The sequence below is a fragment of the Delphinus delphis genome, chromosome X (assembly GCF_949987515.2).
Source record: "Delphinus delphis chromosome X, mDelDel1.2, whole genome shotgun sequence".
NCBI lineage: Eukaryota > Metazoa > Chordata > Mammalia > Artiodactyla > Delphinidae > Delphinus > Delphinus delphis.
The window spans coordinates 67163252-67226382 of NC_082704.1; the positions used below are offsets into that span (position 1 = coordinate 67163252).

The following is a 63131-nucleotide window of genomic DNA, read 5'->3' on the forward strand; positions in this document are numbered from 1 at the left end:
TTGAACAATCTCTGGGACTCCTTTTCACCTTTGGTAAACCCTACCTCACAGGGCGTGGGAATTAAGTGAGATGATGGTTGGGAACATGCCAGGTCCAATGCTGGAGCACAGAAGGTTCTTGCTGGGTGATCATCCCTGTCCTCTCCTTGGTTTGCGAGCTCGCAGTCTAGTTGCCAAGTTAGAGATAAGAGTTCAGCGGAGAGCTCTGAGCTCTGCTGGAACCGACTGGGAAGTCAGTGATCCAGGGCATATTTGCAGAGAAATGCAAATGTCTCCTTTGCTCTCTCCCTGCCTCTGAGACTAACCTCCCCTTCCATCTGCCCCCCAAAGGAAAAGGGTGGCTTTTGTGCTCCAAAGCTGAGTGCCCGTAGCCCCTCTCTTTCCTGCTCCCAAGGAGGTGGACAGTGGAGATGACAGGAAGTTACCGGTGGGGAGACCCTTTCTGGCATGTGGGCAAAGGGAAATGTGGCGGAGGGCGCTCCTTTTTCTGCCCTTCAATGGTCCGGATGGGGGAGGGGGCTGGCTGTTGAGCAACTGCTCCGGAGACACTCCAGAAGCCGAGATGAACATATGCCTCTTTCTAACAATTGGCCTGGGAGCCATCCAATAGATGGAGGGCGGATCCGCCACCTCCCGGATCCGGAGCCTTCCGCAGAGACGCTGTCGCGGTTTCCAGACCCTCTCCCGAGCGGGGGCTGAGGGGGAGGGTAGGTCGGAGGTCCAAATTAGCAAAACACAATTCGAAAGCCCGGGGTCGCTCACGTCAGGCAAACACCAAGATGGCTTGAGGGTGTATTTCACAAGCAAACTTTGTAGGGTTTTAGGGTCCCGATAGATCCCGCCTTTTATCAGAAGGAAACTGGGCACGACCTACAATCTTTGTGCAAAGTGAGAAAGTGCAAGGATGGTGTGTGGGATGTGATTGTTACTGGGGTTTGTGTTGAGGCAGGGTGAGGGGAAGGAAGGGAGACAGGCAAGATAGCTTTGGGGGCTGGGGAATGGGTTTACCTGGCGTCCAGAGCACTGGCCCCAGCTTACTCCAGGCGTCAAGGAAGGGCCTTGATCTGTCCCTCTGTTTGCTCCTCATCTTTACGTCAGTAAGCCGGTCAGTCCATCGACAAACAGAACTTTGTTCAAAGAGCAAATGCAGGGCACTTTGGGGTACTAAAGAAAAAGAATAAGAAAGAAAGAAAAGAAGAGAAAAAGTGGGAAAGAAAGAAGAAAAGGAAAAGACCTTTAGGTCTTCAAATCCAATTAAGAAGACAGAACACATACACAGTGAAAATGACTTCATGACATTCCCTCCCCCCTTTTTTCTTAACATCAGGACTTTTAAAAAAGAGCATGTTTTATAAACACTGTAAACTGAGTAGTTATTGCTGAAAGGGGCCAAGAAAAGAGAGTTTGGTAGAAGGGTAGTCCTGGTGGCCTTCCTGTAAGAGGCGAGATGGGAGCTTGTTGGCCAGGAGGAGCATGACTGAAATGAAGCAGAAGACCCGGACCTCTTTTCCGAGGAGATCTGTAAGATAACATCCTAACCCGAGAAAGATGTGCTCCTAATGCAAAATGTTATTCTTATTACCTGGAATGATTATATAATGATAATAAAATAACCTGGCATACTGGGAACGCAGGAGTCGTCCCCGCGAGCCCCGGGGCAAGCTCTTCATACCCTGCTGCCTGCTCTTGGCCTTTCGGCTGTGCCTCGTGAGCTGCACCTGGCCCCACGATCCGTGACTTATCTCCACGTCGCAACCCGCCAGCCTCCTTCAGCCCTGGATAACCACAAGAGAGAATCCCTTGAACCCAATCCCAGCTCAGGTCTTCGAAGGAAGCCACCGCTGCGGGACGGATAGGCCCTCCAAGAAGCTCTGCCTGGAATCTGGCGACTTTAAGGGGAAAGGGACCCCCAGCCTCGGCCCTTCAACCAGGGAGATGGTGCAGCCCAAAGGGAGCAGACAGACTCCGAGAAAGCCCTGCAGAAAACCCAAATCGTGCCCCTTGGACCCCGTCCCTTGTTCGTCCTCCTCCCCCAGGTCATTTCCTGAGCCCATAGCTCTCCCCCCAACTCCCTGAAGCCCGCTCTGACCACCCTCTAGATTTAGGTCAGAAAACAGACACTAACAGCTCTCCCTCGCCTCAGCGAAATTACTAAGTGGAATTTATTGGGCAAGTCCATGCAGGGCGGTGGGGAGAGACTGTGCCCGGGGCCCGGGCCCCCGCCCGCTTTAGAAGCGCAGGCGTCGGCCGGGGGCTCGGGGCTCGGGGCGACCACGGCCTGGGCCCGCCAGCCGCACCCCGGGAGCCGTGGCCGGTCCCCGGCGCCGCCGGACCCGCGGAGCCGCTCGGACTCCGTTCCCCAGCCGGCCCTTCGCTTTCACACGATCCGCGGTGACTGCACCAGCTCGAGCGCCTTTAAAGGGCCACACACGCCAGCCGCCGCTATAAAATGTTCCCAGCGGCACAGCTGCAGAAGGGGCACCGCTGAGCTGCCGAGAAGAGGCTCGCTCCGCCCGGCTGCCCGCCCACAGCCCGCCGGAGAAGGGTCGTTCCTGGCGAGGAGGAAGAGGGCTGAGGAAGGCGCAGCACCCGCTCTGGCCCTCGGTGAGTATCCAGTTCAGATTTTGCCACCAACTCGCCCACGAGCCAGGACATGTGCTAATAATGCCCTAAGCCGGTTATAAAGACGTGGAAATTGGGAGGGGGGAGAGAAAAAGGGGGAAAAGGGTCTGTCCTTCCTGGGATTCCTAGCCGAGGCCAGCCTGCTCCCGTGTGCGTGTGCGTCAGGGCTCTCCGGGCGGCAATGGGGGCTTGAGACCCGGTTCCCCCGCGCCGGGAAGGGAGCGCGGTGGCTGCTACCGCCACCGCCACCGCCACCGCCCCGGAGTCAGGCGCCGAAGCTGCGGGCGGGCGGGCGGGCACGGGCGCGGGCCGGGGCTGCTTGGCGCGGCACGGTGAGGTGCGGCGGCGGCGCGGCGCGGTGGTGCGGGCTTTTCCCAGGCGCCCCGGGGTCGGGTGGCACTGAGCGCGACCGGCTCGCGGCGGCGGTGGCGGCGTGCGTGCCAGGGGCTGGGGGCTCCGCCGCTGCGCCCGCGGCTCACCAGGCTCCGCGCTTCCCTCTCTCCAGGGCAGGCGGCTTCGCGGAGGTAAGCCGGGCCGCCCGGTAGGGCGGTGGGCTGGGCGGCTGGGCCGGGGACTCCAGCGGAGCGGGCGCAGGGAGCGGGCGGGGGCCGGGCGGGCCGGGGGTCTTTGGGGGACTTGTTTTCTGTTTGAAAGCTGCTCTGCTGGGGGGGCGGAGGGGCCGCCGCCCGCCCGCCCGCCAGCCAGCGAACCGGCTCGCTCGCCAGCGCGCCCGCCTGCCGGCCGGCCGGGCCAAGCGCCCGCTTCTCCTGGGGAGACAGCAGCACCTTTTCTCCCCGCGCCCGCGCTTTCTCCAGCTTGGCTTCCACCGACTTTGCTAATCGCCCGGACCGCATGTGGACGCTCCGGCTCTGGGGCTGCACAAAGCTCAGGTTTCCTTCGGGGTCTGAAGGCGAGAGGGGCTTTTCGGACCGAGTTCAGCGGAATTGAGGGATGGAAGTTAGAGAATTTGGGCAACTTGCCTCTACTGCCTGGTCGACCTCTGCTCTCCCCCACACTCACGCCCCCCTCCCCCACGCGCACACACGCACACACCCCTCTGCCTATAAACGCCGGCGGCGGGGCCGGGCCGCGCACGGAGTCCCTGCCTCGCCAAGCGCCGGACTTGGAGGCAGACAGACCTGGCTGCGAATCCCGGCTCCGCCACTTTCTAGCGCTGTGACCTTGGGCAAGTTACCGAACCTCTCCGAGCCTCTCACTCTTCTCGTAGCGGAGTGATAGCACTGACCACAGGCGACTTGGCTAGGGGGTAGGCTCAGCCCGCGGCCGCGTCGGGTGCTCTGCGGGCGCTCAGTAAGTGTTGGTGAGGCGCGGGAGTGGCCGCAGCCGGCGCCGGAGTGCGCCCCCGCGCGCGGTAGCACCGCGGGGCCCCAAACTCGCCGGGGAGGCCGAGACCCCGGGCCCCTCCCCGCCTGTCTATCCTGTCTCCACGATCGGTTCCTGATACGGCACTCGCGGGATCGGACGCTCGGGGCCCTGGCGGCCTGGGTGCTCGCGGTCCACCGTGCAGGGATGCTCCCGGCCGCCCCCAGCTCCAGCGGCTCCACCTGGGATGTGGCGAGGAGGGCGGCCGAGCTGTCCGCAAACAACGGGCCTTTAGTTTTCAGGTGGCGAAACTGACTGGTCTGGTTAGAGCGCATCCAAGCCAAGCCGCAGTACTGTTTGGATTTTTAAATTTCTCCTGAGTGAGAAAATAGCAATCGAGATGGAGCCATCCGGTTGGTGCCATTTTAACTTTTGGTCCCCCAACAGGTCAAAGACGCGACCCCCCTACCTGCCTCTCCCTTCTCTCTTCTTCCTCTCCCTTTCCCACCCTCATCTAGGCGATAGGGGGCTGCCGGCCCACGGGACGGTCTGTGAAGGAGGGCGGGCTGCGGGACCGGGAACTGGTGGCCCGGGCCCGCGAGGCACCCGCAGGAGACGAGGCACTTGTTGCTCTGGGTTGCCCAGCCGTCTCTCGCAGCTGTTTCGCAGTGGTCGGCTCGAGGCTTGGAGAGAGAGCTGGGACGTTTCTGTGCTGCCACGTTTTGCCTTCGAATGGGCTGGGTGGCAGAGGGGAGACGAAATCGGGGAAGCAGGGGCAAGGATTCCGATCGAGATGCGGTTGCCTCTTCAGACGGATACAACAACACTTACTGAGCGCCTATGGAGCACAGACCCAGGCCGGGGGTCGGGGCTGGTGGAGGGGGAAGCGGCGATGGGAGGCAACAGATCTGAATGCAAACAGGGTCCTGCCTAGGGGAGCTCACAGCCTGAAGGGGGAGACGTGGTAAAATGGTCTTCCCCAGGAACTGATATCAGAACAGAGATACTTTTCTCTTGCACTCCCTCTCTCTTTTTTCCTTTTTCTTTTTTTCCTCCTCTTTCTGTTTCTTTTTGTTGTTGCTGCTGTTTGTTTGTTTTTTTCTTATGCACATTCGGGTACTTGGTAGCATAAAGAAAGAAGAAAGGCTGGATAGGAACAGGAAAGGATGGACAGCCACCCCCCTCCCGACATTTTTCTTAGGACATGAAAATTGCTTGATACTGAAGGTGCTGGGCTCTTGAAGACGACACGGATTAGATTCCTTGTCTTGTAATCACTGGCTTGAAATATTCTCTGGTTGCCTCAGAGAAGAAACAGGGCTCCAATCAAGCAGTGGTGGCAGACCCAGCAACCGATTGTTTTCTTGTGTTTTCTGCCCCCCTTCCTTTTTCTATTTTTCTTGCCTCCCTCCCCTACAAGTAAGCGGTGCAGAGATGATAAAGAGGGGTAGTAAGTGCCCACTTTCTAGAAGGGTCTGAGCAGATTCTTAATGACCACTGGGGGAGGGAGGTGTCACAGAGAATTCTAGCCTTGTTGGAAAGATTAGAGACTTTTGAAGATGCTGAAGATTCTTTGGGCCAGGAGGTATTTATAAATATGACATTCTACATCTCTAATTCATCATGAAGGCTAGAATATATGGGGCTTTAAAAAAAAGCTTCTGGGAAAATAACTTTAGAGTCTTCAGAGATTGTTTATTATTATTATTTTCTGGTTTGGGGAGATTCTTTTCCCTTCATCCCCTTATCTTATCCCTTTGGCATTTGACCTAGGGGATCATTTCTTCAGGAGCCATTTGAATCATTCTAGGTATGATGATTTGGCCAGCGGTCAGATGAGGCATGTGGGCACAGGAGTGCTGGCTCCTGCTCCCTTAGCCACTGCCACCTGATGGGAAAGCTGTTGAACCTCTGTACCTCAGTTTCCCTCCGGGAAGAATTATGCCCACCTGTCACTACAGATGAGTGTGTCTGGGCTCAGGGCAGGTGTCCTGGGAAAACCAAGTGCTGCTGCCAGGTCTGTCTTGGAGGGGGCTTGTGGTGTGGAGGAAATTGAGACATCCCTAGCTGCTCTCTGGCTACTTCAGAGCCCCCAGACTACCCTGATCATCCCAGCTTCTCTCACACGAAACCATGGCTGAGGCAGGACTTTGGAGCCCCATGACATTTGCTTTGGGGACCTATTCCTTCTCTGGGTAGCAGCCCCCAGCTTTCTAGGTCTTCCTCGCCCTGACGCCTTCCTACTTTCTCCCAGTTCTGGTGGAGACCTAAATGCCTCCAATCTGAATGCCTGTGGCCCTTTGAGACAGTGTGCTACTTACTCAGGGACATTGCTGTCCTCAGAATCAGGAAGAGTGCACCCCACTTGGGGCTCTGACATCACTGGCATGAGGAAACGGTCATATGTGTCCCCTCTTGGTGATGTGGGTAGCTGGCTGTCTGGGCAGCACCTGGCCAAATCTAGCACCTTTCCTGCCTCAGGCAAAAGTTCCAACTGGATCTCCTCCCTCTGCTCAGGTGGTCTCTGGTCTTGGGTCTAACCCGTCACCATCCTTGCCTTGTAGCTGTGTGGAGTGGCCCAGCTTTGGGCTTTGCTAGTACCTGCTTGGTCAATAAAGCCTTTGCCCTTATTACCTCTTCTCCCTCACATACAGCACAACAGCTCCAGCTGGCAGCATCACATCCCACCAATTTATCCAACTTCTGCCAAGGCTCTGAAATGCCAACTATGTCGAGGCCTGCACTTGATGTCAAGGGTGGCACCTCACCTATGAAGGAGGTAACTTTTGCCATTTTACAGTCGGAGCCACTGGAGCCGGAAAGACAACCAGGCCAGGGCCGCGGCCATGTGGTAGGCCCTCCTGGCTGGGGTATCTGGTGTCCTTTAGCAGACTGGAGACAGCAGGGCTTTCTTGGGAGAGAATGAAAATAGCTTCTACTTAAACATGGTCACTTTGAACCCACTAGGGGTATTGAAAGATGGCAGAGAATGGAGCAGAGAAGCAGAATTCGAAAAAAACTGCTCCATTGTCTCAATGGATTAAAGTGAGGCTGAGAAGAGGGACAATGAGATCCCATTTGTAGAATGGCGAGCTGAAGGCAGAGTCGGGGGACGGAGACGAAAGCAGTGAACTCATTTAGGATGACGGGTGCCCAGCATGAGGACTTAGGCCTGAGCACAGTGCTCGGAGCCAAGGTGGCAGGAGGATAACTTGAGCCTAACTCAAGCTAGGAAAGGAGCCTACCTTTCCAGGGGGCCTTCTTGCTACTTCCCCACCACTAGCCCCTGATGAAGCACTTTTTGGGCCTGATGAATGGTGAGGAACAAAGCCTGGAGCAGGGGTACCATACTCTGCCTTTCTCTGTCTTCTAGGATGCCAACCCAGAGATGAGCTCTCTGGCCTACTCTAACCTGGCGGTGAAAGATCGCAAAGCAGTGGCCATCCTGCACTACCCCGGGGTAACCTCGAATGGAACCAAGGCCAATGGGGCTTCTGCTAGTTCCTCGGGATCTCCATCTCCAATAAGCTCTCCTACTGCCGCCCCTCCCACTAAACCCCCACCCTTCAACCTGAACCCCGCCCCTCACCTGCTGGCCAGTATGCAGCTGCAGAAACTTAATAGCCAGTATCATGGGATGGCCGCCGCCACTCCGGGCCAACCTGGAGAGGCAGGGCCCCTGCCAAACTGGGGCTTCGGGGCTCAGGCGGGAGGGGCGGGGTCACTCTCTCCTTCTGCTGGTGCCCAGAGCTCTGCCATCATCGATTCAGACCCGGTGGATGAGGAGGTGCTGATGTCACTGGTGGTGGAACTGGGACTGGACCGAGCCAATGAGCTTCCGGAGCTGTGGCTGGGACAGAATGAGTTTGACTTCACTGCAGACTTTCCATCTGGCTGCTGATGCCAACTGTTCCTAAAGATGGAGGAATAAAGCCACCAATTCTGTTGTAAATAAAAATAAAAGTTACTTACAAGAGATGGTCCAACTGGAGGTGCTCTTCATTGAGGTCTAATGGGGTGTGGCATGGTCTGACATTCTTTTAGCAATTCTGAGACCCATGGTGTGGTTGCCTGAGACCCATGGTGGGGTTGCTGGTGGATAGCTGGGAGGGAGCTGGGCTGGATGGGAGGAACGGGGAAGACCGAGGTGGGGTCGGGGGGTGGGGAGGGGAGGCTCCTCACTGAATTCCTGCTGCCACTGCCATCACCACTGCCATTATATCTCCAGGAGTCCAAGTACCTAGCCTCACTGCCCTAAGACCCCAGGAACACTGTCCTATTCGAGGTTGATGACAGGGGCTGGTTGGGAGCATTCTTGGAAGAAAGGCTGATCCAGACCCTTCTATAGCATCCTGGCCACTTGTGCATCCAAGTCTAAAGGGTTGCCCTAGCCACGTGGCACACGCTTCACCAACTCTAAAAGGCACCCCCACCCCATCTCTAGAACCAATCCAGATGATGCAGTAAGGCCACTCCTTGCCTTTTTGCCCTTGGGCAATAAGTATGACCCAAGAAGGATCCTATGACCTGGGAGCTCAGATTTCTCTGGAAAATTGCAAAAGCTACAGACCGTTAAACTGAGATTTTAGATGCCTTCAAGTCCTTCAGACAGTTGCTCAAGCCCCACCTCCATGCCTGGGACATGTGTCCCCTAACTCTGGCCCACACTGTATGGGGACAGCCCATTTCTCTGAGCTGGCCTCCATTTTAGAGACATAGATCGGAGCTGGGCTCGACAAGGTCAACATTTGGGGATATATCTGTTGCCCTTAGATTAACTGCTGAGGAGGCAGTAGCTTTAGAAGCATGCCAAGTGACAGGACGGCAGCATTGAACTGGATCCCAGCCTTGAGGTGGAAGGGGGCAGGTGGGGGCATGGGGCTGGTGTGGAATCCAGCCCTGTCCTCATTGACACAACCGAAGAGCCTAGAGGCTCCTCTACCCACATTTCAGACTCCCAGAGACATTCTTCCTTGGACACTGTGAAAACTAATCAGCTTTTCAGGACTAGCATGGGGCCTGTCCCCTAGAAAATGCTTTCGAAGGAGCCCACCGAAAGAGGCAAGGCATTGGATTGAGCATTCCCTGAGCATCTGCTCTGGGCCAGGCACTCTGCTAAGTATCAGGAGCATAAATTAAGGTTTGTACCATTGAGGGAGTCCCCCATCTAGAAGGAGGAAGGCATCAACAAATTACAATAAAACAGTATTTCCTATAACACAGGCGGAAGGTCCTATTCGATCCCAGAAAAGGAAACAGCTCCATCTGCCTGGGAAGTCTGGGGAAAGCTTCCTGGTATTGAACTGGTTCATTTGTTTGTTTTGATATCTCACAAGTAATAAATACATGATCCAATCTCTTTGTGAAAAGTAGAAACTCTACAGATAAAGCGAAAATACCCTTTGACCAGCTCTCTCCCTCAATCCTGATCGCCTCTTGCCCTCCACTGAGGTAGCAACTGTTTATCTGTTTGTGGTGCATCCTCGCTGGCCTTGCTCTGTGCCTTTACACAAAGACTTATCTACCCACAAAAACAATTGGGTTTAAAAACAAGACCAGAGTCAGCCAAAGAAAGAATGAGTGAGGGGTAAAGCTGTTATGTAAGTGCATGTTCATGAAAGGGTCTGTACTAGCTACACAACTGGAGCTTAGCAAGCAGGGTCATAGGGCTGGGACGGGGTGTGAGAGGAGGGGACTAGAAAGAAGTTTGCAAGAGGCTGGGCTCAAAGGGCCTTCTAGGCCAAGCTGGGAGTGCGCCTTTATCCTTGGTACCACCAGCCCTGTGGCTTGTGGAGCCTCTCTGGAAATTTGCAGGAAAGCAAAGAATTAACCAACTTTGATTTTTAGAATGATCCTGCTGAAGGTGTACGGTTAGATTTGTCTAAGGCTGTGAACAGGAAGACATGGGGTCCTAAGGGATCTGGGGAGGCAGGGTGAGCGTGTAGGGTGGGAATCGTTTATTGCTGGAGAAGGGGCATGATGGGGGGGGGCGGACATCACAGAGTACAGTTGGGGAAAGGCAAGGAAGCCTCTGCCCCTGCCCCACCATTTCATGTTCAGGCCTCTCACAACAAGACCAGGCACGTTCATTAGGTCTCCAGGAAATTCCTGAGCCAACTCCAAGCCTCACCCTGGGCCAGGTCCTAGGGGCTAGGAAGCAAGGTTCCCAGATACACACAGGTAAGGAACGTTGCCTACCCACAAGGAGCTTGTAGCCTGGGAGCAGGTGAGGATGTGTAAGCAAGAGTGCCTCCTAGAGGCCAGGAGCTGTGCTGCTCCCTGGGGACAAATGTGGGGGACCCTGTTCCAGCTCTCAAGGAACTCACAGTCCAGTGGCAGAGACAGCCATGGTCTCGAAGGATACATTGTATTTCCATAAGGCAGCAATTGTGTTAGGGGACTGAGGGGAGGGCATGGCCTTCAGGCACAGGGAACAACTAGAGCACAAACTAAAAGATAAATCAGGACATGGTGTAAACCAGAACCAACCGTTAGGAAGCCCATGGCTTTTTCAAGGAAGGGCAGAAAGTGCAGCAGCTTGACTTCCTTGAAGGGCAGAAGGCTGAGAGAAGGTAAGTTAGGATCAGATTTTGCAGTTGCTTCTACTTTATTCCACAAGCAAGGGGAGTATCGTTCCACAAACATGGACTGAGCACCTACTATATACCAGGCATGCACAAAGCATCTGGGCATAGGCGACGAGCACATTGCCCTTGCTCTCATGAAGCTTGAAGTTTAGCAAGGAGATCAACAACAGTCAAATAATCATGCAGATCATTAAAACCATAAATCCTGAGAAGTGACAGGAACAAAAGGTATAGGTGCTACGAAAGAGTGCAATGGGGAATTTAATTTCTTTTTAAAAAAATTTTATTGAAATATAGTTGATTTACAATGTGTTAATTTCAGTTGTACAGCAAAGTGATTCAGTTACATATGTAACTTTTTCAGATTCTTTTCCGCTATAGGTTATTACAAGATACTGAGTATAGTTCCCTGTGCTATACAGTAGGTCCTTGTTGGTTACCCATTTTATACATAGTACTGTGTATATGTTAATCCCAAACTCCTAATTTATCCCTCCCACCCCTTTCCCCTTTGTTAACCCTAAGTTTGTTTTGTATGTCTGTGGGTCTGTTTCTGTTTTGTATATACATTCATTTGTATCATATTTTTTTAGATTCTACATATAAGCGATATCATACGATATTTGTCTTTCCTTGTCTGACTTACTTCACTTAGTATAATAATCTCTAGATCCATCCATGTTGCTGCAAATGGGGGACTTAATTTCAATTGCAGTATCCAAGAGGGCTTCTGAAGATTTTGAATAAAGGAGTGTTGTGGTCAGAGCTTGCATGAGGAAAATGAATCAGGCTACAGTGTGCATGAAAGATTGGAATTATGGTGATGCTAGAAAGCTGTTACAATGGTCCAGGCAAAAAATAACAAAGACAGGAAATTAGTCTATGATGAAAAAGTAGCATTTCAATGGGAAGTTGTTGTTCAATGATTAGAGAGCTTCACTTTTGATTTTTTTTTGGGGGGGGGCTGTGTTGGGTCTTTGTTGCTGCGCAAGGGCTTTCTCTAGTTGTGGCGAGCAGGGGCTACTCTTCATTGCAGCACATGGCCTTTTCATTGCAGTGGCTTCTCTCGTTGCGGAGCACGGGATCTAGGCGTATGGGCCCAGTAGTTGTGGCGCACGGGCTCAGTTGCTCCGTGCCATGTGGGACCTTCCGGGGCCAGGGCTCAAACCTGTGTCCCCTGCATTGGCAGGTGGATTCTTAACCACTGCACCATCAGGGAAGTCCCTAGAGGTTCACTTTTGTAAGATAAAAAAGTTCTAGAACTCTGTTGCACAACAATGTGATAACACTACTGAACTACACACTTAAAAGTGGTTAAGATGGGAATTCCCTGGCGGTCCAGTGGTTAAGACTTGGCATTTTCATTGCTGTGGGCCCAGGTTTGATCCCCAGTCGGGGAACTAAGATCCTGCAAGCTGCGCAGTGCAGCCAAAAAAAAAACCAAAAGGTTAAGATGGTCAATCCTTTATGTGTTTTTTTACCACAATTTTTAAGTTAGCATTTCAAAGTAGAGAGGAAATGAGGAACTATTCAATAAATGCTTTGGGATGACTGGATGCACTAGCTCATACTGGACACCAAAATTATTTCCAGATGGACCAAAGATTTAAAAATAAAAAATGAGGGACTTCCCTGGTGGTCCAGTGGCTAAGACTCCACGCTCCCAATGCAGGGGGCCCGGGCTCGATCCCTGGTCAGGGAACTAGATCTCACATGCCACAGCTAAGGGTTTACATGCCAGCCACTAAAGATAATGCATGTCACAACTAAAGATTCCAGTTGCCGCAACTAAAAGATCCTTCATGCCGCAACTAAAATAATGATCTTGCATGCCACAAGGAAGACCCCACACACGGCAATGAAGATCCCGCGTGCTGCAACTAAGACCCGGCATGGCCAAATAAATAAATATATATTTTTTAAAAAATGAAACCATAAAAGTACTAGAAGAAAATATGAGGGGATTTAAAAAGAAAATCTTGATATGAGGAGACCTTTCCAAGAATGACACAAAACCCTACATCGAAAAAAAAAGTTTATGGCAAAAAAAAAGAAACAAAAAAAAGTTAAAATCAAAAGGTAAGTGACAGGCTTGAGAAAATATATGCAACTCATAATGAATATGAAAACAACTCTTACAAAGCAAGACGTCAAAGACCTTCAACCCAATATAAAAATGAGCAAATAATAGCAAATAATAGCAAAGTGAAATACAGAAAAAGAAATTTAAATGACTTTAAAACTTATCAAAAGATGCTCAAATTCACTCATACTAAAAGAAATGTATTTTAAAACTACACTAGGGGACTTCTGGTTCCAGAGCAAGATGATGTAGACTCACTTTTCTCTGTTCCTCTTCTTCAAATAGAACTGTACATGCTAGAAATTATTCAACAGACAATGACGAAAAGGCTCTGAAAGCAGGAAAGCAGGCTAGAAACTTCAGGACTTGAGGAATGACAACATGGTGAGTTTCCTCAGTTGTTTTTTTAATCTTCCACATACTGGGTGCCAAAGAGGCCTGCAATGGCAAACCACCAACAGCAACCCCCCCACACAAACACACACACACACGCACGCACGCACACACACACACACACACACACACACACACACACACACAGGAATTGGGAAAGGAGAAGCCCAACAGAGACCTAGTTGGGGGACCTAAGCTCTGCTCCACAACCAGAGCTCCAGGTGGTGGTCTGATCTGCTTGCAGCAGCAAAGCTTTGGACTGTCTCAGTCCCCACTCCAGAACTGGGAAACCAGCAGGAAGCCTGATTTGCGTGCAGTGGTAGCAGTAACCCTGTATCTTCCTACCCTCCACTGAATCAGTGGCATAAGGAGACGCAGGTACAGTGGCTTCAGCAACTTCCTCTTCCCTCAGAAGATCACCCAGCAAAAACAAGCAGCTCAGGGAAGTGCCTTCTGCCACTGCAGATAGCACCAGCAAGGATGGAGCAGGAGCCCCACAGACAACAGAAGAATGAAGCAGACAAAAATAGCATTGCAAGGGCTTGGAAAACTAAACTGTCACTTGAACTACAACCCACAGAAGTAGACTAAAACATACATACTAAACCTAAACAGGTAACTGCCTACTAAAATAGAAGATTGAAATGGGATCAAGAGTCTCCTAACATAACCAAAATGTTCAGGATACAATAGAAAGTCACTCATCATAGCAAAAGACAGGAAAACCACAATTCGAATGAGAAAAGACAATCAACTGACACCAATACCAAGATGAATCAGATGTTGGCATTACCTGACAAGGATTTTAAGGCAGCCATCATAAAACTCACTGGATAGACTCAATAATGGAGTGGAAATGACAGATGGTAGAATCAGTCACCTTGAAGACAGATCAATAGAACTTAGTCAATCTGAACCCACTAAAACAGCAGTAAGCTATGATAAGTTATGTGTGTTTATGATACTACCTAGAGCAAGTACTAAGAAAACTAAACAAAGCACTATACAGATTCAGAATCATTATAAGTAAATCCAAATAGAACTCTAAACTATGTTCAAGTAACTCACAGGAATGCAAGCAAAAATAAACAAAAGATATTGTAAGTCAACTACACTTCAATTTAATAAATAAATTACTTGAATAAACAAAAGAATGAGACACAGAAAACAAAATGTCTGACTTAAGCCCTGACATACCAATAATCACTTAAATGTAAGTAGACTAAATATACCAATTAAGAGAAAGAGAAAAGTAGAGTGGAAAACCACACCATCCCACAACCCAACTATATGCTGTCTAGAAGAAACATAGCAACATATGTAGGTTGAAAGTAAAAGGATGGGGCTTCCCTGGTGGCGCAGTGGTTGAGAGTCCGTCTGCCGATGCAGGGGACGCGGGTTCGTGCCCTGGTCTGGGAAGATCCCACATGCCGTCGAGCGGCTGGGCCCGTGAGCCATGGCCGTTGAGCCTGCACGTCCGGAGCCTGTGCTCCACAACAGGAGAGGCCACAACAGTAAGAGGCCCGCGTACTGCAAAAAAAAAAAAAAAAAGTAAAAGGATGAAAAACAAGATATATCACGCAAACATTAATTTTTTTTGGCTGCACGGCTTGTGGGATCTTAGCTCCCCACCCAGGGATTGAACCCGGACACTCAGCAGTGAGAACATGAAGTCCTAACCACTGGACTGCCAGGGAATTCCCAACATTAATTTTGTAAAAAGCAGAAGTGGCTATATTAATATCATATAAAGTAGGCTTCAGGGCAAAGAAAATTACTAAGGACAAAGAGAGACACTACGTTATGTTAAATGGGTCAATCCACCAAGAAGACATAGGAATCCTAAATGTGTATGCACTGGCAACAAAGCTTCAAAATACATGAAGCAAAAACTGGGAGCTCTGCAATGCAAGAGACAGATCTGCAACTAGAGTATGTTCTCCAGCTACAGTGGACTCAATCTAGAAATCAATAACAAAGATAACAGAAAATCTCCAAACACATGGAAACTAAACAACGTACTTCTAAATAATCTATGGGTCAAAAAGGAAGTCTCAAAGGAAAATTTTAAAAGATGTATTGAGCTGAATGAAAATGAGAATATGACATATCAAGATTTGTGGAGGGACTTCCCTGGTGGTGTAGCGTTTAAGAATCCACCTGCCAATGCCGGGGACACGGGTTCAAGCCCTGGTCTGGGAAGATCCCACATGCCGCAGAGCAACTGAGGCCGTGCACCGCAACTACTGAGCCTGCATGCCACAACTACTGAAGCCCGTGTGCCTAGAGCCCATGCTCCACAACAAGAGAAGCCACCACAATGAGAAGCCCATGCACCGCAACGAAGAGTAGCCCCCACTCGCCGCAACTAGAGAAAGCCTGCGTGCAGCAACGAAGACCCAACACAGCCAAAAAATAAATAAATAAATTTATATAAAAAATAAAAATTTGTGGAGTGTAGCTAAAGCCAAGAGGGAAATTTATAACACTAAATGCTTGCATTAGAAAAAGAGGGAAGGTTTCAAACCAATAGTCTATTCTTACCTCAAGAACCAAGAAAAAGTAGAGCAAAATAAACCCAAACCAAGCAAAAGAAGGAAATAATAAAGTTAAGAGAAGAAATCAATGAAATTGAAAATGGAAAAACAATGGAGAAAATCAATGAAACAAAAAGCTAGTTCTTCAGAAAAAAAATCAATAAAATTGACAAACCTCTAGCAAGACTGACACAAATAAAAAGAGAGAAAACATAAATTACCAATATCAGGAATGAAACAGGGGCTATCACTGCTGATTCTGAAGCTATTAAAGGGATAATAAGGGAATACTACAAACAACTTCATGCTCATGAATTCAATGTAGAAGAAAAGGACTAATTCCTCAAAACCCAAAGCTACCAAAACTTGACCAAGATGAAATAGATAATCTTAATAGTCCTATAACCACTAAAGAGATTGCATTTGATTAATTAAAGAGCTCCTGGAAAAGAAATCTCTAGACCCAGATTTTTTTCACTGAACAACTTTATGAAATATTCAAAGAAGAATTAACACCAATTTTACACAATGTCTTCCAGAAAATAAGAGGAGGAAATACCTCCCAAGTACTACCATGATCCCAAAACCAGACAAGGACAACACACACAAGAAGAAAACTGCAGACCAATATCTCTCCTGAACTTAGTTGCAAAATTTCTAAACAAAAATTTAACAAATCCAATCCAATAATATATAAAAAATATAATACACCATGACCAAGTGAGACTTATTCCAGGTAAGCAAGGTTGGTTCATCATTCAAAATTCAATCAATGTAATTTACCATATCAGCAGACTAAAGAAGAAAAAACATATGACCATATCAGTTAATGCAGAAAAAGCATTTGACAAAATCCAACACCAAATCATGATTTAAAAAGAGAAAATTACCTCTCAGTACACTAGGAATAGAGTAGAATTTTCTCAACCTCATAAAGAGCATCTCATAAAAAAACATAAAAACCCTACAGCTAGCATTATACTTAACGGAGAAAAACTAAATGATTTCTCTCTAAGATCAGGAACAAGACAAGGATATACATTCATCGTTCTTATTCAACATAACACTGGAAGTAAGGCAAGTGCAGTTAAGCAAGAAAAAGAAATAAAAAGCATACAGATAGAAAGAAGGAAAGAAAGAAAAGAGAAAGGAAGAAAGAAAGAAAGAAAGAAAAAATTTCCCTATTTGCTAATGGTATGATTGGCTATGTAGAGAATCCCAAGCAATCTACAAAAACACTCCTAGAACTAATAAGTGAGTTCAGCAAGCTCAAAAGATACAAGATCAACACAAAAAAGGCAACTGCATTTTTATATATTAGTGATGAACACATGGAAGCCGAAATTTAGGGCGTGACAGTACCATTTACAATTACTATCTACTATGTATGAAACCTGGTCAGGATCTGTATGCTGAAAATTAGAATATATTGGTGAAAGAAATCAAAGAAGATCTAAATAGGTTTACAAATTTCATGCAATTTCTATCAAAATCTCAGCAAGTTTTTTTTTGTAGTATTTTTTCATACTTATTCCAAAATTTATAGAGAAAGGCAAAGGAACTAGAGCGGCTAAAACAATTTTGTTAAAGAAGAATAAAGTGGGGAATTTTCCGGCAGTCCAGTGGTTGGGACTCCGCCCTTTCACTGCCAAGGGCCCAGGTTTGATCCCTGGTTGGGGAGCTAGGATCCCACAAGCCGCGCGGTGCGGCCAAAAGAATAATAACAATAATAATAATTAAAGAAGAAGAAAGTGGGAAGAATCACTTTAATCGATGTTAAGACTTACTATATAGCTACAGTAATTAAGACAGTGTGATACTGGTGGAAAGAGAGACACATAGAAAGATCAATAGAACAGAATAGAGAACCCAGAAATAGACTCACACAAATATAACCAAATGATTTTTGACAAAGGTGCAAAAGCAGTTGAAAGGAGGAGGGATAGCCTTTTCAAAGAATGCTGCTGGAGCAATTGGATATCATATACAAAAATTAACTCAAGTTGGTAACTGATTAGATTGTAAAACATACTGCACAATTTTAGGAAAAAAAACATAGAAAATAATCCTCAAAACTTAAGGTTAGGTGAAGAATTCTTACTTGACACCAAAAGCACAATCCATAAAAGGAAAAATTGATAATTTCAATCTTGCCCAAAGTAAAAACTTTTGCTCTGTGAAATCTATGTGAAGAGGATGAAAAGACAAGCTATAGACTGGGAGAATATACCTCTAAACCACTTTTGACAAATGACTAGCACCTAGACTACATAAAGCACCCTCAAAATTAGCATATGTAAAGAATCCCCCAAATTTGACAATAAAAAAACAAACAATCCAATTAGAAACTGGGCAAAAGACTTGCACAGATATTTCACTGAAGAGGATATACAGATGGCAAATAAGCACACGAAAAGATGTTCAGTATCAGCCATTAAGGAAATGTAAATTAAAACTACAGAAATATAGATCAATGGAACAGGATAGAAAGCCCAGAGATAAACCCACGCACATATGGTCACCTTATCTTTGATAAAGGAGGCAGGAATGTACAGTGGAGAAAGGACGGCCCCTTCAATAAGTGTTGCTGGGAAAACTGGACAGGTACATGTAAAAGTATGAGATTAGATCACTCCCTAACACCATACACAAAAGTAAACTCAAAATGGATTAAAGACCTAAATGTAAAGCCGGACACTATAAAACTCTTAGAGGAAAACACAGGCAGAACACTCTATGTCATAAATCACAGCAAGATCCTTTCTGACCCACCTCCTAGAATAAGGGAAATAAAAACAAAAATAAACAAGTGGAACCTAATGAAACATAAAAGCTTTTGCACAGCAAAGGAAACCATAAACAAAACGAAAAGACGACCCTCAGAATGGGAGAAGATATTTGCAAACGAATCAATGGACAAAGGATTAATCTCCAAAATATACAAGCAGCTCATGTAGCTCAATATGAAAAAACCAAACAACCCAATCCAAAAATGGGCAGAAGACCTAAACAGACATTTCTCCAAAGAAGATATACAGATTGCCAACAAACACAACAAAACAAAAACTAACAAAACAAACAAGGATGCTCAACATCACAAATCATTAGAGAAATGCAAATCAAAACTACAATGAGGTATCAACTTACACCGGTCAGAATGGCCATCATCAAAAAATCTACAAACAATAAATGCTGGAGAGGGTGTGGACAAAATGGAACCCTCTTGCACTGTTGGTGGGAATGTAAATTGATACAGCCACTATGGAGAACAGTATGGAGTTTCCTTAAAAAACTAAAAATAGAACTACCATATGACCCAGCAATCCCACTACTGGGCATATACCCTGAAAAAACTGTAATTCAAAAAAAGACATGTACCACAATATTCATTGCAGCACTATTTACAATAGCCAGGACATGGAACCTAAGTGTCCATCGACAGATGAATGGATAAAGAAGATGTGGCACGTATATACAATGGAATATTACTCAGCCATAAAAAGAGACGAAACTGAGTTATTTGTAGTGAGGTGGATGGACCTAGAGTCTGTCATACAGAGTGAAGTAAGTCAGAAAGAGAAAAATAAATACCGTATGCTAACACACATATGTGGAATCTAAAAAAGAAAAATAATGGTTCTCACGAACCTAGGAGCAGGACAGGAATAAAGACGCAGGCGTAGAGAATGGACTTGAGGGTACGGGGAGGGGGAAGGGTAAACTGGGACGAAGTGAAAGAGTGGCATAAACTTATATATACACTACCAAATGTAAAATAGATAGCCAGTGGGAAGCAGCCGCATAGCACAGGGAGATCAGCTTGGTGCTTTGTGACCACCTAGAGGGGTGGGATAGGGAGGATGGGAGGGAGACACAAGAGGGAGGGGATATGGGGATATATGTATACGTATAACTGACTCACTTTGTTATACAGCAGAAACTAACACACCATTATAAAGCAATTATACTCCAATTAAGATGTTTTAAAAAAAACTACAATGAGATATTACTACTCGCCTGTCAGAATGGTTAAAATAAAAATTAGTGGGCTTCCCTGGTGGCGCAGTGGTTAAGAGTCCACCTGCCAATGCAGGGGACACGGGTTCGAGCCCTGGTCCGGGAAGACCCCACATGCCACGGAGCAGCTAAGCCCGTGCGCCACAAGTACTGAAGGCCATGCACCTAGAGCTGGTGCTCTGCAACAAGAGAAGCCACGGCAGTGAGAAGCCCGTGCACCGCAATGAAGAGTAGCCCCCACTCACCACAACTAGAGAAAGCCCGCACACAGCAACGAAGACCCAACACAGCCAAAAGTAAAATAAATAAATTTATTTTAAAAATAAAATAAAAAATAAAAATTAGTGACAACCCCAGATGCTGAAAAGGATGCAGAGAAACTGGATCACTCACACATTGTTGGTGGGAATGTTAACTGGTACAGCCACTGTGACATAGAATATGGCAGGTTTGGGGTTTTTTTTAATTAATTAATTTATTTTTGGCTGCGTTGGGTCTTCGTTGCTATGCATGGGCTTCCTCTAGTTGCAGTGAGCAGGGGCTACTCTTCGTTGCAGTGCACGGGCTTCTCATTGTGGTGGCTTTTCTTGTTGAGGAGCACAGGCTCTAGGCACCCAGGCTTCAGTAGTTGTGGCACATGGGCTCAGTAGTTGTGGCGTGCAGACTCTAGAGCACAGGCTCAGTAGTTGTGGTGCACGGGCTTAGTTACCGGACCAGGGCTCGAACTTGTGTCCCCTGCATTGGCCGGTGGATTCTTAACCACTGCGCCAACAGTGAAGTCCCAAATATGGCAGTTTTAATCAAAGTAAACATGCCCTTACCATACAACCCAGCACTTGCAGTCTTGGACATTTGTCTCAGAGATATGAAAATTTATGTCCACACAAAAACCTGTACACAAATGTTTGTAACAGCTTTATTCCTAAAAGCCCCAAACTGGAAACCACTCAGATATGCTTCCCTGGGTTAAACAAACAGTGGTACATCCATACCATGGAATACTATTCAGCAATAAAAGGGAATGAACAACTTGGATGAACATCAAGGAAATTATGCTGAATGAAATACAGCCAATATCTAAAGGATACATGTTGCATGATTCCATGTATATAACATCCATGAAATAACATAATTATAGAAATGGAAACGGAAAACAGATTCCGGGAGGCTAAACAAGAGCACAGACAAACACTGGAATTAGACTGGCTTCTAAATCCAGCTCCACCGTGAGCTAGTGGAAGTTTGGGTGAGTTACTTAATCTCTTTGAGTCTTGATTTCCACGTTCATAAAATGGTTTGGGTTTTGTTGTTGTTGTTGTTAGGCCCAAACACTTAATAAGTATTTATTTCCTAAAAAAATTAGTAGCTGTTTTGTTAAATACACACAAAAAAATCATATATAAACTATTTTTTTTGGCCGTGCAGCACTGCATGCAGGATCTTGGTTCCCTGACCAAGGATGAACCCAGGCCCCCTGCAATGGAAACGTAGAGGGTTAACCACTGGACTGCCAGGGAAGTCCCCATAAAATTGTTTTCATTCATTTATTCAGTCAGTCAACAAATACTTAGTTCCAGGTGTTGAGGAAAGCAATGAACAAGACAGACAAAAATCTTTGCCCTCATAGAGGTGACACTAGTGGGGAGAGAAAGGCAATAAACAAACATACTAATTAATACATATCAGCAGAGAGGATACTATCAGGAAAACTAAAGCAAAGTGAGGTGAAGAGAAAGCATATGGAGTGCTTAGCAGAATGCTAGAACATATTAAATATTCAATAAATGTTAGTTGTTACACACTGTTATTAATAATCAGTAAAAATGCTATTTTTAAAGTTTTACATGTTAGTAAGGGTGAAGGGAAATGAATACTCTCATACACTGCTGATGGGCGTGCAATTCATACAGTCTCTTTGGAGGCCAATTTGGCAGGTCTTTAAAAATACCCATGCCCTATGACCCAGCAAACTGAACTCTGGAACCAAACTATCTGAGTTCAAATCCTGGCCCTGCTATTGACCAGCTGTGTGACCTTTGGTAAATTGTTTAACCTCTCTGTGCCTTGGTTTCCTAATCTGTAAAACGAGGATAAAAACATGGGCTTGTTGTGAGGATTAACTGAATTCACATATGTAAAGCATTTAGAAGAGAACTTAGCATACAGTAAGTGTTATATATGTATTTGTTGCATAAATTCCCCTTCTCGATATCTACCTAGGGAAACACACATGTGCGCCAAAAGCAGGTTCAGGGATGCTCATCTACAGCATTGTTTGTAGCAGTAGAAAAAAATGAAAACTACCTAAATATTCATCAATAAGGCGATGGTGAAACAAAGGAAGGTATAGTGGTACTATGGAATCCTATGAAACAGCTAAAAAAAATGAAGTAAATCACTATGTTCTAACATGGAAAGATCTGTGACAAGTGTTTTTATGTACCAAAAAGCTAAATTCAGAATGATACACATGGGATGATCCTATCTAAACATACAATACTGCATATATATATACACATATACATATACAGAAATTTATCTCCATACATAGAAAGAGACCTGGAAGGATACACTTCAAATTGATGTCATTAGAGCTGTTACCTGGTGGGGAGTGTTGGGGGGAGCCTGATTGGATATAAAAGTGGTCAAAAATGATTTTATATTTTACAAGGAGAATATATTCATCTGTGACTTATGTGATTAAAAGGAACTGTTTTACATAAGGTGGATAGCTGGTGGGAAGCAGCCGCATAGCACAGGGAGATCAACTCGGTGCTTTGTGACCACCTGGAGGGGTGGGATAGAGAGGATGGGAGGGAGAGAGACGCAAGAGGGAAGAGATATGGAGACATATGTATATGCATAACTGATTCACTTTGTTATAGGGCAGAAACTAACACACCATTGTAAAGCAGTTATACTCCAATAAAGATGTTAAAAAAAAAAGAAAGAACTGTTTTAAAGTTTAATGAAGAAGTAACCAAAAGTAACCAAAGGGAATTATCTTTTCAACAAATAGTTCTGGAACAATTGGGTATCCATAAGAATAAAATGAACCTCTATCCATATCTTGTTTCATATTAAAAAGTTAACACAGGGCTTCCCTGGTGGCGCAGTGGTTGAGAGTCCGCCTGCCGATGCAGGGGATGCGGGTTCGTGCCCCAGTCCGGGAGGATCCCACATTGCCGCGCAGCGGCTGGGCCCGTGAGCCATGGCCGTTGAGCCTGCGCGTCCGGAGCCTGTGCTCCGCAACGGGAGAGGCCACAACAGTGAGAGGTCCGCGTACCGCAAAAAAAATAAAAATAAAAATAAAAAATAAATAAAAACATTTGTGGATCAAAGAACTCCAGGCAGTGAAAAACAACCCACAGAATGGGAGAAAATATTTGCAAATCATATATCTGATAAGGAATTAGTATCCAGAATATTTAAAGAACTCCTACAACTCAACAATTTTAAAAAACAGACAACCCAATTCAGAAATAGGCAATGGACTTGAATTAGATATTTCTCCAAGAAGATATACAAATGGCTAATAAGCACATGAAAAGATGCTCAACATCACTAATTATTACGGAAATGCAAATCAAAATCACAATGAGGTATAATTTCTCATCCATTAGGGTGGCTATTATTTTTTTAATGGAAAATAACAAGTGTTGGTGAAGACGTGGAGAAATCTGGAACTCTTGTGCATTGCTGATGGGAGTGTAAATGCCATTATGGAAAACAATTTGGCAGTTCCTCAAAAACTTAAACATAGAATTACCATATGATCCAGCAATTCTGCTTCTAGGTATAGACCCAAAAGAAATGAGAGAAGCAACTCAGATACTTGTACACCAATGTTTATTGCAGCAGTATTCATAATATCCAAAAGGTGGAAACAATCCGTGTCCATCAACAGAGAATGGACAAACTGCAGTGTATACAAGCAATGGAATATTATTCAGACTTAAAAAGCAGTTAATGTGGGATAGGGAGGGTGGGAGGGAGGGAGACGCAAGAGGGAAGAGATATGGGAACATGTGTATATGTATAACTGATTCACTTTGTTATAAAGCAGAAACTAACACACCATTGTAAAGTAATTATACCCCAATAAAGATGTTAATAAAAAATAAAAAATAATAAAAAAATAAAAAATAAAAAAAAAAAGATGTAAAAAAAAAAAGCAGTGAAATTCTGAAACATGCTACAATACGGATGAACCTTGAAAACTTTTTTTTTTTCAGAATACTCAGACTTGTTTTATTATAGTACATGGGCTGGGAATGATGGGAGGGGGTGGATGTTGTGGGCAACCACTGCCCTGATTAGCACCGGATGCCCATCCCAATGGCCATGAATGTGCCAAAGGTGCCGCCACTCTGCATCATGGTTTTCCCGATGCCGCCCATCAGCTCCCGACCCCGCATTCTGATCCTGAGACAGGAAAAGGTGCCGAAGAGCGCCCCGGCTGCCATGCCCACGGCACAACCCATCACAAAGCCCATCTTCACGCGGTCGAAGCAGCTTGGCTGTGACTGTCCATAGGGGCCCACGGCCACCGGCATCTTGTTCGTGGCCTCAGTCGCTCAGCTCTACGTCTCGAACCTTGAAAACTTTATGCTAAGTGAAATAAGCCAGATACAAAAGGACAAATATTTTATGATTCCACTTATATAAGATACTTAGAATAGGCAGATTCACATAGAAAAAGTAGAATAGAGGTTACAAGGAGTTTAGGAGAAGGGGGGAAAGGGGAACTACTGCTTAAGGGGTACAGAGTTTCTGTTTGGAAAGATGAAAAGGTTCTGAAAATGAATAATGGTGATGATTTCACAACATGGTGAATGTATTTTTTTAAAAAACCTATTCAAGTATAGTTGATTTACAATGTTGTGTTAGTTTCTGGTGTACAGTAAAGTGATTCAGTTATATATATATATATATATTCCTTTTCATATTCTTTTCCATTATAGGTTATTACAAGATTTTGAATATATTTCCCTGTGCTATACAATAGGACCTTGTTGTTTATCTATTTTATATATAGTAGTTTGTATCTGCTAATCCCAAACTCCTAATTTATCCCTCCTCCCACTTTTCCCCTTTGGTAACCATAAGTTTCTTTTTAATGTCTCTGAGTCTGTTTCTGTTTCAGAAATAAGTTCATTTGTATCATATTTTAGATTCCACATATAAGTGATATGATATGATAGTTGACTTTCTCTGTCTGACTTACTGCACTTAGTATGATAATCTCTATCTAGGTCCATCCATGTTGCTGCAAATGCTATTATTTCATACTTTTTTTTATAGGTGAGTAATATTACATTGTCTATATGTACCACATCTTCTTTATCCATTCATCTGTTGATGGACATTTAGGTTGCTTCCATGTCTTGGCTATTGTAAATAGTGCTGCTGTGAACATTGGGGTGCATGTATCTTTTCAATGTGAATGTATTTAATACCACTTAAATGTACATTTTATTTTTGTTTGTTTGTTTTTATGTTTTCACCACGCGCTGAGCAGCATGCGGGATCTTAGTTCCCTGACCAGAGATCAAACCCATGCCCCCTGCAGTAGAAGCATGGAGTCTTAACAACTAGACCACCAGGAAAGTCCCCTAAAAGTACATTTTAAAATGGTCAAGGTGGTAAATCTTATGTATAGTTTACCCCAATAAAAAAAATAAATTAAAGACTGATCTTAACATATGTTGGTGAGGATATGGAGTAACTGAAACACTGTTAATGGGAATGTAAAATAATAAACCTCTTTGGAAAACAGTTTGGCAATTTTTTCAAAAAGTTAAACATACATCTACCATATGACCTAGCCATTCCACCTGTAGGTATTCACCAAGAGAAATAAAAACATTTGTTCATAAAAAGACTTGTATAGAAATGTTCATAGCAGCTTTATCTGTAATTGCCCCAAACTGGGAACAACCCAAATGTCTATCCAAAGGTGAATGGATAAATTAATTGTGGTATACACACATATATCCGTGTGTATATGTATATATACATAAATGTACTATATGACATATACAATGAGGTACTATTCAGCAATAAAAAGAATAAACTATTGATGCATGCAACAACATGGATGAATTTCAAAATAATTATGCTGAGTGAAAGATGCTAGACAGGGCTTCCCTGGTGGCACAGTGGTTGAGAGTCCGCCTGCCGATGCAGGGGACACGGATTCGTGCCCCGGTCTGGGAGGATCCCACATGCCGCGGAGCGGCTGGGCCCGTGAGCCATGGCCGCTGAACCTGCGCATCCAGAGCCTGTGCTCCGTAGCAGGAGAGGCCACAACAGTGAGAGGCCCGCGTACGGCAAAAAAATAAAAATAATAAATAATAATAAATAAAAAAGATGCTAGACAAAAAAAATAGAGTACAGACTAGAAGATTTCCATTTATGCAAAATTCTAGAAAATGCAAATTAATCAATAGTGACAGAAAGCAGATCAGCAGTTGCCTGGGAGTGCAGGGGGAGGAGCTGGAGTGAGGGGTTACAATGAGACGTGAGGAAACTTGGGGCTGATGGAATTTCACTATCTTAGTTGTGATGATGGTTGCATTGGATGTATACGCACATCAAAATTTGTCAAACTGTATACTTTAAATATGTACCATTTATTGTATGTCAATTATTCCTCAATAAAGCTGTTGAAAAAAAATAAGTTTCAGAAGGAAGTAGCCAGAAGTGGTCAGGAGGGAATTGGAGCACTAATTCATTGACTGAGTCACTATGTTCTATGCATTTGATACATCATCTCTGATTCTTACAACAAACTGAGAAGTAAGTATGGTTATCCCTATTTTCCAGATAAGGCATCTGTGGTTCAGAGAGATTAAGCCATTTGCTCAAGGGCACACAGAGATAGATTTAAACTGTGCTCTTTCCATTCTGCCTCACTGTCTCCCAGCAATGTGAGAAAGTGAGGAGAAGTCTGTGCTGGTTCATCGATTGCTGACAGTAAGTTGATCAGGGGATCTGAGGCATGAAACGTTACTCTTTAAGATGGAGAGTGAAGGGCTTGGACCGCTCCACTCTTGGTGTGACTTATGAACGTGAACCACTCATACACATAACATCCCTCTGGCAATCTGGGACAGGATGCTGGGGATGTACATCTCAGTTCCCTACTCACCATGCACTACATGATTTCATTTATGAAATGCTAAAGCAGTTCTTACAAAACAACAGAGAAAACAAAGATCATTCAATAGATTACAGTGAGAAAATTGATTCAGCATTTGGGGAAAAACTAGATTTTTTTCAGTTTATCTTTTATTCTATTTATCTTTATCAACCCCAAGTTGATAAAGAATTAAATACATGTTATTAAATAGAATTGAGTATTTAGCAGATCTTTGAACTGAGGGTAACCTTCTAAGCTTTGAAATGACGAGAAGAAATTACAAGAGAAAAGATCAACAGATCTGGCTATATAAAATTTTGAAACTTTGTACATAGAAAAATATAAGCAAAAGGAAAGTAACTAATTGGTAAAAATATCTGCCTCAAATATGACAAAAGATGAATTTCTGTGCTCTATAAAGCACTCATGCAAATTGATCAGAAAAACACATCCCTCAGGGACTTCCCTGGTGGTCCAGTGGTTAAGACTCCAAGCTTCCAATGCAGGGGGCCTGGGTTCCATCCCACATGCCACATCTAAAGATCCCACATGCCGCAACTAAAGATCCCACATGCCACAACTAAGACACAGTGCAGCCAAATAAATACATAAATATTTTTTAAAAAACACGTCCCCCAAAGATTAATGGGCAGAGATACTTCACACAAGGGGTAATGGAACGAGTAAAGAAGTGTATGGCAAAATGTTTAACCTCACTAGTGATTTTTTGAAGTGCAAATTAAAATAATTACATTAGTAAAAGTTAAAAGTAAGTGATTACCAGGCTGACACGAGTATAGTAAAACTGCAAGGATGCTCTGAGGAAGGTTTTTGGCAATACACATACACCACTATCAAAGTGTTCAGACTCTTAACACAGTGCTGCCTTTCCAACAGCTACTGCCAACCACTCCCATGGACTAAGCACAGATGTACCAGTTCTCCCAAACGGGAGTCTCCAGCCCAGACCATATACCTGAGCTCAGACTTGTGTCTATAAAACATCCCCAGCTGGTGCCCCCTCCCCCTCAGTAGTTCCCAGTGAATGTACCACTGAGTCACCAAGCCAGAAACCTGGGAATCATCCTAATTACCTCCTTGTCCCTCACCCCTGCACAAACGTCATTTCCCAGTCAGATCCTGCCAATACTCCATCTGCAATGTCTTTTGAATTTCCCCCCCCCCTCCTCCTCCTCCCCACAATCACAGACCTGGGTCCCACCCTTCTGTTTCTTGCTTGTGTTGTTGAAACAGCCCTGGCCCATCTCCTCCAAGCCACTCACACTTCCTTCAAACCATTCTACAAGGAGAAGTCAGAGTTATCTTTCTAAAACACAAAGCTGATCCCGTCCTCTTTAAAATCTTTCAGCGGCTCCCCATTGTCTACCTACAGGTTAAAGTCCAAATTCTTAAGCTTTAACAGCCCTTCGTGTTCCAAACTGCCTCGCCACCATCTTTCCTCTGAAGATCTTCTCCTGGCTTTCCGTCCCCTCCTCCCAGCCTGCCTCTCCCATTGTAATGTGAATTCCTTGAGAGCAGGAACTAGATCTTAATTATCTCTATTTCCCTGGCTCATAATACAGAGCTTGACACAGAGTAGGCACTCAATAAATGTTGGGTGAAGGAATGGTTTTATTCTAAGGTAATCATTCCACTGAAGGAAAAAGCCATATAAAGGAAACTGTTCTCTGTAGCAACATTCATAATAAAGAAAAGGTACAAAAAACTAAATGTTCAACAATAAAGAACTTTTATTAATTATGGGATATCCATTTAATGGAATATGATGCAGCTGTTAAAATACTCATTATGAAGATTATGTAGCAACTCAGAAAGTTTTTATAATATAATAAAAGCAGAATACAAAATAGTCTGTACGCTAGGCCTAAAATTATGTAAAAGTATGCATGCACACAAACTGATCAGAATGAGAACAGGAACAGGAACAAATGAATACAGATGATGTGTTTAGGGTGTTTGGGGATGTACTGTTTTGTGATTTTCTTAGCTCTTTCCCAATTCCCTTTATTGTTGTTAGAATGTCATTTGTCCATAAATACAAATTGACAGAGAAAAAAATATACTGAAAATGCTTTGATTCCGTCAAGTCCTTTGACAAGCTGTGGTACAAAAACAAACCAACCACTGACCTGGGAGGCAAGAGACCAGCCTCCCTACCCCATCCCCCACTCCCAGCTAACTGCGTGATCTTAAGTAAGATCTTCAGCTCTAACCAGACATTTTTCCTATCCTCTCAAGCTGGAAGTCCCATGGTCTTTCCTCACTCCCAAGTGAACCCCCATCATATCTGTTGGCTGCACCACCATCTTCCCAATGCCCTCAGACTGAATACCTCAAAATGCACCTTCTAATTGTCTCATCATCTTCTCTCTCTCTAATCCCCACCTCCAATCAATTGCCCCTTCTTGCTAATAATCATCTATAGCATGCTTTACTATGGATCTAGTTTTAGACAAAGAGGAGTCCCTGCCCTCCTAGTGAATACTGTCTGATTGAAAAGAGCCAACCATTTTTTTCTCTCTTGCTCCTCTGCAGACTGCTGGGGGATGAAGTGGAGGGCAGAGACAGAGACATGTAAAATGGAACCTCCTCGGTTAGGAGCTTGACCCATGGTGGGAGGAGGTCAGGCAGAGGCTGGATGCTCTCAGGGATAGTACAGTGAGACTTGGCACAATGAGTGGGATGTTGACTCAGTTTGTTCATTCAACAAGTATTTACCAAGTGCTGGACATAGCGCTAAGCTCTCTGTTAGGTGGCAAAGGTGAATTAGGCAGGCTCTTTCATGGAGATACTCACAGTCTAGTGGAGGACAGACGAGGAGTTTGAACTGAGGGCTCTGGGACAGAAGAATGTGGGATTCACCCTGCCTGAGGGGACCGGGGCTCACAGAGCCAGAGGGACCTGAGCTGTATGCATCTCCAAGGCTGACAAGTGGGATTAGGTGCCCAGGAAGGGGGTTGGGCTATTCATGGCAGTTCCAAGCTGAGGGATCATCGGGTCCACAGGCAGGAGGCTTGAAAGAGGCGGCTTTGTCAGAGCAGTAATACCTTGGAGTGGCTTAAGCTTTGAGGTTTGGGATAGGGTAAGGGAGCAATGGGTGTCTGGGTGCAGGAGACAGGAGGTGACGGGCAGAGGGACCTGAGGGGCTAGGCAAGAGGCCCAAGGGCAGTTTCAAAGTAGGGAAATCACAGGATCGGATCTAAGTTTTAGTTAGATAACTGGATGGTCTCTAATGTTCCCTCTCGTCCCTGAGACTTTATGGTAAGTGCTAAATGCGTTGTACAGAAATCGAGGGGCAGAGTTCATGCAGAGATCCTACCCTCCCACCCCTTACACTCCACCCCCTCGGTAATCCGCAGAGAAGGGAGAGAAAAAAATATTGATTCTTCCCAATTTACAGTATGGGCAGGTTGACTGGCTTGAAGGAACTTGGAAGAAGAAGCAGACAAGATATATGTTTAAGAAATAGTATTAGATATTCATTTCAATGTATTCTTTTTTAAATTTTATTTATTTATTTGAAGCATAGTAGATTTACAAAATTGTGTTAGTTTCTGGAGTACAGCAAAGTGATTCAGATATATATATACATACACATATATGTATATGTGTGTATATATATATATATATATATATATATATATATATATATTCCTTTTCAGATTCTTTTCCGTTACAGTTTGTTACAAGATATTGAACTTAGTTCCCTGTGCTATACAGTAGGACCTTATTCATGTCAATGTATTCTGTTGATTATATGATCATGTATATGTGGACCTTAAGTAGCCTCACTTTGCCCTCTCCTTAAAGACAGGGAGCTTGTCTAGCTCATCTTTGTTTGTCCAGCACCTCACACAGAATCAGGCGCCCCAGAGGCGCTCGGGAAACACTGGACGGGGGAGGGCGGAAAGGGAGGGAGGAACTCGCCCTTGGGAGACACCCCTTTTTCGGCAGCTGTTCCCAAGCCCCGGACCTCTGACCTCCCACCAGCAGGTGGCAAGATAGCGTCCCCGCGCGCCGCGAAAAGGCGGAGCTAGGCGGAGCTGGGCGGAGCGTCCGAAGCCCCGGCGCGCGCAGCCGTGCAACCTCTTTTCTCGGCGCTCCGGAAGTAGGTGGGCCTCTTTCCGTGCCTAGCGCAGCCATGGTAAGGCAGCTTCTTTGCGAGCTCTTGGGACTCATCAGCCTCCATCCACCAAGGGCTGGGGCTACCAGGGGCTGCGGGGCTCCCACAGGGGGTGGTCAGGCGGAGGCGAAGGGAGGGCGATTGGTGGGGTGGGCCCAGGGGTGCTCGAGGGCTAGGGCGAACACCGGCTGTTGGCGATGGGTGGTTGGGGGATGATCGGTTCGGCTGGCGAGAAGGCCTCGGTCTCCCGGCCGGCCACACCCGATCACGCATCATGCGGCCCTGGGAGGAGCGTCTTGTTTACCAGGCTGGAGCCCCGGGTGGGCCCAGAGGACAGACGTCGGGCCCGGGGAGGGTGGAGAGTTTTTCCGTCGTGTTTTTGGCACGGCCTGACTTCACGTAGTGTGGCCAGTAAGCCTCTGTATACGGCATTAAAAAGGTTTCCTTCTGCATTTTAAGGTGAAAAGTGATCTCACCTTTAGAGTTTGAGTAAGCCACTGTTTGCACGTGGTTGTGCTGAGGTCAGATTAAGTCTCGCATCTAACACTTTAAAACCTGACATATTTCGAGAAATTGTCTGTTTGATAAGTAGAAGCACAGATTCTGTTGCTGGCTGGCTGTGTGCCAGGAGGTCCAACCCCTGGCTATTTCACCAGCATAATGTCCTAGTAAAAACAGCCTCTAGAAGCATATGCACTTTTAAGTGGTAACATAAATAATTGGAAAAATTGTTTTTAAAGACAGTTAACGTTCTCTGTACAATGAGAATGCTGGTTGCAGTTTGTGAAACCTACAGTATTTTGCTGTATGCTATGTATACATTTGCTTCTCCGCCTTTAATCACGGCCCTGTGCTTTTTACATTGTCCACATTTTGCTGAAGAGGAAACAGATGCTGGTCTTTAGAGAATAGTTGTAGTTGTGTAAACTGTTCTTGAAAAGATCTGAAACTGTTTAACAGTATTAAAATCGAAAACTCCTTCAGGCTCGTGGTCCCAAGAAGCACCTGAAGCGCGTAGCAGCTCCAAAGCATTGGATGCTGGATAAACTGACTGGTGTGTTTGTAAGTATCATTATATTGTAAGCATGTTTTTTGTGTTGTAAATATCTTAAGGGATGTGTCTTTTACAGTTTTATCCAGATATGATTGATGTATTTAAGGGACACACTCTATACTGCTCCTTTATGTGTCAGGCATCCCTGATTACTGTATCCTGAGTTACTCTCTTCTTAAGGGCCCTGTGTTATCTAGCTGTGCCCCACCTCTTACCTAATAATTCTGTGCCTCATTTCTTCCACATACCACATGTATGCAGGACCTCAAATGTTCTTAACGGGCCTGGTCCTCTGAAAGGAAAATGCTGTAAAACTTTAAAGATCTGGAATAGTTTTGCACACTTTGAATACCTCTTGTTTACCCCAGTTGGGGGGGGGGCGGGTGATAGTCTGGTGAATCTCAGGACTTGAGGGGTAGTTTGAGTGAATCCCACCAATAGTTTAAGATAACTTTTTTTTTTTTTCTGCACTGTGTCTTCGTGGCTGTGCGTGGGCTTTTTCTAGTTGCAGCGAGCGGGGACTACTCTTGGTTGCAGTGCGTGGGCCTCTCATTGTGGTGGCCTCTCTTGTTGCAGAGCGCGGGCCCAATAGTTGTGGCTCGTGGGCTCCAGAGCACAGGCCCAGCAGCTGTGGTGCACGGGCCCAGTTGCTTCACGGCACATGGGATCCTCCCAGACCAGGGCTCGAACCCATGTCCCGCTCATTGGCAGGCGGACTCTCAACCACTGCGCCACCAGGGAAGCCCTAAGATAACTTTTAAAATCATTTTACAGGCTCCTCGTCCATCTACCGGTCCTCACAAGCTGAGGGAATGTCTCCCCCTAATTATTTTCCTAAGGAACAGACTTAAATATGCCCTAACAGGAGATGAAGTAAAGAAGATCTGCATGCAGCGTTTCATTAAGATTGATGGCAAGGTCCGCACCGATATAACCTACCCTGCTGGTTTTATGGGTAAGTGGTTAATGGTGGGCACTTGGTGCTCCTTGATTTTTTTTTCCTTGATTTTTTTTTTATCTCCCTCTCTAAAGTGGTGGGCTTTTTCAGTCTCAGAAATAAAGCATGACTTTCCCTCTCAAGAGTTTTACTTCCATATTGTAGGGCTGCAAATCATAAATCATTTCTCAAAACCAAATTTCAATTCACTTCAGATTTTACGGGTCATAAAAACAGGGTTTTGAAAATTAAAGATCAGCTAGCCATCATTGATCTTAGGAATCCTTGTTAATATTCGAAATGGGAAGCACACGGGGTTTTTTTCCCCTTATAGTGTGGTTATTGTTCAGCATGGGGTTACTGGGGGTCACTATAGTAACCTTAGTTATTACCATTTGATATCAGATGTCATCAGCATTGACAAGACTGGAGAGAATTTTCGTCTGATCTATGACACCAAGGGTCGCTTTGCTGTTCATCGTATTACACCTGAGGAGGCCAAGGTGAGTGTGGCAAGCAGGCTGGGCCTTCGTTTAGTAAAAGTACTTGATTCTAAGTTATTAAGTACATGGACCGATCCATTGTGGTGAGGTAGGTAGATTAGAATTACTCATAATCTTATACCTAGAAACAGCCAGTCAAGTTAACATCCTCAACAGAGTGCTTTTTTTTTTTTTTTTTTTTTTTTTTTTTTTTTTTTGCGGTACGCGGGCCTCGCACTCTCCCGTTGCGGAGCACAGGCTCCGGACGCGCGCAGGCTCAGCGGCCATGGCTCACGGGCCCAGCTGCTCTGCAGCATGTGGGATCTTCCCGGACCGGGACATGAACCCGTGTCCCCTGCATCGGCAGGCGGACTCTCAACCACTACGCCACCAGGGAAGCCCCAACAGAGTGCTTTTTATGGCAGAAACGAATTCTAGCTGAGCAGTGACTTCTGCTTGCCTTTTTTTGAGGCAAGGAGAGTGATTCCTAGGAACGTTTGAGTATCTGAAGTATGGGTCCTTTAAGGATAAAGGGCCAGAAAACCAATATCTAGTTCAATCCTACTGGCCCTTTGTCTAGCTTTACTCTGGGGAGGGGAAAGGTATTAGTGGAGGGGACCAGTAACCCTCGGGGCACTAGTTTGAGGTAACTCAAAAAAGGTTACAGACATTGATTATTTAATCCAGTTTGTTGTGATGGTTTTATGCAAAAGTTCATGGCTTCTTGAATTATTGGCTGTAAGTGAAGGTTAATTCAATTGGATGAATCAGCTAATTTCCTTAGCTACCTTGTTACCAGCAGGCTGGAGGGCACGTCCATTGGCATCAAGGTGATTTGATTTACTTAAAGGATGTCTTGGAGTGAAATGCTTTGTGAAATTGTTGATTAGATGAACTGGTAATACAATTGCAGTTTGTGAGACAAAACTCAATTGTGATGTAGAGGGAGCCATTAAGAGGCACTTGTTAGCTGTCTGGGTGAGTTGGAGGGAAGAATTCAGATGCCCCTTGAGACTTAAACGGCCTGGGGAAGGGGAGGTGATTTGCATTGGAGCAGGGAGGAAATGGTGGTGATCATCCCTCCACCTGGGAGTTTGAGGTTGTGAGGCCTTAAGTGCTTTGAACTTTTAACCTTGGGGGTGATGCAGTACTACAGAGGAAATACATAATAAGAAGGCTAACCTAGAAGGGGGGCAGTGTGCAAGATGAATTTATGGGGGAGTGGGAAGAAAAGTCAGGGACCCCATTATTCAGCTGCAGCTCAGGAAACAGCCTGTTCTGTGTGGGGGCTGGTACCTTCAGCTGCTGGTTGCACCTTTAAGCTGGTGATTTGTGGCTTTGAAAGAACTGTACTCTGGAGCATAGTGCATGTGAGCTAGACTAATGTGGGTAACCCATGTGTTTCAGTATAAGTTATGCAAAGTGAGAAAGATCTTTGTGGGGACAAAAGGAATCCCTCATCTGGTGACCCATGATGCTCGCACCATCCGCTACCCTGATCCCCTCATCAAGGTGAATGACACCATTCAGATTGATTTGGAGACTGGCAAGATTACTGATTTCATCAAATTTGACACTGGTAAGCAGGCTGTGCTACTTAAGCATTCTCTTTAAAGGCCAGACATAAGAGCTGTTCTTTACTTTTATTTTTAAGTTAATTTAATCAAGCCCTATGACTTGCGCAGGGCCTGGGTACAGGGTTTTGTTTGGCGTTTGGGGGGCTCGAGGTGATTCTGATGTGCGCCTAGTTAGCAACAAAAGCTAGATGTCTTTTGTTGATGTAGTAACGGATTGGGAAGGAGGCAACTCTTAGTTTTAAGAAATGTTCAGAGAATCTGTAAACCCTTATGGTGTCTCATTTCGGCATGGCTTTGTGGTGGCAATGAGGGTTAGAGAGAGGAATATGTTCTGAATTGTGGGGAGGGAAGTCAGCTAAGAATGTTTTCAGTGGGGAGTTGTGAGAAGCTGTGAACAGGTAACTGCTCCAATGCCCAGGTGTATGGTATTTTTACCTCAGGGATCCAAGTGCTTAGAATATTCTGTGTGGCAGGGATGAGGTCTTGTATAACACGGTTCTCAGGCCTGCTCCAGATCTCAAAAGCCTCCCCATCCATGGAAGTGGCTTGAGGGCTGGGCAGGGAAGTCTAACAAAAAAGCAGAACAAACTTAATTGAGATAACAGCCCTTTGTAATGCTGTCATCACCCCCCATATCTGTTCACAACAGTAGCAGAGAATTGTGTCTTGGAGGAACAGCAGTAGTCCAGGCAAGACATGGTAAGGACCTAGTGAGGTGGGTGCAGTGGAGTTTATTACATTTATTAGCTGTACAGGAAAGATAGGGGAAATCTTAAAAGAGGGCCCCTGAGAGTTCTAGCTTGGGTAACAGATCCATGGAAGTGAATTCAACTGGGAAAAAAAGATTAACTTTGTTGCAGACCTGTCTCTCATTCACTACACAAGGCACGGTTCCTTGCTCTGAGCAGATTGTCTGTTCCTTCCTGCCTAGGTAACCTGTGCATGGTGACTGGAGGTGCTAACCTGGGAAGAATTGGTGTGATCACTAACCGGGAGAGACATCCTGGTTCTTTTGATGTAGTTCATGTGAAAGATGCCAACGGCAATAGCTTTGCCACCCGGCTCTCCAACATTTTCGTTATTGGCAAAGTAAGTCTGGGTCTCTCTGTCTTCTGCCTAGTCCAGAGAAACCTGTACAATGCAGGTACTGGCTGGGATTGCAGTGCCTGGCTCCTGCTGGCTCTGCTGAACCTAGTGTAAAGCCTCCTCTGGGATAGGGCTCACAACAGGGCTGAGGCAGATCTGTGCGTTTTCAGTGTCAGAGAATCAGCGGCGGACCAGTTCACACCTGGGTTGGTGGAAAGTGCCAGTAATGGGATGAATATGCCTTATAGTTAGGTTCTTTCATTTGTGCCTGTGTTGGGGGAGGGGTGCTTTTTGGAACTAATGCTTGGCCTTGGGCACTATTTCAGTACTTCTGAGACTAATTATGAAGGGTATTGTAGTTTGCATCTACAGATACGGGCAACAAGTTTAAAGTGGGTATTTCTGATAAACCAGCATCAAAGTGTCTTAAGACTGCCTGACTGTTGCTGAGTGTTTTCACAGACAGGCTTCTCTGTTCCTCTAGATGAGAAGACAAATGTAGCATGTGCCAACCTGTTGATGGTGTGTAGCAGGTTTTGATTCTCCTTGTTTTCTCCTCCAGGGCAACAAACCATGGATCTCTCTTCCTCGTGGAAAGGGTATCCGCCTTACCATTGCTGAGGAGAGAGACAAGAGACTGGCAGCCAAACAGAGCAGTGGATAAAATGATCTCTAAGTGATGTGATTGGGAAAGTCTGTACTTAGAAATAATGCTACGTAATTAAAAGCCTTTTTAGTGTTTGTTGTGGTTTGGGTTTGGGTTTGTTCGTTTGCTTTGATTTACATTTTCCTTTCTACTTTATAACATGAAAAGTAGATTGAATTTTCAGGCAGGCTTGGGCATTCTGGGATGTGAATCTGTGTCTCCTATAGGCCGGACCTGGGTGGTGGTGGGAGGGAGAACACATCAAACTTGGCAAAGAAGGAGCAGCAAGTAACTGAAGAATGGAGAGAGCCAGGGAAGCCCATAAGGCCAAGCTCCCTTACTTGGCTGGGACCTCATTTACCCTGTTCTCTTAGCCTTTTTTAAAGAAATGATTGCCCTCTTTGGTCTTCATTACACTACGCATACACAAGCCTGGCTCATCTGTTTTTCCCACGTCTGTGTCCAGCTTTGGATACAGATCAGTATAGAGTTATGGGCTCTTGATGTTGCAAAGCAGTGCACTTGCTTGGACTTAGTCCTCTATCATTCTCCAGCTGCCACAGCATTCAGTCCTCAGTTCCATTCCTTAGGACTGCAAAACCATGTTTGCTTGCCAGTCTCAAGAAGAGGTGCCCCTGATGCAAAGGGCCAGCTGTTTAGATCTGTTCCTCATTTTAAGCCCTGGGTCTCTTACAACAGTGTCAGTTACCCTGCAGTGTGATAACAACCAGCTCTCCTTCCTGTTACCCTACAATGTGCGTCTTCCAGCTGAGAACCAAAACCGCCTTGGCCTCCTATAGCAGGGCTTTTCAATCTTCATACTATTGGGCCAGATAACTTGTGGGTGGCTGCCCTGTGTATTGTGGGATGTTGAACAGCATCTCTGGCCTCTACCCACCAGATGTTAACAGCATGCCCTTCTGTTCTTCCCTGTTGTGATAACCAGAAACTGACTTGAGCCATAGCCAGATCCCCCATGGGAGCAAAATTGCCCTGTGTTAAGAACCACTGCCCTCTAGATCTCATCATCACCTTCATTTAACATCTTATTGCAGACCACTTAATCTCCCTTGCCCCTCATGGCAGGATTTGGAGTGAAAAACCGTTGTTTTGGACGTCTTCCTCCATCTGAGGCATGATGAACCTGTGAAATCATTGCATATTTAACTGGGCATGTCTAATGGTCATCTCTGGTGCCCAGGCCTGTGGTCCAGTGGATGAGGAAGCCTGTTGAGCTGTGGCTTGGGACAGCATCTCCACTCCTGGCTGCGTCCTGGGCTTGGAGTCAAGCAGTAGAATACTAGTCTTGCCAAAGAACTGAGCAACATACAAACTAGTCAGCAAAAGTAGGATGCATGCCCAGGTGTCTCCCAAGCCCAGGTTTGACACCACAGGGCATCTCTGCCTTCCATATTGCAGACTAAAGCACAATTGGCTGGGGCCACAGGACTGCTGCTTAAGCAGGAGAAAGGGAATTTCTGCAGAACTGGGTCCAGCCAAATCCAGTGGGAGAGGGGTGTGGAAGTGCCAGACACGTTATTTCAGCCTAATTCTCTTGCCAGGAGTGGAGCTTATCCAGAAAGGTAATTACGATGAGGGGCCAGATCAGAAGTAATCTTTATGGTGCCCCTTGAGAAACAGGCAGGGAAGACTGAAAGGCTAGAGGGCAGGGGTCACTGAATGCTGGTGGATTCTTTTGCACTTTCTAGGTTTGTCCTGAGTCTCAGCAGATGATGTAAATGATTTGAATTTTAGCTAAGGAACCAAAGCAAATATGGGGGATGAAAGGCCTCCAAGTTGGTTCTTTCCACAAGTGCAGTGGTTTCCTAGATGCTGACTGGCCAGCCATCTTTTCCAAATGCGGAATTGGTGTATTTGGCTGCATTCTCTTCACATCACCAGAATTTTTTTTAACATTTTAAGTTTATTTTGGTTATTTCTTAAGCTAGCATGCGGATTTTTTTTTTTTAAGGAACTAGTCCCAATGTGGGTGAAGATTTCCATCCTCATACCAAGTTGTATCAGTGGACTTAGCGAAAGCAGCCTGTATCATTAGAATGAGCTACAGTTTCCAAATATATGGCTTGAGTCTTTGTAGGCTTAAGAAGGCTTCCAGTTTGATTCATAAAATCTTAGAGCTAGAGGGAATCTTAGAGATCATCTCAGCAGAAAGGCAGAAAAATGGTCCCAAGATAAAACTGACTGAAGCAAGCAGAACTTTATTGGGTTTGGTTTACTTCCCTTGTTCCTTTAGCAGGCTGGGCCTCATGCTCCACTCAGGGCAGCACAGCACAGATTTGAATGAGAACGAGAATACAAACAGCTAGGACTTGTGTAGAACCTTATAGTTCTACAAGAGCCCTCTTGATGCTTTGAGATCCAAATCCTGTGTTGTTTCTAAACCAGATGTTAAAAAAGGGCCATAACCACCCCTCTGCCCCCTGACTCATGCCAATCAGCTCTATACAAAGTCTTTGCCATCTCTTTTCACAGCAAATTCTGTCTTACCAGCTACTCAAGTCAAACACTTTGGACTTGTCCTTGATTCTACTTTTCTTATGTTCCACACATAATTTTATTAGAAAATTCTGTTGGTTCTACCTTCAAAATATATCCAGAGTCCACATTGGGTGATATTTAGGAATTACTGGTCATTTTTTACATGATAATCATAAAGAGTCCTTATCTTTCTGTTACACATAATGAAGGGTTTGCAGAAGAAATGACAAGCAATCTGGAATTTGCTTTAAAATAATCTAGTGGGTGAGGAATATCAAACAGGATTGACCATGTACTGATAATGTTGAAGCTGGGTGATGAGTACATGGGGTTCATTACACCAGTCACAACACTTCTGTATATGTTTCTTTTTTTCTTTTTCTTTTTTTTTTTTTTTTTTGACTGCATTGGATCTTCATTGCTGTGCACGGGGTTTCTCTGGTTGCGGCAAGCAGGGGCTACTCTTCATTGCGGAGCACGGGCTTCTCATTGTGGTGGCTTCTCTTGTTGTGGAGCACGGGCTTCAGTAGTTGCAGCACGTGGGCTCAGTAGTTGTGGGGCATGGGTTTAGTTGCTCTGCAGCATGTGGGATCTTCCCGGACCAGGGATTTATCTTTGGCTGTGTTGGGTCTTTGGTGCTGCGTGCGGGCTTTCTCTAGTTGCAGTGAGTGGGGGCTACTCTTTGTTGTGGTGCACGGGCTTCTCATTGCGGTGGCTTCTCTTGTAGCAGAGCACGGGCTCTAGGCGTGCAGACTTCAGTAGTTGTGGCTCACAGGCTCAGTAGTTGTGGCACACGCGTTTAGTTGCTCCACAGCATGTGGGATCTTCCCGGACCAGGGCTCAAACCCGCGTCCCCTGCATTGACAGGCAGATTCTTAACCACTGCGCCACCAGGGCAGTCCCCTCTGTATCCCCTCTGTATATGTTTGACATTTTTCACAATAAACTTACAAAGGGACAAAAAAATGGTAAGGTGTCTGCCCTCCCCCGGCCCCCAAACAATATCAGACCACTTCTCATCACCTACATTGCTACTACCCTGGTCTGAGCCACCAACAACTCTGGCCTACATTATAGATTATAGCATTAACCCCTGACTGGCTTCCTGGCTTCCATCCTTACCTCCCTACAGTCTCAACCCAGCAGCCAGAGGAACCCTGTTTAAAGTGTGTAAGTTAGGTCACTCCTCTGCTCAGAGGCCCCAGTGGCTCCCATCTCACTGAGATTAAAATCCACCATCATCACAAGGCCCCATGAGGCCCCCTACAATCTGGCCTCTGACTTCTTCTCCTACTACTCTCCCCCTGGATCAATCTGTGCCAGCCACTCTGGCCTCCTGCTGTTTATTTTTTGTTTGTTTCATTTTTGTTTTGTTTTGTTTAGTGTTTTGTTTCTCCTGCTGTTTCTTGAACAAGAGAGGTACTCTCCTGTCTTAGCACCTTGCATGGACTCTATACCGCTAGTTTATATTATGAACTTTCAAATATATAGGAAAAGCCAAAAGAGTAGTACAGTGATCGCCTGTATAGACACTAGCTAGATTCAATAATAGTTAACGTTTTGTCACATTTGCTTTATTTCTCTGTGTAGACACGTACACACACATACACACACACCTATTTTTCGAACCCTTCGAAAGTCAGTTGAAGACATCATGACCTTGAGTTCCTGGTGCCAAGAAATGTCAAGTGCTGGCTCTCAGGGGCTCCACTCAAGGAGTTAATTTCCACGTTACCTTGGGTAACTGGACACCCAAGAGAGATGCTGTCTTTTCAGGGAGGACTTATCCATCCTAAATCAGGGAAATCTGCTCATCTGCCCCAGGTTGTTGGGCCTGGAAAATTCCCCAAACCCAAAGATCAATCCTAAAGGCCAAAGAGAGAATGAAAAATGAAAAGGTTTGATTTGCTCAGGCAGGAGTTTGTGGGCCAATTTTTTTTCTCTACCATTTTGATTTCTGAGGATGTGGTACTGTTTGGACAATAAATAACAATAATAAAGAATATTCCCAAGAGACAACAAATAGCCCTTATTAATAATAATAACAACAACAGAAAGAAGAAACTTCTCAAGAGCCAACAGCTTTTCAGCTTATTCCAGGGACTTTCGTAGGGATATGCTCATGTGTTTTTCTTAGCTTTTCTAGCAATGGTGAACATGTATAATTAGTGGTGTGCTGGTAAATCTTAAACATCTAGCTCTCTGGAAAAAATGTGTGTGTGTGTGTGTGCTTATCTACATAGGTTTATTGTACATTTTACTGATATAAAGGATGTATAGGGCTTCCCTGGTGGCGCAGTGGTTAAGAATCCGCCTGCCAATGCAGGGGACATGGGTTCGAGCCCTGGTCCGGGAAGATCCCACATGCCGCAGAGCAACTAAGCCCGTGCGCCACAACTACCGAGCCTGTGCTCTAGAGCCTGTGAGCCACAACTACTAAGCCTGCACGCCACAACTACTGAAGCCTGCATGCCTAGAGCCCATGCTCAGCAACAAGAGAAGCCACCGCAATGAGAAGCCCGCGCACCGCAATGAAGAGTAGCCCCTGCTCACCACAACTAGAGAAATGCTGCGCGCAGCAATGAAGACCCAACGCAGCCAAAAATAAATAAATAATAAATAAATAAAAGGATGTATAACACAATTTGCAAGTAAGAAAGTAGGCAAGACTCTTTACTGTGAATTCCATATAGCCAGTTGATTCTCACAGAATGTTTTCATTGATTTTTGCCAAACTCTTGTATCCATATCAACCTATCATCATGGTTGCAATTGACAAAGAAATGTAGTTCTGACAAGTGTTGATATTTTTGTTTGCATTAACAAATAAGACAAAAGTGAAAAAACCAAGACATATGTTAGAACTTCACTCATTTGTCAATGACATGAACAACTTATTTGCTGAATCAAATAATACTTTTCAAATACTGAGAGAATGTTTCCGTATTTTTTTGTACAATTTACAGTGTAATGGCTACAAGACACAGCACGTTTCTAAGTTTTATCAGCATTTTAACATTTTTCTCCATTAGTTCCTTAACTCTAGACAATCAACAAAACAGTAATCAAGTCCTGATTTGTAGTGTTTACCAATTTCCATAGCCGATTTCAAGCTACCACCATGAACAGGCAGCTGGGAAGAAGTTAGCAGTAGCACACCATTATATAGCATTCCCACCATGAGGATACAGCAGGCGCAAATAACCTCAAGATTATAGATAATAGTAAAATGTAGTAAAATAATTAGGAAGTGATGAGTTTTTAGTATTTATTTATTACCTCTATTGAATATAAGTTACTTGTCAGTTTATATATTAACATTTAGAATTTTTTCTAATTGATATTTTTTTATTGGAGTATAATTGATTTAAAATGTTGTGTTTGGGCCTCCCTGGTGGCGCAGTGGTTGAGAGTCCGCCTGCCGATGCAGGGGACGCGGGTTCGTGCCCTGGTCCGGGAAGATCCCACATGCCGCGGAGCGGCTGGGCCGGTGAGCCATGGCCACTGAGCCTGCGCGTCCAGAGCCTGTGCTCCGCAACGGGAGAGGCCCCAACGGTGAGAGGCTCGCGTACCACACACACAAAAAATAATAAATAATAAATAAATAAATAAATAAATAAATAAAATGTTGTGTTTGGGCTTCCCTGGTGGCGCAGCTGTTGAGAGTCCGCCTGCCGGTGCAGGGGACACGGGTTCGTGCCCCGGTCCGGGAAATTCCCACATGCCACGGAGTGGCTGGGCCCATGAGCCATGGCCACTGAGCCTGAGCATCCGGAGCCTGTGCTCCGCAACAGGAGAGGCCACAACAGTGAGAGGCCCAGGTACCGCAAAAAAAATTAAAAAATAAATAAATAAAATAAAATGTGTTAGTTTCTGCTGTACAACGAAGTGAATCAGCTATATGTATACATATATCCCCTCCCTCTTGGACCTCCCTACACCGCCCCCATCCCACCCATCTAGGTCACCACAGAGCACCGAGCTGAGATCCCTGTGCTATTCAGCAGGTTCCCACTAGCTACCTATGTTACACATGGTAGTGTATACTTCTGTCAAACCTGATCTCCCAATTCATCCCACCCTCCCCTTCACCCCCTGTGTCCACATGTCTGTTTTCTATGTCTGCATCTCTATTCCTGCCCTGCAAATATGTTCATCTGTACCATTTTTCTAGATTCCACATATATGCGTTAATATGCGATATTCCTCTCTTTCTGACTTCATTCTGTATGACAGACTCTAAGTCCATCCATCCACATCTCTACAAATGACCCAATTTCCTTCCTTTTTATGGCTGAGTAATATTCCATTATATATATGTACCACATCTTCTTTATCCATTCATCAGTTGATGGACATTTAGGTTGCTTCCATGTCCTGGCTATTGTAAATAGTGCTGCAATGAACATTGGGGTACATGTGACTTTTTTTTTTAAATTTATTTTTGGCTGCATTGGGTCTTTGTTGCTGCGCATGGGCTTTCTCTAGTTGTGGCGAGCAGGGGCTACTCTTCGTTGTGGTGTGCAGGCTTCTCATTGCGTGGCTTCTCTTGTTGCGGAGCACAGGCTCTAGGTGTGCGGGCTTCAGTAGTTGTGGCTTGCGGGCTCTAGAGCGCAGGCTCAGTAGTTGTGGCACACGGGCTTAGTTGCTCCATGGCATGTGGGATCTTCCCAGACCGGGGCTCAAACCCATGTCCCCTGCATTGGCAGGCGGATTCTTAACCACTGTGCCACCAGGGAAGTCCACATGTGACGTTTTGAATTATGGTTTTCTCAGGGTATATGCCCAATAGTGGGATTGCTGGGTCATATGGTAATTCTATTTTTAGTTTATTAAGGAACCTCCATACTGTTCTCCATAGTGGCTGTATCAATTTACATTTCCACCAGCAGTGCGAGAGGGTTCCCTTTTCTCCACACCCTCTCCAGCATTTATTGTTTGTAGATTTTTTAAATTGTGTCACTTCCTCTTCAAAGCTTTTTGTTCAAACACACTGCCTGTAGAATCAGGTCCAAATGCCTGGGCTACCCTTGCAAGCCCTCCCCAATGTGGTCCTGAGCTATTTTCTCAATAGGGGAAAACACGCTAGCTCCCGATTCCCAGGTTTCTATTCCCCGCAACTTCTTTGTTGGAGTCAGACCCACATAGTCACCTGCCACCCGGAGTCTCCTCTTGGACATCTCCTCAGCATGTCCCAAGTAGAATGCATCCTTTTCCTCTCCCTCCTGCCCCCACAGTGCTTCTATTCCTATAGTCAATGATTTTCTTTTTGGCCCTCAAATTTACCCCGTTCTTGTCTCTCTTCATATTATTTGGACACTTTTTTCTTCCAGGAACATTTTTTTTTCATTCCATTCTCCTGCACTCCCCTCCCCTATCTGTTTTTTTCTGGCGGACTCTCACCCATCCTTCCAGTCTCAGCTGAGATGTTGCTTCCTCTGGGAAACCTCTGGGAAGAGTAGGGGCCCACGGCCCACCATTTCCCTGTTCTTCTCATCATGGAATTTACCACACTGTATTATAATTGTCTATTTAATTGTCTGTCTTTTCCAGGAGACTGTGAGATCCTAAAGGCTAATCTTGCTCACTGCTGTATCCCCAGTATCTAGCCCAGTAACTGGCACATTGTGGGTGCTGAATGAATGAATGAATGAGAGGTATATCCTGCAGTTCCCCTACAAATCCTTCCCTCCATCTGTCTTGTATCCTTACTGCACACCTTGTACTTTTTCATTTTCAAAAAACAAAAGCCACTGTTTTTGCTTGTGCTTAAGGGGACAAGGTCAGAAAATGTCACCTTCTCAAATTGGAACTAATACAATCAACAATAAATAGATGAGATCAGCCATCTGCAAAATAATCCACTTTAAGGGTTGGTTTGTAAATGTGGTACCAATGAGACAAGGGTGCTTCTCAGGTCTCTATGGTGACCAGCATGTTGCCACAGGCTGGGAATCTGCCAAATATAAAGAAAGCAATAATGTCAATCAATTGTAACCTGATTGCTGGAGATAATGCTGTATAAGCAGGAGGGCCCTTGTCTACATGAGGTCTTGAAAAGAGTTGAGCCAAAGAGTGACCCATTTTCTGTGTTTGATTGTCATCAAGTGCTACATGCAGTCCTTTGCAGTTTACAAAGCACCTCTGTGTGTTACCTCAGTGAATCTCCATGATGACCCTGCCAAGTGGGCCTTATTCATCATTTTACAGATGACAAAAATAAAGTTCAGGGAGGTGAGTCAGCTTGCCCTAAATCACTCCCTACCACTAACGTCCACACCTTTACTAAGCCCTCAGGGAGTGAGAGGTTTATGAACCCAAGGACAGAAATACCTCTAGGGCAGAGACAGAAAGTTCTTGCCTGACCAGGTGGTCAACCCACCCACTTGGGTTCAGTCTGATTCTGTGCTCAGTTAACAGCTGTTGGCTTTGAAGAGGTTTGGCTCAGGGCCTTGGGAGGTGGGTAGGAGTGGTGTGGGGGAGGATTGCTGCCAGGCCAGTCTTTTGTTCACTCAGCAAACATTTACTGGACAACTACTATGAACACAACAGTGCTAAGAGATTGGAATATAGTGGTGAATGAGACCACAGAACTCCTCCCCAAACTGACGGCCTAATTCCAGGAGCCTGACAAGTAAATGTTTATAAATATGGTGTGATGGACGCTTTGAGAAGGGAAACACAGGGTGCTCTGGGGACCCATAGAAAAGCCATCTACAGTGGTCTGGGGGAGGGTCTAGGAAGGCTTCCCAGGGGAATCGATGCCTGAGCTGACAATGGAAGGGACTTAGCAACAGAAAAAGGGGCTCGAGGAACCAGAGGATGGGAAGAAAAGAACTTTCCAGGGTTAGATAAGCAACAGGGACCTACTGTATACCACAGGGAACTAAACTCGATATTACGTAATAACGTATAATGGAAAAGATTCTGAAAAAGAATATATATATATATATATTTATATATATAACTGAATCGCTGTGCTGTACACCTGAAACTTATACAATATTGTAAATCAACTATACTTCAATATAATTTTTTTTAAAAGAATAACTTTCCAGGGAGAGAGTGAAAAAGCTGGGAGGCAGGGTGTGGTGAGAGTTTGTGGCAATGAAAAGAAGGGAAAAGATGTGGTGGGGGAGGATTGTGAGAGGTGAGCCTGGAGAGAGAATCATAAAATCCAAAATCATATAATAATAACCTCATAATAATAATGTATAATACAATATAAGAAGATCCACGATGTTATTAATTGTAATTATTAATCATTAGTTGATTCAATCAATAATAGTTTATATGACTGATACTGCTAAGTTTATAATCATAAGATCTCACTTGCAGTGAATGATTAAAGCACATCTTCTCAGGGCACGGAGCTCAGTGCGTTCCACACACTACCTTCTGTCAGTCTCACAACAAGCCTACCAGGTAGGTGCTGCTATTGTCCTACTTTACAAATGAGAAAACTGCAGGTCAGAGAGTTTAAGAAGTGTACTGAAAGTCACATTCGCTATTAGGTGGCTGGTCTGACATCAGGATCGAGGTTTAATGTCGACTCCAGAAGGCATAAATTATGAATTTGGGATTAACGTATACACACTACTATATATAAAATAGATAAACAACAAGGATCTACTGTATAGCACAGAGAACTATACCCGATATTTTATAATATAACCTATAAGGGAAAAGAATCTGAGAAAGAATATATAATTATATGTGTGTATATATATATATGCATATATATATATATACAAATATATATATCACTGTACTGTCTACCTGAAACTAACACAACATTGTAAATCAACTGTACGTCAATTAAAAACATGTATATAGGGGCTTCCCTGGTGGCGCAGTGGTTAAGAATCCGCCTGCCAATGCAGGGGACATGGGTTCGAGCCCTGGGCCGGGAGGATCCCACATGCCGCGGAGCAACTAAGCCCGTGTGCCACAACTACTGAGCCTGCGCTCTAGAACCTGCGTGCCACAACTACTGAAGCCTGTGCGCCTAGAGCACGTGCTCCGCAACAAGAGAAGCCACCGCCATGAGAAGCCCGCACACCACAATGAAGAGTAGCCCCCACTCTCTGCAACCAGAGAAAGCCAGTGCGCAGTAATGAAGACCCAATGCAGCCAAAAATAAATAAATAAATTTATAAAAAAGAAAACATGTATGTAGACTCCAGAGCCTATCCTGGAAAATGGCTTGCCTAATAGCACAGTGCCTCATCACACATGTATAGGAATTTGGACTTAATCTTTTAATTAATTAATTAATTTATTTATTATTTTAGGCTGCATCAGGTCTTCGTTGCTATGCACGGGCTTTCTCTAGTTGCAGCGAGTGGGGGCTCGCTGAGGTGCAGTGGCTTCTCATTGTGGTGGCTTCTTTTGTTGCAGAGTATGGGTTCTAGGTGCGTGGGTTTCAGTAATTGTGACACGTGGGCTTAGAAGTTGTGGCTTGCAGGCTCTGTACTTGTGGCACACGGGCTTAGTTGCTCCGTGGCATGTGGGATCTTCCCGGACCAGGGCTCAAATCCGTGTCCCCTGCATTGGCAGGCGATTCTTAACCACTGTGCCACCAGGGAAGTCCTGGACTTAATCTTAAGAGAAAGTCATAGAAGAGTTTTGGGCAGAGAAGAGACACCCAGATTTTGTTTTCAAAAGCTCACCCTGGCTTCGGGGTGGAAGATGGACTGGAAGGGAGGTAATAGAGGCAGAGAGGGCAGGGGAAGGCTTTGCTTTCTACTTCCTCTCTCAAATGGTGGTGGCTTGGACTGGGGAAGTGGTGGTGGTGATGGAGAAAAGGCAGTGGATTCATGAGATATGTAGGAGGTAACATTGACAGGCCCTGGTGCCTGATGGGATGTGGGGAGCGAGGGCAAGAAAACTTTGAGGATGCCTCCTGGGGCTCTGGCTTAAGCAAATGGATAAATGGAGGAGCCATTCCTCAAGAAGAGGAGCACGAGAGGAAGAAGAGGTTTCAGGGAAGAAGACACCCATGCAGTTCACACTGCAGGGAGAGCACCAAGTGGTCCAAGAGGCAGCTGGAGAGATGGTTCTACAGCCCAGAGAAGAGGTGTGGATCAGGCATCAGGAAAAAGAAGGCATCAGCCATGGAGGGATGAGGTCTTCCAGGTGCACACAGTGAGCAAGGCAAGGGCAGATGTACCCCACCCATTTGTAGGAGAACCAAGGGTAAAGGGCCTGCAGGGAACAGCGAAGAGTTGGCTTGCTCCTCTGGGAGGAGACAGCGGGCAGACCTGAGGTAGATTAGAGACTTCAACTTCTTGAACTGAAAGGACCTTTGGAAGGTATTTAGTTCAAACCTCTCTCTCAATTATAGATGCCTCCACAAAGAGGGACATTGGGCAGCCCCATTGCCAATTTGAGCACTCATGTATTTTGTAGCAAGGATGAGGGCTGGGGGGGGGCTGGGTCTTCAGCCATGGGGAGGGCTACTGAGAGCCAATCCCACTCCCTCAACCCATCCCAGTCCCCCTTGGGATACAAGGCTCTCACCTGTGTGACAAGGGTTTGATCCAACTGTTTGAAGAGATAGTATAGCATAGTGGTTTAGCATACGGCCTTTTTTTAAAAAAATTGCTCAGTCTCTCTCTTTTTTGTTTTTTAAATTAATTAATTTATTTATTTTTGGCTGCGTTGGGTCTTCGTTGCTGCGTGCAGTCTTTTTCTAGTTGTGGCGAGCGGGGGCTACTCTTTGTTGTGGTGTGCGGGCTTCTCGTTGCGGTGACTTCTCTTATTGCGGAGCACGGGCTCTAGGTGTGCAGGCTTCAGTAGTTGTGGCATGTGGGCTCAGTAGTTGTGGCTTGCGGGCTCTAGAGCACAGGCTCAGTAGTTGTGGCGCACGGGCTTAGTTGCTCCACGGCATGTGGGATCTTCCTGGACCAGAGCTTGAACCCGTGTCACCTGCACTGGCAGGCGGATTCTTAACCACTGTGCCACCAGGGAAGTCCCAGTCTCTTTTTTAAAAAATTTATTTTTATTATTTTTTAAATCTTTAATTCAAGTATAGTTGATTTACAGCATTGTGTTAGTTTCTGGTGTACAGCAAAGTGATTCAGTTATACATATATACATATTTTTTCATATTCTTTTCCATTATGGTTTATTACAGGATACTGAATATAATTCCCTGTGCTATACAGTAGGACCTTGTTGTTAAGCATATGGCCTTTACAGCAAGACTGCCTGCGTTCAAAACCTCCACCAACATTCACTAGTTGTGTGACGTTGGGCAAGTCAGTTTACCTTCTAACGCGATTCTCAGCTTTCCCATCTGTAAAAGGGGATAATAATTGTACCAACCTCATAGCGTTTGTTGTGAGGATAAAATGAACTAGAACAGGGACTTCCCTGGTGGCACAGTGGTTAAGAATCTGCCTGCCAATGCAGGGGACATGGGTTCAAGCCCTGGCCCAGGAAGATCCCACATGCCGTGGAACAACTAAGCCTATGAGCCACAACTACTGAGCCTGTGCACCACAACTACTGAAGCCCATGTGCCTAGAGCCTGTGCTCCACAACAAGAGAAGCCACCGCAATGAGAAGCCTGCTCACCACAACGAAGAGTAGCGCCCACTCACCACAGCTAGAGAAAGCCCATGCACAGTAACGAAGACCCAACACAGCCATAAATAAATAAATAAATTTATTTATTTTTTAAAAACTGAACTAGAACATTCCCTGGCAGGTAGTAAACTCTATTGAATGTTAGCTGATCCTGGCCAACAAGGATGTATCTGACCCATTACAGTTTCCAAATCCAAATTCTCCAGGGCCCAATTGCTCAATAAAAATGCTTAGGGCAGGACTTCCCTGGTGGTGCAGTGGTTAAGAATCTGCCTACCAGTGCAAGGGACATGGGTTCGAACCCTGGTCCAGGAAGATCCCACATGCCGCAGAGCAACTAAACCCGTGTGCCACAACTACTGAGCCTGCGCTCTAGAGCCTGCAAGCCACAACTACTGAAGCCCATGTGCCTAGATCCCGCGCTCTGCAACAAGAGAAGCCACCGCAATGAGAAGCCCGCGCACCGCAATGAAGAGGGTAGCCCCCCGCTCCTCGTAACTAGAGAAAGCCCGCACACAGCAACGAAGACCCAACGCAGCCAAAAATAAATTAATTTTTTAAAATGTTTAAAAAAATGCTTAGGGCATTCGTATAGCAGGAACAACAACAAAAGTGTTTGAGGAAACAATATGATAGCTGATATTTCAAGAGACTCCATCAAAGGAGTCATCACAGGAAAAATCCGAACTTGGTTGGACTTTCCCTTTTTACATTCTGTAATAAGTTCTACTCTGAATCACCTACTGATAGCAGTAGTATTGAGTGTAGATTTGGTGGGGGGGTGGTTTACAGGTAGAATCTACATCTTTTCAGTAGTTAGAGCCTCTGGATCATAGTCTCATATAATCCCATTTGAGCCTCTCCTCAAGCCTGCGAGGGAGGTGTCATTTATATCTTTCCTTGTAGAGCTAGAAAATAAGGCTCAGAGAGGTCAAGAACCTTGGCCCAAGTTCACACAATGAATAGGGATGGGGCTGGATGGAAACCCAGGCAGTCTGTTGCCTGAGCCTCCCATGAAGTGGAGGGTTGGTGTTTGTGGTTCTGGAGGGGGGTTCCTTGGCATGGGCCTATTGGTCCCATGTAAGGGGAATTCATGTTTTCATGCAAGGAGTAAGGGAGTAAGGAGGCCCTGGTGGTAGGCCCAAGGCCAGGGTGATTCAGGCAGAAGTCAAAGATGGCTCTTTAGGAAAGCCCCCTCCTTGGGGGCCATATGTTCACAATCAGTATGTGTACCACTGGGGTGGGAGGGGCGGGCTGTCCTGGTCAGTGGCCAAGCCAGATGTTTGTCATGTGACTCCCCACAGCGCAGAGCTCGCTACCCCTCACCATGTGGGAATTTGTGTGCCATAGCTCCAACCAGCTTCATCCCTTAATTCAGAAGGTTTCAAAGATCCTCTGGGCCAAGGCTGGCCCAAGGCAGAGCCAGGGAGGAAGAAGGTTGGCCTCCCATCCTCTCACAACTCCCTGTTGGGGCCCATTTCCTCGCACATGACTTTCTCTTCCTCACACTTTCTTTTTTTTTTTTTTTAACATCTTTATTGGGGTATAATTGCTTTACAATGGTGTGTTAGTTTCTGCTTTATAACAAAGTGAATCAGTTATACATATACATATGTTCCCATATCTCTTCCCTCTTGCATCTCCCTCCCTCCCACCCCTCCAGGTGGTCACAAAGCACCGAGCTGATCTCCCTGTGCTATGCGGCTGCTTCCCACTAGCTATCTACCTTACGTTTGGTAGTGTATATATGTCCATGCCTCTCTCTCGCTTTGTCACAGCTCACCCTTCCCCCTCCCCATATCCTCAAGTCCGTTCTCCAGTAGGTCTGTGTCTTTATTCCTGTCTTACCCCTAGGTTCTTCATGACATTTTTTTCCTTAAATTCCGTATATATGTGTTAGCATACGGTATTTGTCTTTCTCTTTCTGACTTACTTCACTCTGTATGACAGACTCTAGGTCTATCCACCTCATTACAAATAGCTCAATTTCATTTCTTTGTATGGCTGAGTAATATTCCATTGTATATATGTGCCACATCTTCTTTATCCCTTCATCCAATGATGGGCACTTAGGTTGTTTCCATCTCTGGGCTATTGTAAATAGAGCTGCAATGAACATTCCTCACACTCTTTCTATGCCCACATGCTCCCTGTCCTCCTGCAGCTTTCCCCACCATAGGACGTCTACTAAGGCCTGCCTGGCCATTGGCTCCATTTCACCCTGCCTGTTGTGAAGGATGAATCCCTTTGCCCCTCTTTTCCTCCTAACAAAGCCCCACTCATCCTTACAGTCCCATCCAATGTTGGTTGGCCCTCCTATGAAGCTTCTTCAGCTTCCCCAGAAAGGGAAGGGCAGAGGGGCAAGTGCTCAGGGAGCACATACTCTGTGCCAGCTGTAGCTCTGGGGGTTTTACATACCTCACCTCATTCAATCTTCACAGCAGCCCCATGAGGTTCTACAGGTAAAGGAACCCGGGTTTGGTGATGGAAAGCAACCTGCCCAAGGTCCCACAGCCGAGAAGGGCAGGGATCTAGCGCAATTTAACTCCCAAGTCCCTATGAACTTGAACTCTCTCCGGATTATACCGCACTGCCTGTCCCAGGACATGTTCCTCCTTGATCACCTTCAACTCCTTTCTTTTTATCCTACCACATGTCCAATCCATCAGCAAATCCCATTGGCTCTACCTTCAAAGTATATCCAGAATCTACCACTTCACCATCTCCACAGGCACCACCCTGGTCTAAGCTCCCATCATCTTTCACCTGGATTACTACAGTGGTACCCTAAGTGCTCCTTTGCCCCCCCCACAGTGCTCCTAACTGCTTCACCCTTGCCCCTCACCACCCTCCACCTCAAAACACACACGGTCTATTTATCACACAGAAGCTAGAGGGAGCCCATTAAAACACAAGTCAAATCATGTGTCTTCAACTCAAAATCCTGCCCTGGCTCTTGTTTCACTTACAGTGTCCGTCCTTATGTTGGCCTACATGGCCTGTGTGCTCTGTTTCTGCCTCTCTCCTAACCCTCTCTCCCTTGCACACTCTGCTCTGCCTATTCTGAACTCACTCCTGCTCCTCCGGATACACCAGACATGCTCTTGTTTCAGGGCCTTTGTATATACTGTTTCTTCTGCCTGGAACATTCTTGGAAATCTGCACAGCTTGCTGCCTCACTTCTTTCAAGTCTTCATTCAAATGATACCTTCTCAGTGAGACTTTCGCCATCACCCTGTTTAAAATTTTCCACCCCGGCCCTACCAATGCTTCCTGGCTTCCTGTTCCTACTTGCCTGTTTCATTTTTCTCCCTTGTTTGCACTTATCGCCAATTGTGATGGCTCATTTTATGTGTCAACTTGACTGGACCATGGGGTGCCCAGATATTTGGCTAAACATTATCTCTGGGTGTGTCTGTGAGGGTGTTTCTGTATGAGATTAACATTTGAAACCGGTAGACCTGAGAAAAGCAGATTGCCCTCTCCAATGTGAATGGGCCTCACCCAATCCATTGAAAGCCTGACTATGATAAAAGGTTGAGGAAGAAAGAAATCCTTTCTCTCTGCGTGAGGGATATCAGTTCCCTCCTGCCTTTGGACTTGGACTGGAACTATCTATACCATTGGCTATCCTGGGGCTCCAGCTTGCCCACTGCACGTCTTGGACTTCTCAAGCCTCCAAAATTGCGTGAGCCAATTCCTTATAGTAAATCTCTTTATGTATATATACACATCCTATTGGTTCTGTTTCTCTGGAGAACCCAGACAAATACACCAACCAACAGTATACTTTCATTATTTGAGAAAAAAATTGTTGGTCTCCCTCCACGCCAACGTAAACTTCATGAAGGCAGGGATTTATGTCCGTTTTGTTCACTGCTGTATCCTCAGCACAATGCCTGCGTACTTAATAAATATATGTTGAATGAATAATGGCCCTTATAATTGTACCTTGTTTGTGTGTCTTGTGTATGTGCCTGGGGGTGTGTGTGTGTGTGTCTCCCAGGAGTCTGTGACGTACTCCACCACAGAATGGCCTTTGCAGCCCTAATGCCAGGCAAAGTGTCCACCACCAAAAGTGCCCAGTACATATTGAATGAAATGCCTTGATATGATCCATCCAGAATGTTGAGCTTCCAGAACTAAACAGGTGCGGACAAAGAATATTGCCTGCCATTCCAGTAAACATCAAATGTTGCCGCCATCAAGCGGTCAGCCACTGCAGCCTCCCCCCACATGCATCCCTTCAAGGTGCACCCTGAGGGGAATTCAAATGGAGAAAAACAGAAAACATTCCTTTGCTTTGGATACTGACTGGCCTTAGTTAAGATGTCATATCTAAGGAAGAATTTCCATGACCCCAGACTCTTGCATCTACTCATACGTAGAAAAAGCACTAAAATAATTGAGATAGCTGATCCTCATGACTAGCAGTAACTTTTCCCAAGATGTATGCTTGACATTATGTATTTCCCAGGTAAAAAAAAAAGAAAATCCTGTGTATCCTGGCTCCTCCCCTACCTCTTTAGGAGTGGCTCCTGAGAGCTGTGTGAGAGGCTGACTCCCGGGCTACAGTCCTCAGTAAGGTCCCCCTCCCCCCCACCCCACGCCCCCAAACTTAACTTGAAACTGTTAGGTTGCGTGTTTTTCTTCAATGGGCACAGGACTGAGCCCTCCTCAGTACCCTCCTCAGTACCGAGTGCAGGAAGACTCCCTCTCTGTTTCCCCCACCCCGCCCCAAACCCCAACCTCGGCTCGGCCACCTCCGCCCGGCCTCCCTCCCTCCCTCCCTTGCCTCTTCCCTCCCTTCCCCCAGCCAAGCCCTCCGCGCCCGCCCGGGGACAGGCGATTATCTGGGGGTGGTAATTATTGCGAGTAAATTGGAAGTTGTTTTGCCCAGGGCTGTGTCTCACGCAGGTCGATTTGTATGCTTCTTGGGCACTTGTGACAATCCAGAAATGCCATAGCAACGGCCCCGGCGCCACCGGGCTCCGGGCGGCCGGCAGGGCCCGGGGTACAGCCGCACTCCCAAGCTGGCCTCCCGGAGCCTCGGTTTCCCCGTTGCTACCACCGGATGTTATACTAACCCGCACGCGGGCTGTCGTGGGGCAGAAACAAGATAATGGCTGGAACAGTTTGTACAACTGTAAATCGAGGGCCGGTTATGAGAACAATGATTATTCTTCTCTGTGGGATTGTCTCCTTTCCCATTTATTTCTCCCCGCCTTTCTGCGGCTCCCCCTGCCGCCTCGCCCCCGCCCGGAGCCAGCGCCTGCCAGATTCCCCCGCCGCCGCAGGAGCGAGAGCCCTGCTGGCCCGCCTTTGTTCAGTGCAAAAATCACGGCCCCTGAACACCTTTTGGCGATGAGGCCCACAGAGACACTGCCAGCTCATCCCGCGGGGGCCAAGCCACTGATTAAATTGTATTCACTCTGCCTTTCGGTCATTCAGATGGGCTGGGACGAGGCCAGCTGGAATTAGTGACAAATTTGAAGCAGAGAATATTGACAAAGAAAGGACGTTTTACTGCCTGCAATGACACGCGATAATTCAAAAGAGGCTCCCTGAGTGTTTCCAAGGAGAGATTTAGTTAGGGAATAGATAAGACTTTTGCTAATTATTTGGATAGATGCAGACCTTAAAGTCCTTAAAATCAGTTTTGTTCCTTCCAGGGAGATGGAAAACAACCCTTCCTTCTCCAATCGCCTCCTCTGTATCTAAATCTGAGATCCTGACAAAGAGAAGGCTTTGAAAACAAGAAAGCACTGTTGAACTATTCATTCATTCCAAACATTTTTAAAGCACCTACTATGTGCCAGAACTATTTTGGGTATTGGACATCCAGATATGGAGCTAATGTTCTAGAGGAGGAACAGACAGTATGGAAGTAAGCAGAAAGGAGATAAGTTTAAATAGTAGTAAGGGCTCTAAAGGATATCAACAGGAAGGTCTTGAGGGAGAGGTGGCTGAGATTGAAATGATAAGGAGCCAGCCATACTAAGATTTTAGGGGAAGGTGTTCCTGGCAGAGGGAATAGCAAATGTAAAGACCCTCTGTGGAAATGGGCTTGGTAGTTCCCAGAAAGCCAATGTGGTTGAGGTGAAATGAACAAACAAGATGAGATTCGGACAGGCCAGGTCACTAGGGATTTGCAGGCCACAGTAAGAAGTTTGGATGGTATTTTCAGTGCATTGTGAACTCACTGAAAGGTCTTAAGCGAAGGCGTGATGTGATCTGGTTTATATTTTTAAAAAAGATTATTGGCTGCTGTTTGAAGAACGGATTAGATTTTCCTAATAAGAAAAATGGACTGGGAGACAGGAATAGGAGTACAGGGGCTGGTTAGGAAGCCATTGGTAAATGCCAGGTGGCTTAGGCTTGGGTGCTTGCAGTTGGGTGGGGAGAGGTGGAGAGCTTCAGGACGTATTCTGAAGACAGAGCCCACTGGGCTTGGTGATGGATTAGGTGAGGGACAGAGAAGAGACAACGCTTCTAGTTTCTGGGTTTGGGACTTGAGCAAGTGAGTGGATGGTGGTGTCATACATAGAGATGGGGAAGACTGGAGCAGATGAGGTTTGAGGGTTGGGAATCAATACTTCTCTTTTGGATGTTTTCAGTGTGACATTTCAGGGACGCCTTGGTATAGGACTCTGGGGCTCAAGTGAGAGGTTTGGATCTAAGAAAGACATGTGGGAGTCCTTAATATTTAGCTAAGAGTTCTGGGAATTCTTGGTGACTTGTTCAAAGCTAACAATAGGCTAGAACAGAAATGGGAGATGGGGGTGGGGATAAATGCCTCCCTCCCTGCCTCCAAAACAATACCCTTGCCCTCCACTTGAATGTCCTTGACGTGTCTCAGTGAAGACTTACTCTCAGGGGAGATGCAAAATAAAACTATCAGGTATGCCTTTTTAATAGTCAGGAAGGTGAAGATCAGAAGGTTGGAAAACACTGTTAGCAAAGATGTGGGGAAACAGCACCCTCATATGTTGTTCATGCGAATGTAAGTTTGCCCATCCCTTATGGAGGGCAATTTAGCAGGTTCTATCAAAATGAGAAAGACACATACACTCTGACCCAACAATTCCACTTTTAGGAAATTATCCTACAGATATACTCACACATATTCACAGAAATGCATGTACCAGGATATTTATTGCCGCAATGTTGGTGATAGCAAAAGATTGGAAAAAATATCCATCAACGAGACTGGTCAAATAAGTTAAAATGCACTCTTACAATGGCATGTACGCAGCCATTAAAACAAAGGAAGCTCTTGAGGTTTTTATTTACTATTTTTTAATTGCGATGAAATTCACATAACATTAACTTCACTCATTTTGAAGTGTAAAATTCAGTGTCTTTATGGTTTTTTTTTTTAACATCTTTATCGGAGTATAATTGCTTTACAATGTTCTGTTAGTTTCTGCTGTATAACAAAGTGAATCAGCTATAAGTATACATATATCCCCATGTCCCCTCCCTCTTGTGTCTCCCTCCCACCCTCCCTATCCCACCCCTCTAGGTGGTCACAAAGCACCAAGCTGATCTCCCTGTGCGATGCAGCTGCTTTCCACTAGCTAGCTATTTTACATTTGGTAGTGTATATATGTCCATGCCACTCTCTCACTTTGTCCCAGCTTCCCCTTCCCCCTCCCTGTGTCCTCAAGTCCATTCTCTATGTCTGTGTCTTTATTCCTGTCCTGCCCCTTGGTTCATCAGAACCTTTTTTTTTTTTTTAGATTCCATATATATGTGTTAGCATACGGTATTTATTTTTCTCTTTCTGACTTACTTCACTCCATATGACAGACTCTAGGTCCATCCACCTCATTACAAATAACTCAATTTCATTTCTTTTTATGGCTAATATTCCATTGTATATATGTGCCACATCTTCTTTATCTATTCATCTGTCGATGGACACTTAGGTTGCTTCCATACCCTGGCTATTGTAAATAGTGCTGCAGTGAACATTGTGATACATGCCTCTTTTTGAATTATGGTTTTCTCAGGGTGTCTTTATGTTTTTATGTGAAACACTGTCCAAGATATATTGGTAAGTGCCTACCTCACTTACCTTCAGTTCCCACCTCTGCTGGTGATAGTGGGAGGGACTTTTTCCAATGGGTATCTTTGAAAAGCCTCCATGACCCAGGATGCTGAGAGGGTTTGTTGCTAGGGAAAGGTGGCAGTAATATATTAATCAGTGGTTCTCAGACTGCTGCACATTAGTGTCACCTGGGGAGATTTTTAAAATGCCCTTGCCCAGGCCCCACCTCTAGAGATTTTTTTTTTTTCTTGGTACGCGGGCCTCTCACTGTTGTGGCCTCTCCCGTTGTGGAGCACAGGCTCTGGACATGCAGGCTCAGCAGCCATAGCTCACGGGCCCAGCCGCTCTGCGGCATGTGGGATCTTCCCAAACTGGGGCACGAACCCGTTTCCCCTGCATCAGCAGGCGGACTCTCAACCACTGCGCCACCAGGGAAGCCCAAGATTTTTGATTTAATTAGTCAGGGGTGGGGCCTGGGCATGATTTTTTTAAATTGAGGTGTAATTAACACATGGTAAACTGCATAGGTCTTTTTTTAAAATTTATTTTAATTTATTTATTTTTGGCTGTGTTGGGTCTTCTTTCCTACGTGCGGGCTTTCTCTAGTTGCGGCGAGCGGGGTCTACTCTTCGTTGCGGTGCGCCAGCTTCTCATTGGGGTGGCTTCTCTTGATGTGGAGCACGGGCTCTAGGCACAAGGGTTTCAGTAGTTGCAGCATGCAGCCTCAGTAGTTGTGGCACACGGGCTCTAGGGCACGTGGGCTTCAGTAGTTGTGACGTGTGGGCTCAGTAGTTGTGGCTCGCAGGTTCTAGAGTGCAGGCTCAGTAGTTGTGGCGCATGGGCTTAGTTGCTCTGTGGCATGTGGGATCTTCCCGGATCAGAGATCGAACCCATGTCCCCTGCATTGGCAGGCGGATTCTTAACCATTGCACCACCAGGGAAGTCCCCAATCATTTTATTGTTGATTTGTAGGAACTCTGTGTATATTCTGGATACTAGTCCTTTGTCAGATACATGTATTGCAAATAATATCACTGTTTAAAAGATCCCCAGTGATTCTAACATGAATCTAGGGTTGAGAACTCCTGGTACACTAAAGATCAGCCCCAGAGGCTCCCTACTTTTATGGGTCTACAAATCTGCCCCCTGGCAACTATGCCTGAGGACTGGTTCTTCAATCTATGTGAACGTCCAGGTCTGTGAAGATTTTAGGAGTGAGGGGTGCCTTGTCAGTCTTCCTCCTGTGGATCTGTCTGGCTTCTTGGACAGGTCTATTCATCTGAATTGTTTTCTTATCCTCTGATATGAGACCTTGGGTAAGTGTTTTCTTGTCTCCACCCTAAAATTTTCCTCATGTGAAACTTGACCTTATTGCTTGACCCCTTCTTATCACCTTGAGATGGTGTGTGTCAAAGGGACAAAGATAAGTTTTCTCCTGAATGGAGCAAGCTATATCCCAGGCACAGAAGGAGTGTGAATTTATGTATCTCCTCTCAGCCATCATCCTCAGTCTGCCTACCTGCTCACTGATAGGGAGACTTACTTTCTAGTAGCCTTGGCAACCATTCACCAAGGGGCTGAGAGTTGATAGCCTGGTCCTGGTCTCTTTGAATCTGCTGTGTACTTGCTTCATGACCTTACATAATGCAATTAACCTCCCTGAGTTTTTATATCTGTGGCTGGTCAAGGAGAACTGTCATTTCTTGCTTGTTGTAGGGGAAATGGCTGGCATAAAGTAGGTGCTCACAAAGCCATTAGTTCCCTCAGAAGGGGAGCTGGGAAAGCTTGGCTCTAGGAGCAGTGCAGCTGGACTGTGAGAGGAGCTCTCTGCTTGGGGATTTGCCATGCCCTCAACATGCCCTGGTGTCATGTATCTGCCCCTTCCCTCTACACCTTCAGAGGCCTAGACTGGCCAATGTCCCTCCTGCTGTGTTGTCCTCAGCCCTGCCCTTCTTGGCTAATTTGAACAAAGCATCCCATGAGGGCCCCTAGGCTCTTTAAGCTCAGAGCAGATGGCTGGGAAGCCAGTTCTTTGGGACATACAGTTCCTGACTCAGATCTGGGCAGGGGGCCAAGGCATTCGAAGGGCTGGAGAAAAACGTAACCCTCATCGCCCACACGAGAGCTTGTAGTTTTTACTGTCTGTCTCTTTTAGTGCCAAAGAGGCAAGAAAAAGGATCACAGAGGTTACGATTAGGTCCCCCCCCCAACCCCGCCTGACACCTCCAGGAATCTCTTCTTGTGCTTCCAGGGTGGAGCCTTGATTCCATCTTTTGGGAGAGGCGCCCATCCATGTAGGGAGGCTTTCTCTGCTGCTTCAGGGCGGGGTGAGGAAGCTGAAAAGGAACTCACAGGGAGCTCCCAGAAATGCCCTTGACCTGGGGAACAAGTGGGTACAGGACATCCAGAGAATCTACCAACCTGGCTAGAGCCCATCCATCTCACAGCCAAGCATGCATGACTTTGTCCCTGCCCAAGATTTGGGAAAGGAATAGAAAAGGAAAATCTTGTTCCTGGGTGTAACTCAGATTCCTTTACGCTATTTCCAGGCCCCTCTTGAAGCAGGTTCAAGAGGGAAACAGGGCAATGCTGGCAAGAGGAGTGGTTGGGATGGGCATGCTTGGACCTCCCCTCTTCCCTGGTTCCTGGTCCCTATTATTGTTTTGGATATATCAATCCCACCCACAGCCTCATTTGAGCTCACTAACATGGTACCCATTGCTCTCCTTTAGGATTGGTGAATTGACAATTCATCCATCCATCCCTCTAACAAATATTTACTTATCAGCTACTACGTGTAGGTACTTGTTAAGCTCTGTGAAGCTGTAACTGTGCAAAAGACAGATCTGTCCTTCACACAGCTCATGTGAACATGGGGAGCCAGAGAGGTAATCAGGCAGCCACATTCCAAGGACTAAATCTAAAGATAAAGGCAAGGTGTGTCACATTGCATCACAGAGGACCACTGTTGAGAAGGTCTCTGGAAGGAGGGAGACCTGAGAGCCAAGGAGTGGATTAGGGGATAGTGAGACAAAAAGGAAAGTCCAGACAGAGGAAACAGCACGTGAGAGGGCCTAGAGGCAAGATTTGAGTAAGTGGAGGTGGTTCAGTTTGAGACGATCATGGTGTGTGTGTGTGTGTGTGTGTAGGGGCTGTGAAGAAGTGAGACATAAGGCGGGAGAAGCAGTCAGGCGCCAGATCAGGGAGGCTTTGTAAGCCATGGTGAGAAGGCAGGATTTGATTTTGAGGGCAAAGAGGTGGCTTTGAAGGGTTTAGACTGGCCCATGACATGATCAGATTGGTGTTTTTGCAAGATCACTCTGGTTTCTGGGTGCAGAGACAATGAGCAACAGGCACAAATATAAAAGCTGGAAGAAAGTCAGGAGGCTATTGCAGTGAGCCAGGTTAGAGATAATGGTGGCATAGACCAGAATGGTGGCAGTGGAGATTGGCAGTGGCAGTTGGATTTGAGATATATTTTGGAGGTAGAGGCAACAGGACTTATTGGTAGATTGGAAAGAGGCCTCCCCGTTTCTGACTTGAACAATTGGGGGATTGATAGTGCTGTTCATGGAGACATGGAATATTGAGGGAACAGGTGTAGGGGAAGGTAGGAAATGAAGTCAGTGTCCTTTTGAGTTCGAGCTTCCAGGAAGACATGTCCTGTAGCCATCTGGCCATATAGGTCTGAAACTCAGGAGAGAGGATGAGGTTACAGACAGAATTGTGATGTGTTGGGAGTGGATGAGGTAGCCCAAAGAGAGTGGAGGATGCAGCACTGTCCTTCCTGTCAAAGGATTCCCTCCCCTTTGGTGCCTGCTTCAGCCCAAACCCTAGGTGACAGTTTAGAAAGCACTCATCAGACTTTGCAATATAGTGCAAAGACCCTGTGGATAATCCTAACTCCTGGCTCCCTCTTTCCTCTCAGTTCCTGTCATTTCCACAGCATCTCAGGCTGACTTGACTAGTTTCCAATAAGAATTTATCCAGCCCCGGGGCTTCCTTGGTGGCACAGTGGTTAAGAATCCACCTGCCAATGCAGGAGGCATGGGTTCAAGCCCTGGTCTGGGAAGATCCCACATGCCGCGGAGCAACTAAGCCTGTGTGCCACAACTACTGAGCCCGTGTGCCACAACTACTGAAGCCTGCGCGCCTAGAGCCTGTGCTCCACAGCAAGAGAAGCCACTGCAGTGAGAAGCCCGCGCACCGCAATGAAGAGTAGACCCCGCTTGCCACAGCTAGAGAATGCCCGCGTGCAGCAACGAAGACCCAGTGCAGCCAAAAATGCAATATATAAAGTTAATTTAAAAAAAGAAAATAATTTATCCAGCCCTGGGGCCAGGCCAGCTGCCGTTCTTAGGAAATTTGGTTTCCGTCTCCCCCTGCTGGCGGAGCTGGAGATGACTCACCTCCTCCAAGCACCTTCCCTCCTGCTTCCCCTGGAACAGACGCCTCTCACCCACAAAAGAGGGAATTAAGACCTCAGTCTCAGTCCCCTTCTCCACCCGCCAACAAAACCTCCACCCACTTTAGAACCCTAGCTAGAAATAGGGGAGGAAAGCCTAATTAGGTATCTGGGAATCACAAATTAAATTCTTTCTGTTTCCAAATCACTTTCCTATTTTTTATGCCCCCAACCCACTCTTGATCTCCTTGCCCATGAAGACTTCATTTGGTTATTTTTACCTATCTCTAAAAATACCCTCTCCCATTCTCAGTCCCCAAGAGCAGCATTTTGCTGACACCAAGTTGGCTTCCCTCCTCCTCATATGCAGGGAAGCCGAGGTCTGTGCTGGAAAGAGCACTTGGCTGGGAGTCAAGGAACTTAGCTTTGAATCCCATTTCTGCCACTGATTCAGGGTGTAACCTCAGACAAGCCACTCCCTTCTTTCCCAGTGGCAGTTCCCTCACCTGTGACATTGCACTGACTCCAGAAAACTGTTCCAACTTTAGCGTTCTAGACTTTGTTCCAATCACCCTATCCTTTTCAATTCTTCCCATGCATCAAGCTTTCTCCTGTCACAGGGTTTTTAGTAATGCTCTTCCCTCTTCCTGAAATGCTCTTGCCTTCCCTTTTTATTATTATTTTTGTTTAATTAACTCCTCTTTATCCTTCAGCTCTCAGCTCAAATACTACTTTCTCAGAGAACCCTTTCCCAGCCCTTCCAGACTGGGTCAGGTACCTCATCAGATGCTCTCAGAACTCCCTGGAGTTTTCCTGCCTACAAACCTCATCATGGTTTGTAATTTTCCATATACTTGCGTGATCATTGTTTCAAGTGTACCCACCCCCCAGCCCCCAATCAAAATTTAAACTCCTTGATAGCAAGAATCTGTCTGTTTTGCTCACCACT

At 45.7% G+C, this 63131-nt stretch overlaps 2 protein-coding genes and 1 pseudogene across 4 annotated transcripts; 2 read left to right on the forward strand and 1 right to left on the reverse strand.

The window, feature by feature from the left end:
* The first annotated feature begins 2470 nt into the window (after positions 1–2470).
* Positions 2471–7918, forward strand: CITED1 (Cbp/p300 interacting transactivator with Glu/Asp rich carboxy-terminal domain 1). Of its 3 annotated transcripts, XM_060001820.1 has the most exons (4): positions 2733–2772; positions 3128–3146; positions 6600–6724; positions 7319–7918. In XM_060001820.1, the coding sequence occupies exons 3-4, from the start codon at positions 6665–6667 to the stop codon at positions 7844–7846; spliced, it is 588 nt and encodes a 195-aa protein (XP_059857803.1). In that variant the 5' UTR covers positions 2733–2772; positions 3128–3146; positions 6600–6664; the 3' UTR covers positions 7847–7918. The 3 variants fall into 3 exon arrangements, with proteins under 3 accessions (XP_059857802.1, XP_059857803.1, XP_059857801.1); XM_060001819.1 differs by lacking the exons at positions 2733–2772; positions 3128–3146 and adding an exon at positions 2471–2604; XM_060001818.1 differs by lacking the exon at positions 2733–2772 and having other exon boundaries at positions 2898–3146.
* Positions 7919–23594: 15676 nt separating this feature from the next.
* Positions 23595–24148, reverse strand: LOC132417976 (reactive oxygen species modulator 1 pseudogene; annotated as a pseudogene).
* Positions 24149–30799: 6651 nt separating this feature from the next.
* Positions 30800–36727, forward strand: RPS4X (ribosomal protein S4 X-linked). Its single transcript, XM_060002974.1, has 7 exons — positions 30800–30871; positions 31835–31912; positions 32679–32859; positions 33247–33344; positions 34731–34902; positions 35832–35989; positions 36549–36727. The coding sequence occupies exons 1-7, from the start codon at positions 30869–30871 to the stop codon at positions 36648–36650; spliced, it is 792 nt and encodes a 263-aa protein (XP_059858957.1). The 5' UTR covers positions 30800–30868; the 3' UTR covers positions 36651–36727.
* Positions 36728–63131: the final 26404 nt, after the last annotated feature.

Bases quoted from the DNA above. Each gene is read 5' to 3' on its own strand.
- CITED1 (XM_060001819.1), top strand. From the start codon at position 6,665: ATGCCAACTATGTCGAGGCCTGCACTTGATGTCAAGGGTGGCACCTCA. The intron at 6,725-7,318 runs GTAACTTTTGCC...TCTGTCTTCTAG, and splicing joins GCACCTCACCTATGAAGGAG to GATGCCAACCCAGAGATGAG.
- RPS4X (XM_060002974.1), top strand. The intron at 31,913-32,678 runs GTAAGTATCATT...ATCATTTTACAG, and splicing joins ATAAACTGACTGGTGTGTTT to GCTCCTCGTCCATCTACCGG. The intron at 32,860-33,246 runs GTAAGTGGTTAA...ATTTGATATCAG, and splicing joins CTACCCTGCTGGTTTTATGG to ATGTCATCAGCATTGACAAG.